This window comes from Acomys russatus, chromosome 26 (genome assembly GCF_903995435.1).
Source record: "Acomys russatus chromosome 26, mAcoRus1.1, whole genome shotgun sequence".
Classification (NCBI taxonomy): domain Eukaryota; kingdom Metazoa; phylum Chordata; class Mammalia; order Rodentia; family Muridae; genus Acomys; species Acomys russatus.
The window spans coordinates 7,005,214-7,077,302 of NC_067162.1; positions in this window are offsets into that span (position 1 = coordinate 7,005,214).

Consider the following 72,089-nt stretch of genomic DNA (forward strand, 5'->3'; position numbering starts at 1 on the left):
GCTGTCAGCACTGTAGGTAGAGAAAGGAAAGTCATAACATGACCAATATGGTGTGTGAGACATCACAGCTAGCAGCACAGTCAAAGGGGAAACCTGGAAGCTTCTCCAGTAAAGGTCTGATCCAAAACAAAGTGTTCAACCTTACCACACAGCACTAGAAATCCTGGCAAAAACAGTCAGACATGAAAAGAAAAAGGCATTCAAAATGGAAAAAAGAAAGTACTAAGTATTTCTTTTCTGTAAATGACATGATCCACTCAAAGAACCTGCAAAAGTCCATTGTACTAAAGTTGCAGGATATAGAAGATACATGTAAGATCCATAGTATTTCTATATACATAAACCCTAACTGAAAAAGAAGTAAAAAATATTTTTTGATAACACAAAAAGAATGACAAGTGACCAAAAAAAAAAAAAAACAAAAAAACAAAAAACAAAAAAAACAAACCCACAAAAGTATGAGGGCTGTGTCACAGTGGTTTAAGTATTTGCCCATTGTGTATAAAGCCCTGAGTTAGAGTTGGAGTGTTGGAGAGAGGACCACCTCCCTCCACTCTGCAAAAAACACCAACAAAAACCAAGACAAATAAACCATAAAACTCACTGTGATATATTAACTTACATCCATCAGAACAAATCTATAAAAAGTTAAAAAGAGATGACAGGAAGAGCGCCCATCACCTAGAGGTGCTTGCTGTGCAGGCATGAGAACCTGAGTTGGAACCCGTAGTGCCCACATAAAAAGGTAGGCATGGCTAGTTCCCTCTAGTCCGTGTTTCCCGTTGGTGGCAGGAGAGCCAGCGGGACCACTAGGCTGCCAGCCTAACTCTGCGGTTGGTGGGAGGTCCTGTCTCAAGGGAATAAGAAAAAGAGGACACCTACTGTTCGCCTGTGGATTCTGCAGTGTACATGCTGGTGTGCTTATACCCCTACTGTACATACGCACTGTGCACGTGCACATGCACGCGCACGCACACACACACAAGCAAGTCAAAAATAATTAATCTAGGGAAGGATGTGGGGTGAAAGAAGCCTATATGTAGAAGATAAATGTAAAATAGTGCAACCATTAAGAAAAACTTTCTAAAGAAATTAAAAACAGAGCTATCCAACGCCTCAGTAATTTCTCTTCTGGGCATATACATAATGGACATTGAAGTAACTACCTTGTAACAAATAGCTTACTCTTCGGGTTTAGGGATCATTATTCATAATAGTTAAGTTATGGGAACAGCTTGGGTATCTGTCACCAGATGCAGCGATTAAAGAACCCAAAACAAAACAAAGGTGTGGTGTGTGTATACATTGTTATTTAATCCTGAAAGTGGATGAGACCTTTCCACTTGCCACACATGGATGAACCTGGAGGACATGTTCTAAGTTAAATAAGCTGGCTATGGGAGAGCAATACTGTAAAATAGCTTTATACATGGAATCTAAGAATCTAAAGTCAACATGACAAAATAAAGGTTACTGGGCACTACGAGGTATTTCAGGAGGAAAGGGGTAGATCAGAAGGACACAAAGCAGCAAATGTGGAATAAAAAAGGCTGGTGAACTAGCGTGCAAAAGGACTGCAGTAATAACAGTGCATAGAGGAGCCATTTGCACACGGATTTTTATTGTCCATAAAGAACAAATTAGAAAAGGGAAACTACGTCAGGTGGCTTAAACTTGTCTCATTGTAGCAATCTGTGCTTTGTCTGTCTGTCTGTCTGTCTGTCTATCATCCATCTATCCATCATTTATAGCTATCTTATATATCTAGGTTATGTATGTTGTATACCTTAAATGTACATGATACAGTTTATTTTAAAAAGGCAAATTGTATCTTTCTGATTTCTGATCCCTCTTATAGTGCCTGTTCTATCCTCCCATCCCAGTCAACTCCCAGCTATAAGATTTTAAGTTATCACTTTGGTTCCAAGCATTCTACCAAAACTTGGATATGTCTATTTTCATCATTTTATGAAGTATTCAGTGAGCTGTTTGTTTCCTTGATGGCTTCTTCTTCTTCTTCTTGAATTACTTTCTAAAATTTGCATTTTTCAGCTCTTGGACCTAGCTCTTACATTTGTTACACTTTGTATTCCATCTTTTTACTTCTTTAACTAGATGCATTTGGAGGTCTAATTTACATGTAACACACCTTTATGCCATATGCAGTTAAAAGAATTTAGACAGATACAGATGGATATTACTTGTGTTAGTTATTTTTACAAGTATTGCTACAAAAAACCTGAAAAAAGCAACTTAGGGAAGAGAGTGTAGGCGTATTGGAATTCTTATATTGCTACCTCCCTTTTACCCCTCAACCACTATAAGACCTTCCAACCCCCCTACACTAGGTAGGAGAGAAAGAAGGTTAGAGAGGAAAAGAGCGGTGTATGTTTTTTAACTACTTCCTTCTGTTTAGGGACGTAGTTCCTTGGGGCAAGTCCAAATCTTTGTAGTCAGGGGATCCAGCAGTCCAGCAAACCAGCAAAGGCAGCGGCAGAAAGAACCAGAAGCAGCGGTGGGCAGTAGCAGGGAGCATAGCATCCTGGCATTTATTTCCTGAGTCCCCAGAATTAAACTATCTGCAGCTGTCACAAGTCACGTCCCTGCAAGAGCATGGAATGATCATTGTTAATAACTAAACAAACTGAGGCAGCCCCATATCCCACACCTGGGATTAAAACAAAAACATGTTTGCATAACATAACTGAGTTCTTATTTTTTTAATTATTTTTTAAGAAACCAAAACTTCCACTACAAGAAGAATTTCATTTTGGATCATAGTTCAAGATTTAGTCACAATGGGAAGTCAGATCAACTGAGGCAGCTGATTATGTTGCAGCCACAGTCAGGAAGGAGACACATGAGAGATGCTGCATGGCTCCATTTTTTTCTTTTTATTCATTCTAGGATCCCTCATGGCCTGGTGATGTCCACATTCACAGGAGGTCTTTACATCACAACCCCCTGAAGCTTGTCCAGTTAACCATGGAGATCAGTTACCACCCCATGAGACAGGGTGGGTTTGTGTCTACCTTCTTATGTGAGCTGCAAGGGTGCATGTCTTAGTGAGCTATTATTGGACTATTAACTAGTACTGATCTATTGCTTAGATCTGCTGTGCTCAACTTAGCTTTTGACCAGGTAGAGGTATATCACTTATTTTCATTTCTAACTAGGACGAAAAAGCTCTTATGAACAGTGGCATTCAGGGTTGTTGGTAAACATACACTTTCTCTTCTTTCAAGTAAGTACCAAAGAGTGGAAATGGTGGGTCTTGGTTAAGGATAAATTTATCTAATGAGCTCTTTTCCAAAGTGGGTGTTCTCTCTAGCATTGTCAGCACAAGTCAGTGGCCTCACATTAACACCACCAGTCCTTTACACCTAGATGTTCTAGAAGGGGCACAGTAAAAAGTATTTTTGAAATGCTTTTTTTCCATAGAAATATTATAAAATTTTATTATCTATGTTGAAAACTAAATTCAATATACAAAAGCAAAGGACAATGCAGTGGCTACTAGGCATTTCAGCGTGGGAGGAGATGGGTACATAGACGTAGACTGGGGATAGCTCAGGGTAGAACATTTGCCTGGAATGTGCAGGATCCTGTGGAGTCTGGACCTTGACAAGGCAAAAGTAAATAAATAAAAACAAAACATTGCTTTCCAGCTGACTAACGATGCTGAGCATCTTTTCAAAGAAGTTGGTATAATTTGTTTTATGAACTGGTTGTTCAAATATTTTGCCAATGCCTTTTATCAAATAATGTGTCTGGGTCTTGCTGAATTGTAAAATCCTTCAGTATATTTGGATATAAATTCTGTGTCAGATATGAGTTTTGCAAACATTTTCAACCTGACTTGTGGGTGGTCTCTTAATTTTCTTACCAGCAGCTTTTAAAAGGCAGAAGTTTTAAGTTTTTATAAGCCTAATTTATAAATGTTTTGCTGAATAATTTGTGCTTGGTGTGCCAACATAGATAAACTTTGTCAAACCCAAGTTCATGTAATTTTCTTCTGAACATTTTCTGATTTCAACTTGATTATTAGGGCTTGGAATCTCTTTTGTTTTTATTTTTCATATTTGTTTATTTTAGCTAAAATCTCCTGTTAATCCAAGCTGACCGTGAACGCAGTGTGCTGCCGAAGATGGCATGAACATGAAACCAGCCTGTCTCCAGAATACTGGGACCTCAGGTGTACGTCAGCACTCCCAGATTGAGGCCAGAGTTTTGTGAATCTAGGTACCCTACCAATGTAGCTGTGTCCCAAGTCCCTGTAACCACTTTTGTATAAAGCATGAGATGATGGTTGAGACATTTGGGGTGTTGTTGTTTTGTTGTTGTTGTTTTGGTTTGGTTCGGGTTTTTTGCCTCTGAATATTGAGATATCCAGTGCTGTTTTTAAAGATTTCTTTTCTTTGAATAACCCTGGCATTGTGTGCAAATGAATTGGCTACCATGATCTCTGGCCTCTCCGTTTATCTGTGTCTGTTCTTACACCATCACCACTAGATTCCATTGTATGTCTTGCAGGAAGGTAGTGTGAGCATCTGAACTTCACATTGTTAAAGCAGTTTTGAGGATTTTTAGCACTTTTTTCATGTAAATTTTAGATCTGGCATGTTGGTTTCTAGTGAAAAGGCATGTGCAATGTCCGTTGGAAAGAACAGAATCTGCAGAACATAGTATGTGAAGTGGACAGTGTCCTCTAACCGTTCCTCTGTCATACAGGGGCTCTGGTCTCTTCCAGCAATGCTTTGGAAGGTCCAGCACACAGTCCAGCCCTGGTTTTGCTGTTTGTCACTGAGTACTTCATTTCCTTATGATTATTAAAAGTCTGCTTCTGAATTGCTTTGCTGTAAACATCACATTGTAACTTTTTTGGGACTCCCCTTTACTCTTGGCAAATGGCTAGGGAGATGCTGACGCAGAATTCAAAACGCATCCTTAAATTTCTTTCCTTACTTAACCTGACACAGAACACTTAAGCCATGATGCTTATGGGATGCCATGTGATGTTTTCTGTACAGACGCTATACATTGTATACATTGTGTATACATTGTATAAATTGTGTATACATTGTGTCACATGCATACATTGTGTGGCCTATAGTGAAGAAATATCTATATATATCCTCAATTACAATTTCTTCTTTTTTAATGTTTTTTATTAATTTATTCTTGTTACATCTCAGTGATTATCCCATCAATTGTATCCCCCCTTTCTTCCCTCCCTCCCTCCCATTTTTCCCTTATTCCCCTCCCCTATGACTGTTCCTGAGGGGGAATACCTCCTCCTGTATATGCTCATAGGGTATCAAGTCTCTTCTTGGCAACCTGCTGTCCTTCCTCTGAGTGCCACCAGGTCTCCCCCTCCAGGGGACATGGTGAAATGTGAGGCACCAGAGTATGTGAGAAAGTCATATCCCACTCTCCACTCAACTGTGGAGAATATTCTGACCATTCGCTAGATCTGGGTAGGAGTTTAAAGTTTACCGCCTGTATTGTCCTTGGCTGGTGCCTTACCTTGAGCAGGACCCCTGGGCCCAAATCTGCCTATCATAATGTTCTACTTGTAGGTTTCTAGGACCCTCTGGATCCTTCTACTTTGCTATTCTCCCATGCTTCTCTCATTTAGAGTCCCAATAGGATGTCCTCCCCTCTGTCCCAGTTTCCTGGTAAGTGAAGGCTTTCGTGGGACATGACCTTGGGCTAGTATACAGATATAAATGAGTATATACCATTTGATTCTTTCGGCTTCTGGGTTAACTCACTCATTATGATCATTTCGAGCTCAATCCATTTATCCACAATTTTCAGGAATTCCTTGTTTTTAATAGCTGAGTAGTATTCCATAGTGTATATGTACCACAGTTTCTTTGTCCACTGATGGACACTTAGGCTGTTTCCATGTTCTGGCTATTGTGAATAAGGCTGCTATGAACATGGTTGAGCAAATTTTCTTGTTGTGTGCTGGAGCATCTTCTGGGTATATTCCAAGGAGTGGAATAGCTGGGTCTTGAGGAAGCCCTATTCCCAGTTTTCTGAGATAGCACCAGATAGATTTCCAAAGTGGTTGTACTAGTTTGCATTCCTACCAGCAATGAAGGAGTGTTCCTCTCTCCCCATATCCTTGCCAGCATGTGGTGTCGCTTGAGTTTTTGATCTTAGCCATTCTGATGGGTGTAAGATGGAATCTCAGAGTTGTTTTGATTTGCATTTCCCTGATGACTAAGGAGGTTGAGCATTTCTTAAAGTGTTTCTCAGCCATTTGATATTCCTCTGTTGAGAATTCTCTGTTTAGTTCCAAGCCCCATTTCTCAATTGGGTTATTTGGTTTGGTGGTGTTTAATTTCTTGAGTTCTTTATATAGTTTGGATATTAGACCTTTTTCAGATGTAGGGTCGGTGAAGATCTTTTCCCAGTCTGTAGGCTGTTGCTTTGTTCTCTTGACAGTGTCTCCTGCCTTACAGAAGTTTCTCAGCCTCATGAGGTCCCATTTATTAATGGTTGACATTAAGGCCTGGGCCATTGGTGTTCTGTTCAGGAAGTTGTCTCCTGTGCCAATATGTTCCAGGCTCTTTCCCACTTTTTCTTCTAAGTGACTTAGTGTCTCTGGTTTTATGTTGAGGTCTTTAATCTACTTGGATTTGAGTTTTGTGCAAGGTGACAAATATGGGTCCAGTTGCATTTTTTTTACACATAGACCTCCAGTTAGACCAGCACCATTTGTTGAAGATGCTATCTTTTTTCCATGGAATGGATTTGGCTTCTTTGTCAAAAATCAAGTGACCATATGTGTGTGGATTCATATCTGGGTCTTCGATTTGATTCCACTGATCAACCAGCCTGTTGCTGTGCCAGTACCATGCTGTTTTAATTACTATTGCTTTATAGTACAGTTTCAGATCAGGTATGGAGATTCCTCTGGAGCACCTTTTATTGTACAAGATTGTTTTAGCTATTCTGGGTGTTTTTTTTTTCCATATGAAGTTCAGAATTGAACTTTCAATGTCTTTAAAAAATTGTGTAGGTATTTTGATAGGGATTGCATTGAATCTGTAGATTGCTTTTGGCAGGATGGCCATTTTTACTATGTGAATTCTCCTGATCCATGAGCAAGGAAGATCATTCCATCTTCTCAGGTCATCTTCAATCTCTTTCTTCAGAGTTTTGAATTTTTTTTCAAACAAGTCCTTCACTTGCTTAGTTGAAGTAACTCCTAAATATTATATTGCTTGTGGCTAATGTGAAGGGTGTGGTTTTCCTAATTTCTTCCTCTGCAAGCTTGTCATTTGTGTAAGGGAAGGCTACAAACTTTTGAGTTAATTGTATCCAGCTAATTTCCTGAAGGTGTTGATCAGCTGTAGGAGTTCTCCAGGGGAATTTGAGGGTCACTTAGAACACGATCATATCATTGCAAATAGGGAAAGCTCCTCCCCCATTTGATCCCCTGATCTCGTTGTTGTCTTATTGCTCTGGCTAGAACTTCAAGTACTAGATGAAGAGATGGAGAGAAGGGCAGTGTTCCCGATTTTAGAGGAATTTCCTTGAGTAGCACTCACCATTTACTTTGATTTTGGCTATGGCTTGCTGTATACAGCCTTTATAATGTTGAGGAAAGTGCCTTGTATCCCTGATCTCTCTAAAACTTTAAACATGAATGGGTGTTGGATTTTATCAAATGCTTTCTCTGCATCTAAAGAGATGATCATGTGGTTTTTTATTTTCAATTTGTTTATATGGTGGATTACATTGATGGATTTCCATATATTAAACCATCCCTGCATGCCTGGAATGAAGCCTACTTGGTCATGATGAATGATATCTTTGGTATGTTCTTGTATTCGTTTTGCAAGTATTTTATTTAGTATTTTTGCATCTATGTTCATAAGAGAAATTGGTCTGAAATTTTCTTTGTTGAGTCTTTGTGAGGTTTAGGTATCAATGAGACTATGGCCTCATAGAATGAATTTGGTAATTTTCCATCCATTTCTATCTTTTGGAGTAGCTTGAAGAGTATCGGTATTAGCTCGCCCTTGAAGGTCTGGTAGAATTCTGCACTGAAACCATCTGGCCCTGGCTTTTTTTTTTTTTTTTTTTTTTGGTTGGGAGACTATGGATGATTGCTTCTATTTCTGTAGGGGAAATGGGACTATTTAGCTTGTTTATCTGTTCTTCACTCAACTTTGGCAAGTGAAATTGATCAAGAAAATCGTCCATTTCCCTCAGATTTTCAAATTTTGTGGCATATATGCCTTCAAAGTAGGATCTTATGATTCTTTGTATTTCTTCAGTGTCTGCTGTTATGTCTCCCTTTTCATTTCTGATTTTGTTGATTTCAATACTGTCTCTCTGCCTTTTAGTTAGTTTGGCTAATGGTCTGTCTATCTTGTTGATTTTCTCAAAGAACCAGCTCTTGGTTTTGTTGATTCTTTGGACTGTTTTCTTAGTTTCTAATTTGTTAATTTCAGCCCTGAGTTTGATTATTTCCAGATGTCTACTCCTCTTGGGTGTTTCTGCTTCTTTTTTTCCTAGGGCTTCCAGTTGTGTCGTTAAGATGCTTATGTGCGATGTTTCCAATTTCTTTTTAAAGGCACTTAGTGCTATGAATTTTCCTCGTAGCACTGCTTTCAATGTATCCCACAAATTTGGGTATGTTGTTCCTTCATTTTCATTGAATTTCAGAAACTCCTTGATTTCTTTCTTTATTTCTTCCCTGACCCAGGTGTCGTTTAGCAGAGAGTTGTTTAGTTTTCACCTATGTGTAGGCTTTTTGTTATTTCTGTTGTTGTTGAATTGCAGCCTAAGAGCATGGTGATCTGATAGGATACAAGGTATTATTTCAATCCTCTTGTATTTATTGAGGCTTGCTTTGCGACCTACGATGTGATCGATTTTGGAGAAGGTTCCATGGGGTGCAGAGAAGAAGGTATATTCTTTCTTGTTTGGGTGAAAGGTTCTATAGATATTTGTTAGATCCATTTGACCCATGGCATTGGTTAATGATGTTATTTCTCCGCTTAGTTTCTGTTTCAGTGACTTATCCTTCAGGAGAGTGGGGTGTTGAAGTCTCCCACTATTATTGTGTGGGGATCGATGTGTGGTTTAAGCTTTTTTTTAGCAGAATTTTTACAAATGTGGGTGCCCTTGTATTGGGAGCATAGATGTTCAGAATTGTGATGTCATCTTGGTTGACTTTACCTTTGATGAGTATGAAGTGTCCTTCCTCATCCCTTTTGATTAATTTTGGTTGAAAGTCTATTTTGTTCGATACTAAAATGGCTACGCCTGCTTGCTTCTTGTGACCATTTGCTTGGAATATTTTTTTCCAATCTTCTACCCTGAGGTAATGCCTATCGTTATGGGTGAGATGCGTTTCTTGAATGCAGAAGAATGTTGGATCTTGTTTATGCACCCATTCAGTTAGTCTATGTCTTTTTATTGGAGAATTGAGACCATTGATGTTGAGAGATATTAATGACCAGTGACTGTTAAGAGTCTTAATTTTGATGTTGTTTCCAGTCGAGCGTTTGTGTAGTTGTGTTTTTGCCATGGTATAGTTATCTATTTCCTGAGTAGTTTTGGTTGTAGCTTGACCCTTTGGGATGGAGTTTTCCTTCTAGTACCTTCTGTAAAGCCGGATTTGTGGATAGGTACTGTTTGAATTTGTTTTGCCATGGAATATTTTGTTTTCTCCATCAATGGTTATTGATAGTTTTGCTGGGTAAAGTAGTCTGGCCTGGCATCTGTGGCCTCTTAGGGTTTGCCGGATCTCTGTCCAGGCCCTTTTGGTTTTTATGGTCTCTGTTGAGAAGTCAGGTGTAAATCTGATAGGTTTGCCATTAAATGTTATTTGGCCTTTTCCCTTGCAGCTTTTAATATTTTTTCTTTGTTCTGTATGTTTTGTGTTTTGATTATTATGTGGCGGGCAGTTTTTCTTTTCAGGTCAATTCTATTTGGTGTTCTGTAGGCCTCTTGTATGTTTATAGGCATCTCTTTCTTTAGATTGGGGAAATTTTCTTCTATGATTTTGTTGAGAATAGTTTCTGGGCCTTGGAGTCTGATATCTTCTCTTTCTTCAATGCCTATTATCCTCAAATTTCTTCTTTTCATGGTGTTCTAAATCTCTTGGATGTTTTGTGTCAGGAGTTTTCCAGATTTGGCATTTTCTTTAATGGTTGCTTCAAGATCTGTGATTGTATCTTCTTGACCTGAGATTTGTTCTTCCATCTCTTGGATTCTGTTAGAAAAGCTCGCCTCTGTGTTGCTTGCCTTCTTCTCTGAGATCTCACGGTCTCATTTTTCTTCTGTCTGTGTGTTTATCATTGAATCCATTTTCATTTTCAGATCTTGAACTGATTTTTTGATTTCTTTCATCTGATTGTATATTCCTGAGTTTCTTCCATTGCCTCTTTATAGGTCTTCAGAGCTTGAACCAGTTTATTTATTTCTTTCATCTGGTTGTTTGCATTTTCCTGCAATTTTTCCAGTTCCACTCTATGTGCTTCTTTTATGTCTTTCACCTGTTTTTCTGCGTCTTCCTGCATTTTATTACAAATTTTATTTGTTTCCTCCATTACCATCCTCATTACTAAGGATTTGAGGTCATTTTCTTGTATTTCCGTTGTATTTGAGTTCTCTGGGTTGTTTTCTTTGGGATAGCTGGAAACTGGAGACGCCATGCTGTTTTGGGGTTTTTTGCGTATGCTTTTTCGCTGTTCTTTAGACATCTTGCTGTCTTTATTTTTGTTGGGTAGCTTCCAGAGTTGGATGGAGGGAGTCTGATGATAGATTCACTTGTTTTCTCATGATTTCCCTAGGCTGGGAGCTCTAATGCTTCACTGGTGTGGATGTTAAGAGGTTAGCCCTGTTGCTTTGGACTCTCACAGCCAGTGTTCCTTACCTCCCCTGTGCTGTGGGTCCTGCAATTTTTCTGGGTCTCTGAATGAGTGTTGGGTCAGGCCAAGGTATCCACAGCCTTCTGTGTCCCCTGCCAAGTCCAGCCAGGAACACTGGGCCCAAACCACAGGCCGAACTCAGCTAGATTCTCAGGGCCTGAACCATCTGCCGAGCTCAGCTAGGGATTCTGGGCCCAAAATGCACACAGGGTCCAGCCAGAATTTTTGGGCTGGGACTACGCACCAAGCTCAGCTAGGGGCTTTTGGCCCAAAGTGCGTGCTGTGGTCAGTTATTGACTCAGGGCCCGAACTGTCCGCCAAGCACAGCCAGGAATTCTGGATTCAAACTGCACACTGTGTCCAACCAGAGTCTTAGAGCCTGTTGAACTGAGCTCTGCGCCTAGCCTGCATCACAGCAGGAGAACTGCAGCTGCGTTGAGTTAGTGCTGATGGTGGAACCAAGAACTCCGCCCAGACTGCAGGAGAGCTGCTGCTGAGCTGAGGTGGTGCCTCGGGCAGAATTGCTTGCTGGGCTGATCCAGACCCCAGGACTCTGGGGCCGAACTGTCCGCCCAGTCCAGTCTGGGTCCCAAGGTACCACGCGACCCAAATCCTGGCCAGAGTACCCTCTCCCATGGCAACTCCCACCGGCCACTACACCAATCGCCTCCACTGGAAGGCTATGAGCTGCAAACCTCAGCCACCACCTCTGCTGACCCTGGCACCGCTGGTGCCGCTACCGCTGCTGCTCTGATCCAAGAAAATCTGCACTCCTCCCGTGTGCAGGGGCATGCAGGTCTTCCGTACCCTGGTCCCTCCAAACCGTGGAGCACTCCTGCTGCCGTGTTGTGGGGACCTTGGTGTTCCTGACTCAGAAATCTGTGCAATTCCCTGAATTGTTCACTGGAGCCTCCACACACGGTCCACACTGCTCGCTGCCATCTTGGATCCCCCTCGAGAAGCTACAATTTCTTTATAGTGAAAGCATAATCCTTCTCAGGTCCTGAAATGCAGAATACATGATTGTAATATGTAGTCACTCCACTGGTCAGGCATGTAAGGGCATTGTAGCCTTGTATAGTTGAAGTTCAGCTCCCATTGATCAAATTTGCTCTCTATCTCCCTCCCGGCTGCACTCTCCAGGTTTTTTTATTCCCCCTACCACTCTCAACCTCTATTTCCTCTTCCCCGTGTAAGTGAGGTCACATGGCATTGTCTCTCTGTGCCTTGTCTATACATCAACTGACCAAGACTTGGGTTTTCTCTGTTCATTGCTTATTATTATAATTAGTTTTAACCTTTATTTCTTAAATTAACATATGAGCTTATAGTCATAATTATCACATTTTCAAACTGAGAGTGTTTTAACTGATTATCCTGCCCCCTCATCTCCCCTCTACGTACTTTTTGTTTCTCATCCCTGCATCCTCTCTCTTCTGCTTTCCCATCACCTGGTCCTTTAGTCTTCTCTGCCTTCTTCAGAATCTCATTTTCCTCTTTCTTCCCCGCCTCTCTCCTTTTTACCTATATGTACACTCACTTTTATGCATATACTTACATGTTAGAAGCTAGGATCTGCTTATATGAGAGAGAGAGCATGGGTGAGTTTGTGTCACCTTAGGTAGTACACTTTCAGATCCATCCATTTTGCTGCAGGTTTTATAATTTCACTGTTCTTCACAGCTGGATAAAACTCTACTGTGTGTCTGTCTGTGTTGTGGCTAGTATTAGCAGTGCTGCAATAACCACGGACATAGAGAGGGTACCAACCTTCTGGGCTCATTTCTTGTGGGTAGGTGGGCAGTAGTGTGATTGCTGTCATGTGGTAGTTTGGGTGAGCACTTTGAGTGGTCCTGCATTGTTTTCCACATGCTGTACTGATGGACAACCCTCCAGCTGTGTGTCACATGCTGTACTGATGGACATCCCTCCAGCTGTGTGTCACATGCTGTACTGATGGACATCCCTCCAGCTGTGTGTCACATGCTGTACTGATGGACATCCCTCCAGCTGTGTATCACATGCTGTACTGATGGACATCCCCCCAGCTGTGTGTCACGACTCCCTTCTCTCCAGCCCTCAGAATTTGCTGTCATTCACCTTTTTGTTTATGGCCATTCTTTCTGGAGTGAGGTGGTAGCTCCTGGTTTTGATTTTTTTTTCAGATATTAAGTGATACTGGCATATTTACTACATATCTATCGGCCATTCTCATGTCTTATTTGGAGATATTTATATAAATTGTCCATAACTATTGTGTTATCAAGCCTTTGACAGTTAAGTTGAGATTTTGAATTCCTCAGACGTTCTGAATATTATCCTTATTAGGATCATAGTTCGTAAATATTTTCTCACATTCTGTAGGTTGTCTCTTTACTCTAGCCATAGTATCCTTTGGTATGCAGGATATTTTTAGTTTGATATAATCTTATTGTTAATTTTTATTTTTTTCATCTTATCTAAACCAAAACAAACAATTTTTTCTTATTCCAATGATCTAAGTATTTCCTTCATTTTCTTCTAGAACTTTCATAGCTTCAGGGCTTACATTTAACATGTTATTCATGTTTTAAATTTATTTATTCTTATTTTCATTAGTTAGTTTTGTGTGTGTGTGTGTGTGTGTGTGTGCGTGTGTGTGTATGCACGCACACGTGTGCACTGGTACACAGCACTCACATGGAGACCAGGAGACAGCTTTGTGGACTCAGTTCTCTCCTTCCATTTTCATATATACTCGGCATCTGGTAGCATGCACCTTCACCTACGTCCAGCCCCCTTTTAATCCAGTTTGAGCTTATTTTTTTTGTAACCGGCAGGAGAGAGTTCAGTTCTTCTACATGTGGGTGTCCAGGCTGCCCTTCGTCCAGGACATGCAGCCAACACCTTTATCAGAACTCCGCGTGCTTCGAGGCTTTCTGTTCTGTTGGCATTCTGTATTTGCCTTTTTAACCGTCAAGGACTTTTATGCCCTGATAACTTTATTCTGCTGTCATGCTAAGCTCAGCTGTGAGTTCCTGAAGCATCTAAGTCCTACATGGTGCTTTACCTGTAGCCATGTCCCTGGTGTTTTAAGTAAATTTTATTCCTTCCTGTCAAATATCGATGCCTTCTTAAGTTTTCAGGCTTTCTTATTTGGTGTTGGGTAGAGGAATTACGATTAGGAAATCTTGTTTTGCTTATTAAATTTTTATTTTAAATTTATATATTCATTTTACATGCTGACTGAAGCCCCCTCCCTACTCTTCTCCTGGTCCCTCCCCCTCCCCGCTCTTCCTCCTCCCCTAATCCTCAGAAAAGGGGAGACCCACCCTACCAACCCACCCCAGCACATTAGGTCTCATCAGGACTGAGTTCATCCTCATCCACTGAGGCCAGACAAAGCAGCCCCATTAGGGGGAAGTGATATAAAGCAGGCTACAGAGTCCACGTCATAAACAGCACATGCTCAGCTTACTAGGGGACCCACATGAAGACCAAGCTGCCCATCAGTTACCTATGCATAGGGAGCCCATGTCCAGTCCATGTATGCTCCTTGGTTGGTGCTTCCATCTCTGCAAGCCCCATGGGTCTAGATTAATTGACTCTACTGGTTTTCTTGTGGCATTCTTGTCCCTCTAGTTCTTCTATACCTATCCATCCCCAAGCCCCCATCCCCCGCACAGACACACTCTTCCACAGGTCTCCCCGAGCTCTGCCTAATGCTTAGCTGTGAGTCTCAGGATCTGATCCAATCAGCTTCTGTGTGAAGCCTTTCAGAGTTAGGCTCCTGTCATCAAACATAGCAGAGTATCTCATGGTGTCAGGGGGTGCCTCCTTCCCATGGGGTGCCTCTCATGGGTTGGGCCAAGGATTGGTTGGTCATTCCCTCAGTCTTTGCTCTATCTTTATCTCTGTATATCTTGTAGGCAGGGTAAATTTTGGGTTGAAGGTTTTGTTGGTGGATTGGTCTCCCCCTCCATCCACTATAAGTCCTGCCTGGCTAAAAGATGGCCTCCTTAGTCTCTGTGTTTCCCCCCTCCCTACCCCCCACCCCCACTCAGAGGCTCAGCTAGAGACATCCCCATGTCCTCCCTGTAGACCCTGTTGCAGTAACCCCCACCCCCACTAGGAGGCTCAGCTAGAGACATCCCCATATCCTCCCTGTAGACCCCATTGCAGGTCTCCAGCTTGCCTCAGTGATGCCTCCACCCTTGGTTTCCCTTTTCTTTCCAAGCCCTCTGCCCCCACCCACTTTCTCCACATCTGATCTCCTGCCTCGTTCCCCCCACCCCCCGCCACACACCTCTCCTACCCAGTTACCTCTCTTTATCCACTTCTGCTGTCTTTTCTATTTCCCCAACTGAGTAAGATTCAAGGAAGGTCTCCCTTGGCCTCTCCTTGTTACTTAGCTTCTTAATATGGTTATCCTGTAATATATGACTATTATCAGTATATAAGTGAACACATACCATTTATGTTTTTCTGGGTCTGGGTATCTCACTCAGAATGATATTTTCTAATTCCACCCATTTGCTTGCAAATTGCATGATTTCCTTGCTTATAATAGTTGAGTAGTATTCCATAGGGTAAATGTACCACAGTTTCTTTATCCATTCTTCAGCTGAAGGACATTTAAGTTTTTTTTTCCAATTTCTGTCTATTTTGAATAAAGCTGCTATGAACATAGTTAAACAAATGTCCTTGTGATATGGCGGGACATCTTTTGGGTATGTTCCCAGAAGTGGTATAGCTGGGCCTATTTCCAATTTTCTGAGAAAGCACCAGATTGATTTCCAAAGTGGTTGTATAAGTTTGCACTCACAACAGCAATGGAGGAGTGTTTCCCTTTCTCCACATTCTTGCCAACATGTGTTGTCACTTGAGTTTTGATCTTAGCCATTCTGATGGGTTTATGGTGGAATCTCAGAGTCATTTTGGTTTTCATTTCACTGATGACTAACGATGTTGAGCATTTCTTTAAGTGCTTCTTGGCCATTTGAGATTCTTCTGTTGATAATCCTCTGTTTAGCTCTGTACCTCAATTTTTAAATTGAATCATTTTTGTTTATTAGGGTTTAATTTCTTGAGTTATTTATATATTTTGGAAATTTGCTCTCTGCGGACTGAAGGGTTGGTAAAAATCTTTTCCCAATCTGTAGACTGTCATTTTGCTCTGTTGACAGTGTCCTTTGCCTTACAGAAGCTTTTCAGTTTCAATAGGTCCTATTTATTAATTGTTATCTTAGAGCCTGAGTTGTCGGTCTTCTGTTTAGGAAGTTGTCTCCTGTGCCAGTGAGTTCAAGGCTGATCCCCACTTTCTCTTCTAATAGATTTAGTGTGTCTGTTTTTTTGTTTGTTTGTTATTTCTTTGTTTTTTAGCATTTTAATTTTTTAAGATGTATTCCCTTTACATCCTGATTGTAGGTCCTTCCTCCTCTCTTGCAGTCCCATACTCCCTCCCTCTTCTCACTCTCCCCCCTCCTCTACTCTCTACATAAGGTGAGCCCCCCCACCCCGAATCCACATCAGCACATCACATTCCATCAGAGCTGAAGGCATCTTCCTCCCCTGTGGCCTGGCGAGGCAGCCCCACCAGGGAGAAGTGATTGAAAAGCAGGCAACAGAGTCCATGTCAGGGACCGGCCCCTCTCCCCTTTCCAGGAGACCCACAGAATGGGTCTAGGTAAGGGGTCTATTTTAAGTTCATGCATTGTCCTTGGTTCATGTTTCAGTCTCTGTGACCACCCTGGGCCCTGGTTAGTTGGCTCTGTGTGGCACTCACTCCTGTTCCCTCTGGGTCCTTCTATCCTTCCCTGCCCCCATGTTTCCACAAGACTCCCAATGTTTGGCTGTGAGTCTCAGCACCTGTTTGGATGCACTGCTGGCTGGAGTCTCTGCAGCTGTGCTGGGCTCCAATCTTCAAGCACAGGAGAGTATAGTTAACAGTGTCAGGTGGCTCTCCCCAGGGCCTGGGTCTCAGGTTGGGCCAGACATCGGTTGGAAATTCCCTCAATCTTTGTTCTATCTTTATACCAGGCCATCTTGTAGACAGGGTAGATTTTGGGTTGAGTTTTTGTGGGTGGGTTGGTGTCCCCTTCCCTCCACTAGGAGGTCTCTCTGGTTAGAGTGCAGCCTCCTCTGTCTCCATGATCCTCGCTACTAGGAGTCTCAGCTTCAGTCACCCGCATATCCTCCATGTAGCCCACCCTGCTGAAGACCTCCAGCTTGTCTCAGAGATGCCCCCGCACATGATTTCTCTTCTCCACACAAGCTCTCTGTCCTCCCATCTCTCCTTCCCACCTCTGATCTCCACCCTCATTTCTCTCTAAGCTCCCCGCTCCTTCTCTTCAACTGCTTCTTCTGGCCATTCTATTTCCCCTCCCGAGTGAGATTTAAGCATCCTCCCTTGGGTCCTCCTTGTTACTTATCTTCTTTGGGTGAGTAAATTGTGTGTGTGTGTGTGTTTATCCTGTACTATATGGCTAATATCCACCTATAAGTGAGTATATGCCATTTGTGTCTTTATGGGTCTGGGTTATCTCACTCAGGATGATCTTTTCTAGTTCCACCCATTTACCTGCAAATTGTATGATTTCCTTGCTTTTAATAGCCAAGTAGTACTCTATTGTGTAAATGCACCACGTTTTGTGTATTCATTCTTTGGTTGAGGGACATCTGCTTGTTTCCAGTGTAGTTTCCCTCCTCAACCGTCTTGTGATAACCACATCTTTTAAATCTGTAAATAATGCTATCAAGTAATCTTAATCTCTGAGATCTCATGAAAATTCATATCTTAAAAGCCACCCTGATTATCAAGGCTGCAAGAATAACATCTCCTATATCCAAATATTCTATAGCTGTACCCAAAGGGAAAAGGGAAAAAGAAAAACAAAGCAAAAATAGCCATATATGCTTTGTTAAGAACTAAGTTACCCAAGCAGCCAAAAATAAAATAGAAGATCTCAATCATTAGCAGAAATTTAATACAATTGTGATTTCAGTAGTCCCGTTGTCATTGACAGTGATTGCTTAAGCACAGAAGTGGGGTGCCCAAGGGCTGGTAGTAGGAGCTGTTGGGCAGAGCAGCATCTGCTCCTGCATGTCTGCACTGCCAGCTCTTATTCGTGCACCACCCCACAGGTACTGTGTGTGTGTGGGCTTAAAAACATCCCACCACACAAATGCCTATTAAGCAGAGAACAAGGACGAACAACAAAGGCCAAGCAAGACAATTGCTCTCTCTTTGGCATGTGATTGTTTCCCATGTGCATGAAGTATTGAAACAACAAAAAAAAAGGGGGGGGGGAACACTTTGTATTCTCTAAACACACCATTCTGATAGCTGCAAGGAGGAATATCAGAATCGGTTTGAATTGCGTTTCCCTGGTAACTAGGGATGATGAGGCTTCCTTTACGTGTTCTCAGCCATTAGTTATTCCTCTCTTGAGAATTCCCTATTTAATTCTGTATCCCATTTTTCATGGGATTATTTGGTTTTGTGAAGTTTAATTTCTTGAGTTCTTTGTATATTTTGGGTATTAGCCCTTGGTCAGATGTAGGGTTGGTGAAGATCTTTTCTCAGTCTGTAGGCTGTCACTTTGTTCTGTTGACAGTGTTTCATGAAGTCCCGTTTATTGATGGTTTGTCTTAGGGCCTGAGCTGTTGGTGTTCTGTTCAGGAAGTTGTCTCCTGTGCCGATGAGCTCAAGGCTTTTCTCCAATTTTTCTTCTAGCAGATTTAGTGTGTCTGGTTTTATGTTGAGGTCTTTAATCCATTTGGACTTTAGTTTTGTGCAGGATGGAATAAATCTATTTTCATTTTTCTACATGTAGCCATCCAGGTAGACCAGCACCATTTGTCAAAGATGTCATATTTTTCCCATTGTATGGATTTGGCTTCTTTGGCAAAAATCAAGTGTCTGTAGGTATGTGGGTTTACTTCTGGGCCTTCCATTCAATTCCATTGATTAACCAGGCTATTTCTATGCCAGTACCATGCTGTTTTTATTACTGTTGCTCTATAGCATACCTTGAGATCTAGGATGGAGATTCCTCCAGAAGATCTTTTATTGTACAGGATCGTTTTAGCTTTTGCGGGTTTTTTTGCTTTTCCATATGAAGTTGAGAATTTATCTTTCAAGGTCAGTAAAGAATTGTCTGGGTATTTTGATGGGAATTGCATTGAATCTGTAGATTGCTTTTGGCAAGATGGCCATTTTTACTGTATTGATTCTTATCCATGATCACGGGAGATCTTTTCATTTTTTTGAAATCTTCTTCAAATTCTTTCTTCAGAGATTAGAAATTTTTTTCATATAAATCTTTTACTTTCTTGGTTAGAGTTACACCAAGATACTTTCTATTACTTGTGGCTATTGTGTAGGGTGTAGTTTCCTTAACTTCTTTCTCAGTCTGTCACTTGTATACAGGAGGGCTAGTGATTTTTTTTTTAAGTTTATTTTGTATCCAGCCACTTTGCTGAAGGTGTTTATCAGCTGCAGGAGTTCCTCGATAGAAGTTTTGGGACACTTATGTATACTATCATATCATCTGTGAATAGTGATAGGTTGGCTTCTTCTTTTCAGATTTGTATCTTCTTGATCTCCTTTAGTTGTCTTATTGCTCTAGCTAGAACTTCAAGTACTATATTGAAGAGATACAGAGTGGATAGCCTTGTCTTGTCCCTGGTTTCAGTGGAATTGATTTAAGTTTCTCTCCATTTAGTTTGATGTTGGCTATAAGCTTGCTATATTGCCTTTATTATGTTTAGGTATGTGCCTTGTATCTCTGTTCTCTCCAGGACTTTTAACATGAATGGGTGTTGAATTTTGTCAAATGTTTTTCAGCATGTAAGGAGATGATGTGTTTTTTTCTTTCAGTTTGTTTATATGATAAATTACATTGATGGATTTCTGTATATTGAACCACCCCTGCATGCCTGGGATGAAGCCTACCAGGTCATAGTGAATGATAATTTTGATGTGTTCTTGAATCCGGTTTGGGAGTATTTTATTGAGTATTTTCGCATCAATGTTCATAAGAGAAATTGGTCTGAAATTCTTTTTATTTCTTTGTTGACTCTTTCTGTGGTTTAGGTATCAAGGTGACTGTGGCCTCATAGAATGAGTTTGGTTAAGTTGCCTCTGTTTCTATCTTACAGAATAGTTTGAAGAGAATTGGTATTAGCTCTTCCCTGAAGATCTGATTTGTTCATTTGTTTGGAGATTTTGATGACTGCCTCTATTTCCTTAGGTGGGATAGGACTATTCAAATTGTTTACCTGATCTTGATTCAATTTTGGTAGTTGGCAGCTATCAAGAAAATTGTCCATTTCATTTAGGTTTTAAATTTTGTGGCATATGGGCTTTTGAAGTAGCACCTGATGATTCTTTGTATTTCCTCAGTGTTTGTCATTATGACTCCCTTTTCATTTCTGATTCTGTTGATTTGAATACTCACCCTCTGCCTTTTAGTTAGTTTGGCTAAAGGTTTGTGGATCTTGTTGATTTTGTCAAAGAGCTATCTCTTGGTTTTGTTGCTTCTTTGAATTGTTTTCTTTGTTTCCAATTTATTGATTTCAGCCCTGAATTTGATGATTTCCAGCCATCTACTCCTCTTGAGTGTGTCTGCTTCTTTTTGTTCTAGAACTTTCAGGTGTGCTATTATGTTGCTAGTATGGGATCTCTCCAGTTTCTTTATAAAGGTGCTTAGTGCTATGAACTTTCCTCTTAGCACTGCTTTCATTTTGTCCCATAAGTTTGATTACACTGTGCCATCAGTTTAATTAAATTCTAGGAAGTTTCAATTTCTCTTTTTATTTTGTCCCTTACCCAGATGTCATTGAGCTGGGAGTTGTTCAGTTTCCAGTAATTCGTAGGCTTTCAGTTGTTTCTTTTGTTATTAAGTTCCAACTTTAATCCATAGTGGTCTGATAAAATGCAAGGAATTATTTTTCTTTTCTTTTCTTTTTGTTAATGAAAATAAGCTTTATTACATCAAGTAATAAATACAAAGATGCAACAGTTTCCACCATTTTCTTCCAGATGTTGTGATTGGTTCACAGTAAACATGGAACTAAGATCTACAGTCTCAGGGTGGACATTTTGCAGGGCACTTGGTAGGTTGAGTAGATTGCTCTTATGTTTATTTTCTTGTATCTGTTGAGGTTTGCTTTGTGACCAAGTATGTGGTCAATTTTGGAAGAGGTTCCATGAGGTGCTGAAAAGAGGGTGTATTCTTTTGTGTTTGGGTGAAATGTTCTGTAGATATCAGTTAAGTCCATTTGTTTCATTATGTCTATTAGTTTCCTTGTTTCTCCATTTAGTTTCTGTCTTGATGATCTGTCTACTGGGGAGAGAGGGGTGTTGAAGTCTCCCACTTTTAATGTGTGGGTTTTAATGTGTGGTTTAAGCTTTAGTAACATTTCTTTTATGAATGGGGGTTCTCCTGCATTTGGGGCATAGATGTTCAGAATCGAGACATCATCTTGGTGTATTTTTCCTTTGATGAGGATGTGGTGACCTTCCCCATATCTTTTGATTAGTTTTGGTTGAAAGTCTATTTTATCAGATACTAGAATGGCAACACCAGCTTGCTTCTTGGGTCCATTTGCTTGGAGTACAGTTTTCCAACCCTTCACTCTGAGGTAATGTTTATCTTTATTTCTGAGATGTGTTTCTTGTGTGCAGCAGAATGATGGATCCTGTTTTTGCATCCATTCTGTCAGCCTGTGTCTTTTTACCGTGGATTTGAGGCCATTGATGTTAAGAGATATTAATGACCAGTGGTTGCTAGTTCCTTTCATTTTGGTGTTGGTAGTAGTAGAGTGTGTGTTTTGGATTTGTGGATGTGAAGATACTTATTTCCTGTGTTTTCCTGGGTGTAGTTAGCCTTCTTGAGTTGGAGTTTTCCTTCTAGTACCTTATGTAAGCCTGGATTTGTGGTTAGGTAGTGACTAAAGTTGGTTTTGTAACGGAATATCTTGTTTTCTCCATCTATGGTGATTGAAAGTTTCGGGAGGTATAGCAGTCTGGCTTGGCATGTTTGCATGACTTCCATCCAGGCCCTTCTAGACTGTATCCTAGTTGGGTCAGGCAGGAGAGAAGAGGGCTGATAGATTTTCAAGACCAAAATTGCTTATATGCCCTACAGTTCTTTTCAGGACAGCAGGGCTCTGTCTATCTGCTCTGTGTTCCAGATGGGCTAGGCCATTAAGCAGTTGGAGGGGGCTGTGAGAGATTCAAGCTTGAAGCTGCTGGAGTGCCCCACATACCTTTTTGAAATGGCAGCAAATGTGAGTCTTGGTCTGCTCTAGACTCAGCTCTATCTGTATCCCAGATGGGTCAGCTGTTTCCTTCACCTGTTTGTATTTTCCTGTGCTTTATGTGATTTATTCATTTCCTCTTTAAAGCCTCTGCTTGATTGTATTTTCCTGTATTTCTATAAGATTTATTTGTAATCCTTTTAAAGGCCTCTATCATCTTCATAAGAATAAGATCATTTTCTTTTAGAGTATCCAGGTATGCTTGTAGTGGGATAACTGGGTTCTGCTGGTGCCATATTGCCCTGGCTTTTGTTCCTTGTGTTCCTACACTGGTCTTTAGCCAGTTGGTTGTCTCTAGAATTGGCTAGTTGTTGCTGGTTCCTGCTGGATTTCTTAAATTGTATGGGAAGAGCCCTGGACAAAAGGCTGGATGTTTCTGGAGCAGCCCTCCTCAGGATGATTGGTTTGGTTGTGGACCAGCCATTACATCTCAGACAATAGCCCACAATTCTCTTCAGGTGCCTGTGTCCCAGATGAGCCCACAGGCAGGCAGTGTGGTGTCTAGCCTTTATGATCTGGAGGACCAGCATGTCTCCTCAGGAACCCAGAAGCCCTACTCTCACTGGGGTAACTCCACAAGTCAGCAACCCCAACACTAGCTTGCTTGCTCTGCAGTCACTGAGCTCCTGCTGCCCAGGCACCATGTGTGCTTGGTGCCATCTTGGAGCAAGATCTTGTATAATCTTGAGGTCTAGTCATTCTCCTCAGGGACACAGGTCGGGCCATGGACCAGAGGATGGGACTGTTTCACTGGATCCCAGGAGTCTGCTTGTTCCAGAGACCATGAGCTTTCCTCAGATTACTGGGCATAGTGGCCAAAGTTTGGAATTGTTCACTCTTGGCACCATGGGCTCTCCTCTCACCTGGCAAACACAGATGCTGATGTTTTGGAGTCCACAGAATGGCAGTCACTGTGGTCCTGCTACCCAGACACTGTGAGCTGGGTACCACCATCTTGGATCTTGTTTTGATTTTAATATTAATGATAAAATCATTTATTTTCTGTTAACAAATATGTTATTAACGATACATTTTTTATTCCTTTATAGTTACCTTATAACTAATTCTGTATTTTGTCAAATAGTATTTCTGGATCCATAGAAAAGATCATATATTTTTTGTTATTCTGTTCGTATAATGTGTAATACTGACTTTCAAATTTTAAGTTGTTTTAAAATATTCTTTAGTAAAATCTCTTGGCCATGGAATATTAATTTTACATATCGATGTAAATATTTTTGTGAAAGGTTATTGCATGTCTGTATATGGGGAACATTTGACTATAGTTCTCTTTTCCCATAGTATCTCTGGTTTTGGCGGTTGGGGTATCCTAGTCTTGTGGAATGAGTTATTAGCTGTTGACAAACTGGAGCAGCCCCCATATGCCACACCTGGGATTAAAACAAAAGCATGTTTACATATCATAACCCAAAACTTCCACAACAGGAATTCATTTTGCAATCTAAGTATGATACGTAATGACACGTATCTAAGTATGATTTCATACGGGTGTAAATGAAATATATTATATTCATTCTCCACTTTCCACCTAAATACCCCCACATCCCCTAAATACACCCTCCTCCTGACTTCATGTCTTCTTTCTCTTCTCCTTTCTCCTTTTTAATTGAAAACACAATAACTTCAGTTTATTTCCGTCTTTATGTGCATGGGTATGGGGCCACCCACTGGAGCACAGAAACAATCAGTGACCACACCTTCAAAGAAGAATGATCCTCCCTCCCGCCAAATACAGTGATCCTCATCAACTGCCAAGAGCTCCTTAGTAAGGGGTGGGGCCTAGAAAGCACCTCACTGACCTGTGCTAGAATTTTGGCTAACTTGGTTACGTGTAGGCTACCACCCCAGCTATGAGCTCACGAATGCAACAGTCATTTAATGTCCCAAAGGCAATCATTCAGAGCACTCTTCCTTATCTTACAGCTTTTCCATTCTTTCTAGGGACTCTTCCAAAATTTTCCCTGAGTCTTGGTCCGGGGCAGAAAGTGAAGTGGATTGATAAGGATGACCCGTTTAAGGTTGAGCACCCAAAGTTTCTTATTTATGGTACTTGAGAGACCAGGAGACCTGAAATTGGATTTCACGGTCACTGGGGCAAAGGTTCAGAAATAGGCCTACAGGAGAAACCAGGCAAGATAAGGCATATCTGGCCAGCTTCAGGGAGGAACCAATCTGGTTGCGCTCATTTCGGCCCACAGGAGATGCGGGTGCTAGGAAACTGGCCCGGAGAGAGAACATGGAAAACCAGAACCGTTTGTTATTTTACCACCCTCTCACAACAAATTATTTTAAAGCACAATATCCCCTTTCTTATTTCAAGCAACAGGCATTTTCCAGGCTGAAAGTCCCCTGCTTTGGATGGGCTGGAAGGGAAAGGAACCTATAAATTACCCTCAGCTCAGAGCTCGAGGATCTTCTCCGGATACCACTGCGTTACGGTCGGAGCCCGGTTCAAGCCAAAAATAAAGATCCTCTTGCGTTTGCATCAGGTTTGTCTCCCGGTGGGTTTTGGGGGCGTCTCATGAAGTGGGCACAACATTCTCAATTGACTACTGCTCATCGCAACAAGAAACTTGTCTGGCCAAAGTTTAAAACACTTATCTATGGAGATAAGCGCAGCTATTTAGAAGGCAACTTGACAACATGACCATTTAGAAAAATAACAACAGCAGCTTTTGTCTTAGGACCTCCCCAGCCAACTACGGGATTTTAACCAGGGTTACACTAAAAGGCATGGAACTCTTTTCTGTGAAACAGACCTCAACTCCAATCAGAGAGCAGTTAGTTACCCCGTGTCAGTTGTGCCACTACTGCTCCAGTGGACACACTTACCAGCAGGGCAGTATTGCAACAAGATGGTTCTAGAGCTTTGCTGCCTCCCCCCAGCATAGTACCTCCCAGCATCATGACAGCTAGACAGCCGAAAAGAAGTTTCCTGATCCATTTGAGATTAATTTCTCTCTGTCCTACAACTGCAGTCTGTTGTGTTTTTAGCAATAGGTTCTTACCCTGTGGCTGGACAACCACCATAGTCTGTGTTATTTTTGGAGATTTCTGGGGCCTCCTGACCCACATGAATTGCATCTCAACTTTGATTTAATAACCCATGTCTTCTGGAAGTAAGACCCATGTAGGATAACTCTGTTCAAACTCTTTTTAAGTTGTAATGTGAAATTAGCTTACTCACTAGTGAGCTTCCATGAAGTTCTTTTTGTCTATTTACCTTTAGTTTTGATTTAACTCAGTTACTCTCATCTCCCTCATCCTCCAGACCCTATTTTGTCTTACTCCCTTAACTTTCCTCTCTTGGCTTATATCCCATATATTTTATGATTCTTCCAATTATTATACTGATCATGTTTTTTATTAATATGAGAATCTCGGCCAGGATCTGCCTTTGAGTGTTGATTTCACATGCACTTGGAGAGGGCACCATCTGTCAAGAACATTCATGAGACTTGTTTCAAAACCAGGTGCCAAATATTTGCAACGACACAGGTAGAAATAACAATTACAGTACTTGTCCATCTTCTTCCTGTGGCAAACTTAATTAGAAACCAAATGAGAGGGGGGAAAAAAGGACATCTCTATAGAGCAGACATAGAAAAAAATCTTCTACCAGAATAATAAACAGTGAGCTGGCAATACAGACACAAGGTGTCTTCTCAAATAAAATGGAAAAACTGATCAGATGACAGCTAGGGAGACGGCCTGGCAGGTGAAAGTGAATAGCCTGAGTTTGGATTGCAGAGCCCACATTAAAAACAAAAACAAAAGACACCCAGTATGGCTAAGCATGCCTAAAACTTCAGAGCTGCCAGGGTCAAACACAGAATTATCACTGCTGGCTGCTAGCCTTGCTTCAGATTCAATAAGACATCCTGTCTCAAGAGAGTAAGGCAGAGTGATAGATCAGAATGCTGGATGTTACACACACACACACACACACACACACACACACACACATACACACACACATACACACACACAAACCGCAAATGCCCCAAGCAACAATCACAATAAAATACTATCTATTCTGAGGCCAATGGGGTGCCAGCAGACACATGCACAAAAATTACTCCCAGAAGTGATCTTGCAAACGCACATTCCCAGGACTTCCACCTGAAGAGGGAAAACTTTCTTAAGAAGACAATAAAAATGAGTTAATAGGACAATATAAGACAATGTGGAAAACCATTGGACATAAAGAGAAAGAGAATAAAAGAAAACGGTGTTTTATAAGTACTTGATGGTAGAAAATTAAACATCTGGGAACTTCTAAGTGCATGTGGGAATATAAGACATTAGCACATTGGCAGTGCAACAACTTGAATTCTGCTGGCAAACACTGAAACTTGCACAGTGGGTTTGGATGCATTCAGTATTGGATGCTAGCTTTGCACATGCTTACCCAGAACTCAGAAGTCCATCCCAGGAAGTTAATTTAACTGTAATCTTACACTTGTTTGCTAGGAGGCAAATGAAGGCATGCTCACAGTGGTGGTGTTTGTAATAGCAAATCCTAGGCGCAATTAAAATAAATTCCTACCAAGAGGAGGATGGAACAAGGTCTGAGAAAAAGATTTATGATGCCATAGCAATACAAATTAATGAACAACATATAGGAATTTTTGGAACTTGGTTAAAAGGACAATAAGCAAACCACAGAAGAGAACATATTCTGTTTACAGGTTTTAAAGTAAACCAAAGACCAGCTAAGCTTCAGCCAATCACAGGCCAGAGGCTCCTCCCATCATGTTCAAGTAAGGCAATCATAGAACCATGAGCCTCCCAACCGCTGTACCCTGTTTCCTCTCTTTGTCTATAAATATTGCCTGCCAGGATTGCCTGTCCACATCCTCTGCACTTATCTCCTTAACCTCTTCTAGCTAGAAATGCTGTTGACTCATGAGCCATTCTGTATTCAGTTAATTCAACAGGTTTCAACAATAGCAGTGCACTTCAATCTCACCACCTTGTGTGTAACTTCTTGCTACCATACTAGTGGTATGGTAGACAGCACCCTAAATATTTGTCAATTTCAGAATCAGGAGATCAAGGGCGGTCATTTAGAATAGGTACAGAGACATTAGAAAAACCTCATGGTGTGTTCAAGGTACGCTAGGAGAATTCTCAGGTAGATTTTCTGTGAGTAATTGCCCACCATGGGATCTTGAGTGCCATCGGCAGGCTTCTGTCAAATGTTGGCATTTATGCTGCATAGTCATTAGGAAGAAAACAAAATCAGGCCTCTGGTCTGAGTGATTTCACAGGATTAATGTGAAATGTGCAGTTAGTAAAATTAAGCTCTTATTTGGAAACTCTGAACTGTGGAAAAAATGAAAGCTATTGGCTTTGTTTTATATGCTGACTTAGTGGGTAGTGCTGTTAGGCTGTGCGCTCTTCACTGGATAATAAACCCAATGTTTACTGATCATTTGATACACAGAAGCTCCTTGACTTAGCTCTGTCACTAGCTGAAAATGTGGTGAGTCAGAAAAGTATTTGTCCTTGCCTATCTCAAATGTGTTCAAAGCACCACCATCCTAAATTTGGACCAAAAAGAAAAAAAAAAATGCAAGTTGCACTGTCAAAAATCAGCTACCATCTGTGTTTGTGCCTGTTTTGATTTAGAAATTGAGTTTGCATGATGAGTGGGTACTTCCACAGCCAGTCAACTGGATGAAAATATTGAACTCTCTCTTTGTCTAGCATGCAACAAAATTTCTACAAGGAAGCAGCAGCCACATGTCCTGGTATCTGGGACACTACTGGAATGTAAAGCACAATATTAACTAAGTCCTTTTGAAAATTAACACTTTTTTTTTCATTAAGTTGTCCACGGCAAGAAAGGTGACTCCTTCCATTAAACCTGAGAACACTGCTTGGGAACTGAACCCTAGCACTTTGGTTCCATTTTGCTTGGTTGTGTAGTAAATACACACTTCCTAGCACACTGAAACTTTGGGGCAGCTCTGACCATAGATTCTAAAAGACAAAAATACCAAACCCTCCAACACTCTCTTCCTTTATTAGCAAGTGTACAGGTCACACAGCTTGGCAGTACACCCCAGTGCCCTGAGAGCCCTACCGACTTCAGCATAACCGCTGCTCAAACTGCTTGTTGGGTGGGAACTTAAGACCACTCTAGCCTATCTTAACATGGTGGAACCACACTCCTTGGGCCTGATGACTTCTTTCTTTCTTTCTTTCTTTCTTTCTTTCTTTCTTTCTTTCTTTCTAACACAAGACAGAAAATTCCATACTCAGATCACTTGTGTCATTTTCTGTACATGCTTCTTATGTAGGGTCATGAAGTTTAAGCAGGCATGATGGACCACAGATGAGTTGCTTTCATTACTTCTCCATACCTCAGACCACTCTGTTTCTTTATCCGATAAGTGTTCCTGAGTCCTGTCCTTGGGTAGACAAACTTGAGGCTTCTCCCCACTTTCCACCAAACTCTCTCTTTTGTAGAACTCTCTGCTGTGGAGTTACTACAGGCTGCGCAGAACAGTTCTGTGTTATTTTTCTGTACTGGTATTCTTTCTAACTGATGAAATTCCAGAAGATTTTAATGTATTGAAGTCGTATTGGCCCCAAGAAGCCAGCAGAGTTACTGACAAGTTGGAAAATGACTGAGACAGTAGAATAAGGCATTTAGATGGTGTGGCTGTGCAGTATCAGTATTGCTTCTGCCAAATATATTGCCTGTTTTTATTAATATTAATGGAATTAATTTCTGCATACTCAACAAAACAGCATCAAGACAAAGAAGACATGACACTCTAACAGAGACTGTTGGCATTAGTATACACTGAATCCTAAAAAGGATCTCAAAAGCAACTGCAGTGCTTTGTAGAAAGTAAATGTGAAACATTCTCCAAAGATAGTCATGCCCTTCTGGAAAATAGCTATCTATCACCACGAAAAACCTCAAAGTAGTAATGATATTGAAAGTTGGTCAGCTCCTATGGACTACCTTCATACAATTGTCCATAATCTACTCATAGTGATTTGCATTTACTTATTTTTATGTGTGTGTGTGTGTGTGTGTGTGTGTGTGTGTATCTGTACGCATATACTCTTGTAATGGGACATGTGTGAAAGTCAGAGGATAACTTGCAGGAGCTGGTTCTCTCTTTTTGTCACGTGTGTCCCAGAGACAGAAATGAAAGCATCAGGCTTAGGCTTGCATCCTGAGCCATCTCTTCAACCCTACATTAGATTTGCTTTTTAAGATTTGTATATATGTACTTTTTACATTCCACTACTTACAATATCTGCATTATCTTTCCAATTCTATCATCATCATCATCATGTGTGCATGTATGCGTTGCGAGCATGTGTGTGTGTAGGTGTGTGTATGTGTGTGCATGAGAGAAAGAGAGAGAGAGAGAGAGAGAGAGAGAGAGAGAGAGAGAGAGAGAGAGAGAGAGAGAGAGACCTGGGTCAGCTCTCATTTCCTACTGTGGGTTTCAGGCATAGAACTCAATTTGTCAGGCTTGTACAGCAAGTGTTTTACCTGCTGAGCTATCCTGCCTGACAAACATCATTACAATTCATTATGGTATGTCTTTGACCTTTGCATCATTTTTTTTTACTTTGGACAAACCAATTAAAATAAAAACATTAGAGAGCTTTCATTCTGTGTTGTGAACTAGACCTCATGAAAGTGCATTCTCTCTATACTGATTTTCTAGTATACATACTTCAATAAGATGAACCTTCTTCAGTGGTTCAAAGGTATTCTCTTTGTAAAATTTCACTTGTGAATATAAAAGTTGTCAGAATCTTGACATTTTGGGCAATTGCATATTTATACACTGTGGTTTTTGGATCAATCTCATTTATTGTGGTATTTCAGATGACTATACTTACCAAGAAGAATGCATAAAAGTACCAACCATGAGGATACATGCTTATGAATTTTGCTTTTAAAGCTATGTTTTATGAATATTATGCATCTTGTAACTGTTATGCACACACTACTGTCACTGTTGTACCTGGATCCATTGGCATGTAGGTCAATGAGGAGAGACTTGAGCCCACAGGAAAGCAGTTCTTCTGGAAAAGGAAAACAGAAGACAACACCCACACGCTGAGTTCTGGTGTCTCCAGGGAATAAACATGAGAGTTGATCATCCACACTCAGAGGTAAAAAATGCCACAAAATTCTAGTTCCAATAACAAAGAAAGAATGGAAAATGAAGAGAGCATTGGGTATTAGAGAGCACTATATAAGACCAGCACTACTGGATGCAAAGGCTCAGACTGATCTCAGCATAATAATCATCCAAGACCCCACTTTCCCTAACAGACAAAGCATCCAAGAGAAAATAAACAAAAAAAAAAAAAATAGGAGAATCAAATGACATATGGATCAAATGGACTTATTTTGCAGAGTAGCCCACCCAAACATGAGCAACACATGTGCTTGGCACAGAAATAGAATGTATTTTAGGAAATAAGCTAAGTCTGAATACATACAAGAAAAGTTAAATGGCATGGTGTAGCCTATCTAATCACAATGTAATAAAACCAGAAGCTGGCAGCCAAAGAAACTAACAAAAATGTAGAAATTGGCAGCATGATGAATAGGTCATTGACAAAACCAGAAGGGAATTTCTCCACAATTCTTCCAATCAAGTAAAAATGAGAAAATATGGAATACAGGGAAAGAAGTTCTAAGAGGGAATTTTATGGCTCTAACTATTTACGTTAAGAGCATCGTCGAGACCACTGATACGTAATTTAATGGTGCCCCTCGAAGTCATAGAAAACCAGAAAGAAATCAAAGCCAAAACTATAGGGGGAACTAGAACTACTATTATTAAATTATCGTCTAAAGAACTGGGTAGAAATTAATGAAATAAAAATGAAAAGAACAACATAAGAATCAATGAAATAAAAAGCAGTTCTTTGAAAAATAAGTGTAATTGTCGAGCCTTAAGCCAACCTAGCCAAAAAAGAAAAAAAAATCAAGTAAGAACCACCCCAATAAAAATTAGACATAAACAGGCAACAAACCTAATCCTAACCATAATTTTATCCCTAACCCTAACGAATACATAACAGTGAACTTCAGAGGATCATTAAAATATATTTTGAAAAACTTACATTCCAATAAATTGGAAAATCTAAAAAAAATAGGGAGATTTCTTAAAACATATGATTTACTAAAATTTAACTAAGAAAATAAAAATAATTTAGATAAATCTATAATAAACTGTGAATTGAGATACTAATAATTTCTCATGTAAATGAAGCTTGGGCCCAGATACATTCAGAAATGAATTATATCAGATTTTTGATGAAGAAATAGTATCAATATCCATCAAAATATTTTGTAAAATAAAAGAGAAGGGCTGCTCCATCTCATTTTATGACAATAGCACCACTCCCTGAAACCAAATCTGGGTCAGGACACATCTTAGCTACTATTTTACTTCTGTAAAAAAGAATTATGACAAAACACATTTATGATAAGGAAGCATTTACCTGGGGTTTGCTTTCCACTTCAGAGGGTTCGTCTGTGGTCATCATAGTAGGAAGCATGGAGGCAGGTAGGTATGTCACTGGAGCATACTTCTGATACACAGGAACATTAGGCATGGGTTATGCTTATAAAACTTCAGCACCCACCCCCAGTGGCATACCAACAAGGCCACACCCACAAATCATTCCCAAACTGTTCTACCAACTAGGGACCAAACATTCAAATATATGAGCCTCTGGGGGAAAATTCTCATTCAAACCATCACAGGACAGAACAACAACACTAAGAAAGAGAGAAAAAGAGGGGGGGGGGCAAGAAGAAGGAAGGAAGAAAAGAAAGTCCTGAGACTATATCTAGAAGAATCCATGTTGGCATACTGCATAGGTATTTGCATATCTATGTTTACTTCAGCAATAGCCAAGTTATTGAAATCAACCCATCTGTCTACTAACAAATGAAAGAACAAAGAAAGTAAAACATACAGACATAAGTGAGTTTTTTTTCAGCCATAAAGAATAAAATTATGCTGTTTAGCAAAAAGTGGAAACAACTGTAGATCATCTATAATCAAAATAATCCAGACTCAGTAATCTCTTTCCCTTCCTCCCTGACCCCTTCTCTTTCTCTCCCATGCACACATATACACACACTATAGGTGTACAGCATGAAAGTAGAACAAGAACTATCTGAGAGAAGGAAAGAGACTAAGATGAAAAAGGAAAGGTCATAGATTATGGATATGGTCAATTCCGTGATATAATTGAATATTACTATCCTTATTATCTGTCATTATGGGCAATAAACATCCATCAACTTGTTGTTGTTGTTGTTTGTTTCTGCTGTGCTTTCTGACTTCAGCACTGTTCTACTTACTTGTCTCACTGCTGAGACAAAATGCCCAAGATGAGCAACTTAAGGAAGAAAAGGCTCATTTTACTGTAGAGTTTGAGGCTGTAGTCCATCATAGCTACAGGACCATGAGGTCACATTGGCTGAGGGATCAGCAGGTCACAGTAAAAATAGCATTGCACTAATGTGCTCAGATCTTTCTCCTTTCACTTTGGTCCAGGACTGTATTCTGTTGAGAGATTCCCTTACAGTTAATCTGAGTCTTCCTGCACCAATTAACATCATCCACTCTCTTAACGTTATGCCAAGATAATTCCAGATCTTACAAGTTGCCAGTATTAACCTCCATAACACTATGCCACACTCAATTCCTCTGTTCTTGTATCCTCAAAAAATGCGGCTACTGTGAGCGTAGACATCAAAGTGGGCAATAAAGCGGGAAGGAAGTGTCTTAGTTTGGGCTTTTGTTGCTGTAAAGAGACACCACGATCGGGGCAACTCTTATAAAGGAAAACATTTCATTCGAGCTGGCTTACAGATTGAGTCCATTGTCATCACGACAAGAAGCGTGGTGGCGTGCAGGCAGACATGGTGCTGGAGACAGAGAAGAGAGTTCTACATCTTGTTCCAAAGGCAGCAGGAAGAGAGACTGTATCACACTTCCCCCAACAAGGTTACACCTCCAATGAGGCCACATCTCCTAATAGTGACTCTCCTTATGAACCTATGAAGGTCATTTTTATTCAAACCTCCACAGGAAGAATGGCTGCTTGATGAACACAGAGTCCCTAGGCACCTCATCAATGCATTCATTCCTCATGAAGGAGTGATGGAGGGCATATTAGCTCACTGTAGAAAGATCTTGGTGTACTTCTTTGTCATGAATGTCAGATGGGTTTGATTGAGGAAATAGTAAATTTATGATATAAAGTAAAAACTAACTTGGGAAATCATGCAGGAAATGGAGAATGTGATTGGATGGTCCTCAGAGGCCCACAAGGTGATGGTGGGGTCCTCATGATGGTGCTATAGAAACAGCAGATCTTTACTAAGTAGGGGCATACCCTCACAGTAGCTTCTGAGAGCCTTGTCCCTTCCTTTCTCCCCAGGCACAAGGTGAACCACTGTGCTCTGCAGTGAGCCAGAACAGTAAGACCAACCAACCATGAACTAAGATATGCAAAACTGTGAGCCAAAAGCAGCATTTTAATATTTAAGTTGATTGCCGCAGGAATCTTTTATGCTGATGGAGAACTAGCACAAATGGGGAAGTCAACGTAGGTATGAAGAGCTAAGAACTGTGTCTTAGCGTATTGAACTTGGTTCAGAGACCTGCACTCTACTTGTCTCGAGACAGCCTTACATCCATTGCCAATCTTTTGAAAACCATGAAATGATCTCACTAGCCTATTGCTTGCTTCTCACGTTTTTATAAACTCCTTTCTTCAGTTTTAGAGGGACTTACAGGAGTTCATAGATGCTCTGTGTGTGTTGTCATTGTCTCTGAGAAGATGGCAGCGATTGTTTTTGTTTTTGTTTCTGTCCTCTGGTTCTTTTAGTCTTGTGGCCAAATGTTGTTCTTCAGACTAGAGAATTTATAACCATCTGGAAAAATACAAAATAAGAAACAGAAAACTTGGACTAAATTATGACCTTGAAAATATTGAAAACACTGAGTATTATCATGTATGAGGTATGGTACTGAATCATTTTAAAATCCATTTAAGTAATTAAATGTTTCCTTCATGAAAAGGGTTATGGTTTGAGTCACATTAAGTCAGATGGAGCAAAGAGAGCCCTTTGTAAACCAACTGCATGAATTCAAATCAACAAATGCCACCATCTTCAAATAACACATATTAAGTCCACAAGTGTTTGAGGTCTGAACTCTATTAATAGAAAAAAAATGACATATGTTCTAAAGAAGATGGGAGGTGTTTGAGTGCTTTTGTCATTTGAGTGATATGCATGTGAGGTGTAAATGAAATTTTATTGATAAAACACTTCTTGGTTGATTTACTTCATATGAGAGTCTGTATTCGTCTGCTCCTTTTTGTGCTCTAGTCAGCTTTACGGCGAGTCTGGAATCGTGTGTCAAGTACAAAGTTGGCCAGGCTGCTCAGAATGAGTGGCCATTTGGAGAGCACTCTATCTCATAGACTGGCCCCAAGTGCCCCAGGCCAGGCCTTGCTGCTCGCACAGTACACTCTTTATAAGGCCAGAGTTGGAATTTCAATGAGGAGTACTGAGGTATGTTTTTCCAAGCGCGGCATCTGGCTGCAGGATTGGTTACGTGAAGGCGGGGTGGTTGGTTAGACCTGTGGTTTCTGCTAATTAGCCTGAGGCTGTGCTGACTGCCTCCCTGGGCTTTCCTGGAGCATCCAACTTTTCGTCATCATCAAAACTCTAAAGATGGCTAAATGTGCATGTGGTAAGTTCAAGGGCCTTTGAACCTGGTGCAGATACCTGTCTTCTGGTGGACAGAGCGGATATTTATTTGCTGGCCTACACTTACCGTCTAATGATGGGTCAGGTCATTTGGATTTCAAATACGGTAATAATTAATCCTGAGGAAGTTTAGTCTAAGTACAGGTTTCCTTTCCCTTACAACTGACTATTTCTGACCAAAGCAGACAAATGTTTTCTCAAAAAATTAAAAATATTCCTTCATGCGTCTGTCTCTGTCATTCTCTTTTCTGTATTTATTTCTGTGGATACAGAACTGCTTTGGCCATTTGAAGGATCTGTGTGTTTGTGCACGGGTGCATATATATTTATAAACAGGGTTTTACTATGAGAGGAAATAGGAATTCCTGGTACAACTCTGGCCGGAAAGACCCACTTCCCATAGTAAAGGCTCTGGACCACACAGAGAACAGCTCCCATCCCGTCTGCCTCACTTCTCTCTTCTACTCAGAAGTGGCCTGGTACAGCAAGCATTTTCCATGTGAGGCCTTCTCTGTTGTTTGCACACTCAGGAGCTCGCTGGGGAGTCACAGAGGTACTTTCTGGAAGGAGGAGCACAGAAAGAGAGATCTGAAGACACGTGTTTCTGGGCCCTACTCTCAGACAGTGGAGAGCTTTAGCCAAGACCCTTCAATACCCCTGCTCACAACTGACTGCATTCTACAAACTGGGGATAAGCAAATTGCATTTGTTTTGTAACTCACGGGATCTAATTTGACTCCTTTTGAGATCATCCCAGGCGGTAAAACTTGGGAAGGAAACCGGGCAATGTAAACAATTTGTAAAGCGCCATCACAGGAGGGCCATGGTTAGCATGCTGTGTCATACTTTACTACAATTGGGTCCATTTTGGCATCAAGAGCACATAGAAAACTTGGCAAGTGATGTCACATCATGGCTGACTTAGCCATAGGGTGTTCCCAACCCTATGGAAAACCAAGGCATTCACTCTACAGAAAGCCTTCCTTGGCTTTTTTTGCCTATGTAATCTCCCTAAGAAAGTCCTCAGCAGGGAGCAAGCAGAAATGCTTTGCTTCCTTCTTGGTAACTGAGTAGTAGTTACACTTTCTCTATTTGGTCCTCTTTCAACAACAGCTAAGTTTGTCATCCGCAGAGCTGCACTCGGTTCTAGCTCTATATTGAGTCTGAGGCCGGCATGGCTTTTCTGTCATTAACAGTCTCCTCTCTCCTGTCTCTCTCTCATTTCTCCTCTCTCTTCCCTCTCTCTGCCTACACCATGCTCCTGCATGCAGGACTGATCCCAAGGCATTAAAGAACGATTTCCCCAAGATTGCATAAATTAAAGAAATTCAAGTGTTCGCCTTCTCTAGAAAAGCAATAGCTTGCCAACTAGTTTTTCCAGTAAATTCTGTTTAACCTTTGACCCGGACAATGTTCTCTGCCATCCCAAACTTCTGACCTTGATCTCTGACTATTACTCCTCTACTTCAAAAAGTCTGGATGCCAGCTTGAGATTTCCTTAAACCAAGTGCCAGAGTTTATGATGTCTTTTTTTCCCCAGGAACCCAATTTTAGGGGTTCTCTGTAGTCATTTAAGGAGAGCGTATGAGCTTTATTTCTTGTTCCTCCATTTAGTTATTCAAGTGGCATGAAGGCTGAATATTGGCCAAGAAGGCCCCCCCTCTCCTCCATTTCTTGCAAAGGTGTTAAATGCCTATCAACACCCAGTGGGACAAGGTGCAAAGCTCTTAATGACAGGTGCAGTGTGGGCACTGAGAAATCAGAACACACAGACAAGGTTGTGTTGCCCCTGTTAAGTGCACCTCGCGCAGAACAGCAGCTTGTTCTTTTCATCAAAGTGGGTGTGTCCTCGCAGCCGACTCTCCTTCCTGACATCTACGTGCTTAAATGCTTCTCCAGACCATCTGTAATGGCTTTCCTAAGAATTCCATAAGGGATACTTTGTTATGTATGTCCTTTAGAAGTGTACAGAGATTGTTCAAAGGTTAAAGAAGGATGTTTAGCAATATTTTAGTAAGATTTTATTTTATATTACATTTTCCCCCATAAGGGAGAGATTGTTCCCTTGGGGGAAAATAACTTACAAAAAGTGGCTGCTTTGTGTTTCTCGAGTTTGATAAAAGATAAGCGTATTACCTTTTGTGAAAGGACTGCCATGTTTCAGCTCTGAGTAACACAAGGTAATAGGCAATGGCAAATTCATTTAAGAGTTTAATTTCAAATATATTAAAATAAAAGAAGTAAATAGTATTTGTTAGGATCAGAAAAATACCAACTCTGTGGCCTAACTGGACTCGGAAACAAAGATGTGCAAAATAGTTCCCGACAGGGAGCTAGAAGTTCTGATTAGAATGGGCAAATGAGCGTTTGGTATAAGACAGAGCTTTGGTGTGCTTCAGTCTGGCAAGCATGGAAGTCAGTGGACCAAACAGCAGGTGACAGCAGGAGACAGTCTGAAGCTCTAACACACAGTGAATTGACAAAGGAATCAGGCGTTGCCAAGGTTAAGGTCGAATGAATGGCCAGTATTGGCGTGAATCCTTCAAACGCAGAAGATTCTGTGTTATTGCATTGTTAATTTAATGAAAACTGCTTTTAATTAAAAAAAAAAAATACATATATATGTAATACAATGCTTCTAAGTGTGGAATGCTGCCCATGTCAGGCGGTTTCTTCCTTTTGGATTCATCAGACCTGTGCCTGCTTCTCACATGTTTGGGGTAGGCATTTGTTTTTTTTTGGGGGGGGGGTTGTCTTAATTTAAAATAATATTTTATTTTCACCTTGAATAGTTCTGTGAATATATGTCTGCTGTGAGTTTGTGCATGTGGGTGGAGTGCTTGCAGAGGAATCAGATCCCCTGAAGCTGGACATACAGGCGGAGGTCAGCGGTCTGAAGCAAGCCCTAGAAGCCTGACCTGGGTTTTCTGGAAGAGCAGCAAGCAAACTTAAGACCCATCTCTCCAGTCCCTGATTTCTGTTTTTTAAATTGTAATCTCTCTCTCTCTCTCTCTCTCTCTCTCTCTCTCTCTCTCTCTCTCTCTCTCTCTCTGTCTCTGTCTCTCTCTCTCTCATAACATATTAAATTTCCTTAAAATTTCCTATATTTGAATCTATTCCACATTTGTATTTCTTGTTCATTTTTATCCTTTTGAAAGAATTTTCTCACCCAAACATACATCTGCTTTTTTTATAGTTTTTCATGCATACAATTAGCTCAGCGGTAGGAGAAAATCTTAGTGAAAGATATCTGACGGGACTCACGTGTACTTTTTAATTAACAAATGAATAATTCTAAGACCTTGCTGTCCAGTGATGCTCGTTTTGTTTGTCGTTTAACCTTGGTAAGGATCTGTCTTTGACCTTTCCTTCTTAAACCATTTGTGGGACTGTGCAGCTATCTACTCATGCTTCTGATTCTTGCCTGGTGTGGCTGTTTTAACAGTGAAAACTACGTGTACCTTTGTTTTACTATTATTTTCTTTATTTTTAAAGTTGTTTTACCTATTCACAAGACAATAGAAATCTCACTGGAATTTTGAATAGGATTCTAGTAGACCACCAATCTTTTCATCTCAGAAGAATTTCTACCTCTAAGACATCTACTTGGAGGCTGGTGACTTTTTCACTTTATGGTGACAGGTCATTTGTTTGGGTTACCTCAGCATGTTCCTCAGCCAGCATTTGTGAAAGAAAAAATTCTTAATCAATAGTCATGGCCTAAGGGCGTTTGTGAGAAGCATTTAATCTCTACCAGAAAGCAGCAACCAACACACTGGAGAAGAGTAGGAAATGCCAGCCTTTTATCTACAGCTGCTGCTCCACTGGGCTCTATTTCTTGCCCCTCCCCTTGGACCTGGTACCCTACTACCCTGCCTTGGCTCTTTTCCTTCCTCACCTGGGTTTATCCCTCTGTCTCTCCAACGGACCATCCCTAGCCACTTACGCTCACTTCAGTTCCCAAGCTACTAGTTTTCTAAATAATCATTTTAGCAAACTGATAAGTCTTTTTTAAAAATAAAATTATCCTAGAAAACATGCATTGCCATTCTGATTTAATTATAGTTATATTTTCTAGCTGGGTATTAAAGGATTGACTTTATGTTTTGTATTAATACTTCCCACCTTGGGATTTACTTGTTTGTTCTTACTGTCTATTAGCTGGCTTCTTTGGAGCTGATCATTTATATGCAAATAGACACAAGTTCTGTTTCTCTATTGAGTGACCCAACCACTTCAAAGTTCACCTTGACCCACAGCCTGCCTGGGGCCACTGAATTTATGCAGATGATGCAGGTTACAGATCATAAAGGAGATCACAGCTCTCAGCCATCTTTGGACAAAGTGAGGAATGAATAGAAAAAAATGTAATGGGAAAAGTTTAAAAGGACTCACATGATAAGACTGGCTAGATAGTAACAGTCCATCCATATAGTTGAGGAGAGGCTGTGACATCACGGCTTTAACCAAAAGCCAGTGGATGATTAACACACAAACCAAAGTTAAGGAAAAGCAGGGAAAGTGACAGGAATGCAGGAAGAGAATGGATGGAAAGGCTTCAGTCTTCATGTAAAGGAAAACAAGGGTGTAAGTGAGATGCTTCCGCCGACTGTTCTGTCAGTGCTCAGAAGCAAGAGAAGCAGTGAAGGTCAAAGTGTCTAACATTTTCACAAATAAAGTCTGCATTTCACTTCATGTGTGTGTGTGGGGGGGGGGGCATCTGTCTTGTGTTTCCCTTATTTTTTATTTTTATTTTTTGCCTCAGATCATTGGTAAACAATGGACTGATGCTTTTCTCTGGACTACTGTCAAGCTGAGACATTATGAAAGGTTCTAGGAGAGCCAACCCAGTGCTCTTTGTGTGCTGACTCTGAGGCACCTTTCGATGTGAGGGAACATGGAGGGAACTGACCGTGTTGTGGTGTAGTGTGGGCTGCCAGATAGGCAGAACCCTGAGCATGCTGAGGCCATAGGCAGACTTATCACCCTCACGGTAACTGCTGAGATCGTCGCTGAGAACCTGGTGACAGGCTGACAGCAGTTGTGGGGGTCACGGTAAGGAGAAGCGGTGCTATGCAGAGGGAGTAGGGAGGAGGCAGTGCCACAACCACAGGTCATTACAGGGAATCGATTATGAGGATAAGCTGGACTTCATAATTGCCAACTTGGTCAATGCACATCCTTGGATATGACATTTGACATTATCTTTTTAAAACATCTTTAAATTTATTCCTTTATGTAACAGATCACTTTATTTTATTTTATTATTTCCACTGAATATATTTATTTGTCTTAGATTCCTTTTTTTCATAAACATCCCAGGAATGTCTGACCAATGAACACTACCTTTTATTTAAAAACTCCTTAGTAGCATAAAACCCTAATCACATGAATAGAGCTAAATGCATTTTCCACGTTGTTAAACTTCCTCAACTGACAAGCAGTCATTGCTTTAGAAACCAAGACTAGTGAATGTTTCTCTAGTAATTTTCCTTTCTCTACTGTCAATCTGCTATCATCTTATCTGATTTTTATAATCTTTGCTTGCAGCACTCAATGCTGGTCCTCCTTGTCACATACGGGTTGCTGTCTTGGAGTGCAGATCAGTTTTGCTGACAACAATCCTACTTTCTCTGAGAAGAGACCCATCATTGTGAGAGTTTGTGAGTGAACTAATTTAACCAACCTTCGTATAGTGAAATGGCAGTGTTAGCACAATTATTCTCAGTTATTCTGTCCATATTGCTTCCTAACGTCCATCTTGGAATAACACAAAACTTGTGGATGACCATGAATTTGTGATGGCCAATGACATCACTGCTATCCATGTTATGACTAGAATGCTGAAGACTGAAAGAGTCATAATTTATAAGCAAGATCTTTACAGAAACATGCTTTGGAAGAAAAGGTTTAGTAATAATGACATTGTCTTGTGCTGTTTCTTCTCAGACTGCCATATTCCATTGGCCTGGGATGGTAAGGCAACAAGGTTAGCGACCTTAACTATCAATGAGAAACAGAAGAAGGAGACTAAGTTAGCAGCACTGTTTTGTGCCCATTGACTTCTCTATCTTATTCACTGTGCTGGTAGGCTCAAGGCTGAGAGAGTATCTTGTGGAATCTCCAGCTCCAGTGACAGGCTTGTGCAAGTCTGTGGCCAGTGGTCAGTTTTCAGAGAGAACCATGCCTTCATTACCACCCACTAACTCTAGTGTGTGACGGTGGGGAACTGGCTCAAGCCCTCCTTTGCATCCGTCCCTTCTCGCTATGGTTACATCCAATCCGTTTCCTTGCTTAGAAATGGTGGCCTTCTGTGAATGCTCGCAAATTACAATGCAGGAAAGGACTCAACATGTTTTCCAAAATCGATGACTCTGGCTGATGAAAGGGCTTGGGACAGCCAGCCACATGGAGCCGTGGCGCTTCAGAGCCACTCGCCATGTCAGCCTAGGACTGCTAATAGCTAGACAACCAACGCTTTCTGTACCAGCAGCTGGAACTTCTGGGAGGTCCTTAACCATAGCCCTGAGAAAGGGCCTTGAGGTAATCTGGGGTGGAGGTCACCAACAGATGGAAAACTGTGGTGGGATTCTCCGTGGTGAGGAGGGAGCAGAGGTTACGGCCTCTTTGCCAAAGCCTCTGTGGCTGGCCTCCGTGGCCAAGCGATGATTTCCACTGCAGAGGCAGGGTAACGTTGGTGGTATCTGTCTTTGGGAGGAAAACAGGTCCTGATACTAAGTCCCACTCTGTCCTGGAGAGGCCCTGAGAAAATGGGTTGTGGGGGCCGATTTCAAGGGGGGACTTTCTTATCTGGAGTCATTGCTCCAGAATCAAAAAAATGCCTTGATGAGATAAAATGAAACAAAGAGTGAGACTAGGTGTGTACAAATCATGTTGGAGTTTGAGAGGCCTGGATTGTGTTATAGGAAGAAAGGGGGGACAGCATATTAATCTAAGAAGAGTGTAATAGAAAGTATAAGCAAGCTTTTTTCTTCCTCTACTCCCAATCAGAATTTTTTCCTTTGAGCTTATGACAGCCCATAACTAATGAATAGCCCAATTCACACAAGCAATGGTTCAAAAATGTTCTTTAGATCTCCACCCGAAGCACCAACAAGAAGCAAAGATCCACGGCCACATTCTTTTAGTGTTGCGTTACATTAGCTGCTTTCTCAACCAAGCAGGGAGTACATATACAGAAGAGCAGGACGAGCTGGCCTACCTTGTACCAGCACACTCAACTCATACATAACTTCTAACCCATGATAGGTGTGGGGTTCTGCTGCCGGCTCTAGCGATTTCATGACTCCGTGTGATGAAGAGAGGTGTATGAGTTGTGTATCAGGTAGTGCTGTCGTCGCCCCATCTCTGATGTAATGCACTAAGGCCTTTGCTATTTACAGCCAAGGAAACTGAACTGCACATTGATATTTAAGCAGTAAGTTAATGCATACAGGAATCTGGCCATACAATGATGGCTGCCCTGGCTCAGGGTCATTAGATGTTGGCTCTATGGCCACTAGGGAGTGAAAATTCCTTTGGAGAAGACTCAGCCATTTTTTTTCTAAGTTTTATTTTATTTTATTTATTTTTTGCTTTAAGTGATTTTTTTTCTTTTTTCTTTTTTTTTTATTAATTTATTCTTGTTACATCTCAATGGTATCCATCTCTTGTATCCTCCCATTCCTCCCTCCCCCCCCCCCATTTTCCCATTATTCCCCTCCCCTACGACTGTTCCTGAGGGGGATTACCTCCCCCTGTATATGCTCATAGGGTATCAAGTCTCTTCTTGGCAACCTGCTGTCCTTCCTCTGAGTGCCACCAGGTCTCCCCCTCCAGGGCACACAACAAGAAAATTTGCTCAACCATATTCATAGCAGCCTTATTCATAATCGCCAGAACATGGAAACAGCCTAAGTGTCCCTCAGTAGAAGAGTGGATAAAGAAACTATGGTACATATACACTATGCAATACTACTCAGCTATTAAAGACTCAGCCATTTTTAACACAAATCAGCATCTTGTCTTCTTTCTCCTCGCCACTGTTAATGATGCCAATGTGTTCAGTATAATTTTTGCCTCTCCAAATCAGTCCTCTTTCACCTTGAGTTAATGTTCCTCTATTTCAGTAGACTTGTATGTTACACAGGAGTCTCAAAGTGGCAAATACACCTGTGTATGCACAGATACACAGACACTTTTTAATTTTTTGCTGCAATTAATAGTTTAAAGGGTGCCAAGCACAATTACGTATGCCTTTTAATTATAGTATGTGGATAAAATTATATCATGGTCTCTATAATGTATTTCTTACGATGGGTAGAATACCCAGCTGGGTTTTGAGAATGAAGGAATTGCCTTTGGGATCTCAGATATGGTCCTTTTAGCTTTCACAATGAGCAAGCCACCAAGCCCTGAGACTTCTGTAAGGTGAGGTTGTCATGCTTAGTGTGGGGACAAACACCTGACTCTGTCATGTGCTTCATTCAGGACTCATCTTTCTAACCAGGAGCCAAGATCCTCAGGACTTACTCTAATGGGCATTTACTTTCTTGGAAGATGAAGGGCTCACACTGCCTACTAATTACAACTGCTGACTTTTCCCTTATTTAAAACGTTCAGCCTGTCCTGTCTCCAGCTTTCCAGAGGTTCATTTCATCACCTCTGCCATTGTTCTGGTGTGGGTTTGCCTACTAAGAATCCTCATTTCCTGTATAATGCAGCACAGTTCCCCTGTCTAGCCCCCAATGGCTTATAGATCTAATTAAATTCAATAAACACGTATTAAGTGCCTATTTTCCAGGCTCTGTGCCAGGCTCAATCCAGGCAGTCAGAACTCAATTATATACCACTTTATTTATTTTTTAACTTTGCCTCTAGATAGGCCATTGCGCTAACCAGAAAACATGCCTGCTCTGAGGATCTGGGCTCCTCTGCATGCTTTTTAAGAGTGTCACACACGCACAGGGCACAGGAACACCTTCACACAGGCCCAGGCCCATGCACACGTACACACAGGCACACAGGCCCAGGCTCATGCACACGCACACACTTGCTAGTTAACTTGTATCACCTCTCCAGCTCAGCCAGTTGAGTTCAACATTACTGTCCAATTCCTCAATGGTTCTTACTTCCTTGACATTTCAGGCATCAAATCGCTGTCCCATGTGGATAACTGGCATGTATGTACTTTCTGGCACTATACACCTTATAGGCTTTCGCCAACCACCCCCTCCACCCCCCCCCCCCCCCCCCCCCCCCCCCCCCACTTACAAACTTTTGCTTTTGCGATCTCTATGTGGATTCTGGGTCTGTAGATTGGGGGGGCTTATTGTTTTTTTTTAAGAAGCACACCCTTTTTCCAGCTCTCTATGGAGGAAGTGTGCTAGCTGCAGTGTTCTCACATGCCCACCTGCTTGGTTCACCTGAGGAGGAAGGAGACTTTCATTATACACTCAACAGTATTCAGTCAACTGCCTGAAGTTGGCGCCTGGGAAAAGCACAGGACTGCATGACTCTCACTTGGGTCCTGTGTTATACACCACGCTAATTAAGGAGGTGATTCGGAGCTCCGTCCAATGGATATTTTCAGGTGCACCAATTAGGAGTAGAAATAGGAGCCTGGGGCACTTCTCACGACATTCAATATTCAACATTCAACACCAGCATAGCAGGGCAGGGCTGTCACTCACTGGAGGTGTCTGGCTACAGTTAAAAACCTAATAGAAATTTAAATGCTTGGAAACTTTAGAAAATGGGCCACACTATAAACATGCCAAAGAAAATAATATTCTCTGTTTAAAAAGTTTATCCAAAATATGTTAATTACTGTACATTAATAGGCTCATGGCTCGCATAGTGTTCTGGAACTTTTGTTTTTACTGTGTATTTTGTTTAGTTTCATGATTTTCACTTATGGTTGTGAAATACTTTTCTCTTCTAACATATCCCAGTGTCATGGATTGTGAATATATAGTGTGTTTGATAAGAGAAAGACATTTTTATTATGAGAAAGATTTTGTGTTTCAGTAATCTTAAAGTCTTTAAAGGATTAATGTGCATTGTAATTCTTAACAATATGGGACATAGCATCTAGGCTTTCTATATTATCTCCACAGTATGTCCTTTATGGAATATGTGCTGTCTGCATTGCATGTATATCTTTATGTAATTTTAGTAGAACCAGTGGTTTTGGTTTAACATACTCTAGGAAATGCGTTAAAGTACATGGAGTTAATTGTGTGTCCTTAGAGTGATCATCTGTACGTATGTTCAACTTTCAGAGGAAGTAACAGATTTCCCCACACACCCCCTGCTAACACCCTGGGGAATTGCAATTCCTTGAAGCACAGGTGAAGAAGTTGAGCTGTGCCTTGTCTTCCCTCGCTACACGTGATGACTTGTGCTCTGTGTTTCTCAGCCATTCTAACACCGATGCTGATCTCGCATCCTCGGCTTTCTACTGAGGGTACGGCCAGTTCCGCTCCTTGCTTTGCTAACAACACAACAGGACCCACAAAGCCTCTTTTCTTTAACCTAATTCTGTTTCATCTAAGTACATCGGCCAAAAGGCAGCTATTAGGACTCTTTAGTTCAGCTAAGAATGTCTACAGAATTTGAGCAGAAATGTTCCTTTATCAGAGAAAAATAGCAACAGTTTGATTTTCCCAAAGAGATTCGCCTCCACTCTCAGTGCTCCCCCATTTCGCTTAGAGTCTGTGCCCTCCCTAGGACTTGTCCCACCGAGCCAGCACCCTTGTTTGGCTTCTCCTAAGCATATCCGTCTCCTGCTCCCACAGTTGTTGTGTGTGCCCTGTGGTTTCCCACTTGTACCGTGTTTAAATGAAAAATGAATATAGCTTTTCTCTTCAGCCGAATTGTGCTTATCAGTATTTTCCTCCGAGCAGGTTGAAGACAGACATGTACCAAATGAGTCGTTTGGAGCTGTTGACACAGACGAAGAAGAGGTTTCAGACATAGCTTATCCGTCAGTGGCTCTGGTAGTTCCTTCTGGCTGCTTGGCACAGGCATAACCCCCTGCTCTCCCAACCCTGCCACCACAGAAGAGAGTCTGAGCTCTGTGCTTGCTGTATTTCTTTGAGTTTTGAGATTCTTTCCTCTCTTATTTTGGCTCTTGTGGGTGCTCTTCGGAGCCTTCTATAAATGTGCAACTCAGTGCATTTATGCTGTACATTTATGTGTGAAGAGCTTCACGTGGGACCATAAGGGCCAAGCTAATGTAAGTAGGGTTTGGACTTTCTTTTCAGGTAGGCTTGGACAGCAGTTAATCTTTTAAAGTTCAACCTCAGTGTCCTGTTGAAAAGATGTCCCAAGGCACATTGCAGTATTTGGGAAATGCATTGTCCTTTGAAACTGACATTGTTCCACAATCCAGAGCCCGGGTTTGCCTCTCTAAATACCTCCTCATGCTCTTGCCAGCTTCCTTTGTCCATTTGGTTGCATATAGCTTTCCCCACAATGATCCACATTTTAAATCTTCATCTTCTTCCATTTATGAATCACTCATCTTACGACAAAGGGTGTGAGATGCCCAGCCCAAGGTATGCACTTACCCAGAACCCCGTCATAAGCTATATACAAGTGTACCTCTATAAAAGTCATTATTGATGATGCCTAATTGTTGGTTTGTGACCTTGTAAAAGGGTACCATGTAGTGGTAATTCTTGAATTTTCATTTCATTTAAAAAAAAAAAACCAGAGATATTATAAAAATGTGTTTTTGTTTTAATCCCAGGTGTGGGGATACGGGGTTGACTGTGGCTCATTAGTAGCGGTACCCAAGGGAGAAACCAGAAGAAAGAAATTAGACTCAAGAATCTCTATCTCCTTCTCCCCTCTATCTTTTCTCTTCTGTCTAGTGATAAGGGGCTAAAGGGCAGGTAAAGGATGGAGAAGAAGAAGAACCCAGAAAGCAGCAAAAGGCCCAGCGACAATGGTATGAGTATTGATGGAAGCTGCAGGCTCAACACTGCACTTTTAGCAGCTAGGAGAAAGCTGAAACTGGATGAACTTCTAAAAGAGGGAAGCCTGCATATGATGCCCAAGCCATCCTGCCAGCGATGCAGTGGCTAGGGCGGGGGGGGGGGGGGACGGGGGGAGCAGACCCGAGTTTTAAAGAGTGGGCGGGTGCTATCTAAATTTGTTAAGAAGGGAATGATACTTAAATAAGTGTAAAGCACTACGCAGCTTTTCATCAAGAAGGACAGTTACTGCCCTTGTAACTTTGGAAGCATCGGTTTGTTGAGAAGGTGGCCTTTTAACCAGGGCCATGCTCGATGTTTTCGGGGGTCTTTCTATTATTCCGTGGGAGCACACGATTATTTGGAAAACTCTTGGTGAAAGTTATGGACTCTATCTGGTAACTGTTCGTGAGCTTCACACTTCCAATTTAAGTGACCTCTGGTAGGCCACGGCTGTTCGCTGCATTTAGACTATTCCTTGAAGATGCTAACGGGCTGTACGCATCAATCTCAAGGCATTCCCGGGGAGTTAGCGCCAGTACCATTCTGCCACAGGCCACTAAGGACTGGATGGAGTAAACCATCTATAAGAGTTTGATGCAGATTCCAACGTCCCTCTCTGTTTCTTTTCTTTCTCTCCATGACTCTCTAATTCATTTCCCTGACCAGCCTCGGGTAATGGTCTCTTTATCAGGCGTCTGGCTACTGTTTGCTTTAGGGAATAGCAAACAAACTCTTGGCTTCCTTGAGGCCACTCATGGAACAGACAGCCCCATCACTCGGCTTGTTTACAGAAATTAGATATGTGTTTGTGTTGGCACATGAGTGACGCTGTGAGAGACTTCACAGTCCTCTTCCAGGGGTGGCAGGCATGAAATAGGACAAGATGGTTAGCCAATCTTAAGTGATAAACCATGGTGTTTTGTGTCAGAGATAAAGACTAAGATACAGACTTGAGGAGCCAGCTGCAGGCTAGGATCCAGTTGTCTGAAGCACTGTGAGTTTTATTTGGGTACGAGCTAGCAGGCTATCTGGGCAGCTGAACAGGTTGGAGAGAATGTTGAGGGAAATAGGAAGTGGTAGAGGAAAACATATTTTCTAAGCTCCATGAGGTGTCAACCAATGGGGCCACTGAGGACATGCTGAAAGAAAGTTCAACTGCCCTTGTCAGCCTACCTGTGGGGCCTCTTCTATGTCCTGGCCTTCAATTTCTCCTGAAGGCAATGAACTTCACACTGAAATTTACTGTCATGTAACTTCAGCCAGGAAGAAGCTGCATCCAAGTCATGCTAGCCCCACCCAGACAGGACTGTGCATGAGTCAGGCTTTCCTCAGGACTTGGGGAAGCATCTGTGAAGCCAGAGAAAATCCCTTAGGAAGTCACGTCTAACCAGAAGGACTGCTGGAGCAACATGAATCTATCAGAGGAGAGGAAAAACACTATCTTCCTCGGGATGAATGAGGGGTCTGTTCCCTCACCACAGTGTCTCTGGAGTGCCACCCAGAGCCGCGACTCAGTGGTGAAATGACCCACTTTCTGCAGGTTGCAGACGAACTGCAAAGACCACTTGTGAGAAGCCTCAGACGCCCTGTCCTGCTCCTCCATTTCCCCAGCTGAAGTCACTCCCTTAGCTTCTCAACATGAAGGAATGGAAAGGTCTGTGACGGATCTGACATAACACAAATTGAGCATCTCTGCCCTGCCTCGGGCTATTTGTCTTTGCCAACTAGAGACACTCCTATGTATTACAAGTTATCTGAGCATCGTTTGGCAGTGCAGACATGGGTGATGAAAAGAACCTTAGAGTAGCCAAAGGAAACAGAGAGCTCGGAATGTAAAAGTCATGAAGCCATTTTTGCTGCTTTACTTATAAATGTTAAACAAAAGTGTTGGGGAGCACTGACCATATAATTTATTCTGTTTTTTTTATATGTTCATGATCATTTCGAATCTAAGAAAGATGAATAAAATAGCTCATGTTTCTCAGATGGTCTTCAACATGACATAGTTTGTGGGTGAGACATCCCACAATATTAGTTTAAGTACAACTGTCCAGAGGATGCCATGGTATCACAACAAAATAAAATGTTTAAACACTAAATATACGATGGATATTCTGCTCTGTCCACAAAATATGCATTATGATGGTGACTGACTCAAACCATAAAATAACTAAAAATGGATGTTTCGTATAGAGTGAAATACATTGGATCTAAGAATGAACATTTCAAAAACTACATGAAAAATATTTAAGAAAATAATAGTGAGGCAGAATATTTGGGTAGATATGTGGTCAATTTGCATACTGACTATGAAAACATATCATAATTAATGTTGTATAGAACTGTATCCATAGTAGTTTAAAGTAAACAACAGATTGTAATTATCGAGTATCATATCCATGTATACATAAATAATTAACTTTTATTTTAAAAGAAGCATATCAAATCCATGAAGAATGAATGAATTTTGTAAAAAAAAAAAAAAATCCATGTTGTTAAAGAGTGGTTATTTAGTCAGTTGATAGAATAAATTTAGAATACAAATACTTCTAAATATTAATTTTAATTCAGGTCAATAATAGTGATAATGTAACAAGCAGACATTTAAAGTAAAATAGAAATATATATTTGCTCAATCCATAAGTAAATAAGGCAAGATTTAAAAAATTCGAAAGGTAATAAATTTAAAATGGATTTAAATATATTTAAATTCAAAGGCTTTGTGTGTCTAAAATCTCATAAATCTAAAGATAATCAATGCACTCAGAAGTACTTGAAGCCACTCTGACAGTTGGCTGAAAACTTGAGAGGATCTGGGGTCACCTGAAAGATATGCCCTTTGGCACGACTGTAGGGATTGCCTTGATGACAATTGATGGATGAAGACTCATCTTTATTGTGGGAGGACCTTGGTCCACTTGCCAGTGACTGCACAGAATGAGAAAGCTAAGAGAGTACTACATATTCATCTTTCTTCAACCCCTGGCTGTGGATGTGATGTGAGCAGCTGCCTGAAGCTGCCGCTGCCTTCATTTCCCTACTGTGATGGACTGTGCCTTGAATTATGAACCAGAATAAGTCCTTTAAGTTGTTTCTGTAAGACTGTTTTGTCACATCAACCAGACAAGAAACTAAGACACCCATCTACTAAGGTAATACTAACTCAAACTGGAATAATCATATGAAGAAAATGCAAATACCCATATGTTTTTTCTTGCTTTGTTTTTGTTTGTTTGTTTCAAGACATAGTTCTTCTATGTAACTCTGGCTGTCCTGGAACTCCGTCTGTAGACCAGGCTGGCCTCGAACTCTCAAAGATCTGCCTGTCTCTGTCTCCCAAGTGCTGGGATGAAAGAAGTGCACACTGCCAATCGAATCGAAGACCCAGATATGAATCCACACACATATGGTCACTTGATTTTCGACAAAGAAGCCAAATCCATTCAATGGAAAAAGGATAGCATCAACAAATGGTGCTGGTCTAACTGGAGGTCTATGTGTAAAAAAATGCAGCTGGACCCATATTTGTCACCTTGCACAAAACTCAAATCCAAGTGGATTAAAGACCTCAACATAAAACCAGAGACACTAAACCACTTAGAAGAAAAAGTGGGGAAGAACCTGGAACATATTGGCACAGGAGACAACTTCCTGAACAGAACACCAACAGCCCAGGCCTTAATGTCAACAATTAATAAATGGGACCTCATGAGGCTGAGAAGCTTCTGTAAGGCAGGAGACACTGTCAAGAGAACAAAGCAAAAGCCTACAGACTGGGAAAAGATCTTCACCAACCCTACATCTGATAAAGGTCTAATATCCAAACTATATAAAGAACTCAAGAAATTAAACACCACCAAACCAAATAACCCAATTGAGAAATGGGGCTTGGAACTAAACAGAGAGTTCTCATCAGAGGAATATCAAATGGCTGAGAAACACTTTAAGAAATGCTCAACCTCCTTAGTCATCAGGGAAATGCAAATCAAAACAACTCTGAGATTCCATCTTACACCCACCAGAATGGCTAAGATCAAAAACTCAAGTGACACCACATGCTGGCGAGGATGTGGGGAGAGAGGAACACTCCTTCATTGCTGGTGGGAATGCAAACTAGTACAGCCACTTTGGAAATCTATCTGGTGCTATCTCAGAAAACTGGGAATAGGGCTTCCTCAAGACCCAGCTATTCCACTCCTTGGAATATACCCGGAAGATGCACCAGCACACAGCAAGAACATTTGCTCAACCATGTTCATAGCAGCCTTATTCATAATAGCCAGAGCATGGAAACAGCCTAAGTGTCCATCAGTAGAAGAATGGGTAAAGAAACTGTGGTACATTTACACTGTGGAATACTACTCAGCTATTAAAAACAAGGAATTCCCGAAATTTGGGGATAAATGGATTGAGCTAGAAATGATCATAATGAGTGAGTTAACCCAGAAGCAGAAAGACTCAAATGGTATATACTCACTTATATCTGCATGCTAGCCCAAGGGGCAGGTCCCACGAAAGCCTTCACTTACCAGGAAACTGGGACAGAGGGGAGGACATCCTATTGGGACTCTAGATGAGAGAAGCATGGGAGAATGGCAAAGTAGAAGGATCCAGAGGGTCCTAGAAACCTACAAGTAGAACATTATGATAGGCAGATTTGGGCCCAGGGGTCCTGCTCAAGGTAAGGCACCAGCCAAGGACAATACAGGCGGTAAACTTTAAACCCCTACCCAGATCTAGCCAATGGTCAGAACATTCTCCACAGTTGAGTGGAGAGTGGGGTATGACTTTCTCACGTACTCTGGTGCCTCACATTTGACCATGTCCCCTGGAGGGGGAGACCAGGTGGCACTCAGAGGAGGGACAGCAGGTTACCGAGAAGAGACTTGATACCCTATGAGCATATACAGGGGGAGGTAATCCCCCTCAGGAACAGTCATAGGGGAGGGGAATAAGGGGAAAATGGGAGGGAGGGAAGAATGGGAGGACACAAGGGATGGGCTAACCATTGAGATGTAACAAGAATAAATTAATAATAAAAAATTAAAAAAAAAAAAGAAGTGCACCACTGCCACTGGCTCCCATATGTTTAACCTTAGTAAATGCGGTAATCTATGAATTATATTTGCTAATGAAATTAACTAAGAAAAGAAATCATTTTCAGTGCATATGTTTGTAGAATATTTGAATTTCTAGAAAAGTAACCGGATAGTGCGAATAAAGAATTCAAAGACTGTTTACATCCTATGGTGTAATGTTCTTTGCTTTACTACTTACACAGTAATAATACATTAGTCTAGTAGTAATTTGAGATTGTTCTTGGTAATGGGTCTCTGGTTTTGGCGTTACTAAAAATGGATTAGATGAACTGAGAAACCTTCTAAAGAAAAGAAAGGAAATAATAGTAATTTCTTATTTTTGGCTCAAAGCTATAAAGAAGTACTTATATAACCAAAGGGGTTCTCCTAAGAATAGGTAGTAGTAAGAAAAATCTAGGTAATGTTAAATAAAGAGCAATAAAGAATTAAACAAAAGAAAAGGAAATCTGAATTTTGACACAACATTTTAACAAGAGTAATATAAAAATAAATAGAAAAGTAAGATTGAAAAAATCCTCAAAATTAAAGAAAAATGTTTGCCTTGGTTAAGTATATAGAATATAAGGGTAGGGGGGTTCAGTGCGTCTTAAGTAATAAAGAAACATTTTAATGTCTTCCTGCATGTAATGTGAGAAATGATATACTTTAAAATACCAGAGAAATAGAATACATTCCTAGGAGATGTCACCAAAGCAGATATTCCTAAGAAAAAAAATTATGAGTCACAGTCAACAATAAAAAGAAGAAATTAAATATCTTAAGTATCAGCTAGTGATGAAAATTTATAGACATGGTAATGGAAAAGCAAAGAAAATCTAATGTGCACACAGTAGATTACCTTGAAGGAAAGAACTGCAAAATAGGAAACCTACTTAGTGATATAAGTGAAGAAAATTATTCTAATACAGTGGAAATTATGAATTGATGTACCATAAATAGAAGGGAAAAGATTGAAAAAATACACTAAAGGAAGAGTTATTAAGCTTTAATGATAGATTATCAATGTGTTGCGTGTTAAGACCAAAAGTTTTAGTTACCTCTGGAAGATTTATTTCAGAGTTCCCTATAGCAAGTTTGGGTCCTAGATACCAGTGCAGAAAGTCTGCAGTGCTGACAACCGAAAAGAAAACTGACTTAATAATATCTATCCACCACTGTTCAAGCAAGAAGGCAACACAAATTCTCTGGCAATGTTGAAAGTCATATTTTCAGGAGTCTGCTCAGGATAAGCTTTTAGGTTATCCCTTAGCTAACTCACTATAATACAACCATCCGGGGCCAAAAAGAGGCTCCAGCAGGGTAAACATGAATGCTGTAGGCTGCACATATGCACTGGATGACCCATACCCAAGCATGCACCCACCAACTGATGCATGCAACTAAAAGCAAATCTTAAAAAGATAAACACACGAAAATAATAAAAATGTTATATCAAACTATAAATGTAATTTAACATGTGAAAGTATTAATAGTGGATCTGAAGAAAAGGTCATCATTTTCATGAACAACCAAATATAGTTCTTAATTCTTGACTAAAAAGGTCTTATGGTTATGAAATATTTTATAATTTACAATAGTGGGAAGTACAGAATGGTTTAAATTGGAATGTTCATGAATATATTAAGCCATAGATCAGCTTACAATCATTGAGGTAATATTTACTGTTCCATGTGCCTTGTGCTAAATGGCTCTGTAATCAGCAGGTGATAAATATTTTATAAGTGTGCATTTAAATCAAAGTAGATTAGAACTGAAAATTAGGTATTCTTGTACCCATGCTAGATGACACACAAACATGTTTGGGGGAATGATGATACCACTGATAATGAAAAGTGGTGACAATGTTCTGTATTAGGGTTCTTCAAAGGAATAGAACTGATAGAATATATATTAGGTATATATTCATATGTATATATGTATATATACATATGTATATGTGTACATACATATATCTGTATATATTGGCCAATATATGTGTGTATATATGTGGGTGTGTGTTGATTATATTGGATTATACATATATGTGTGTGTATATATGTGGGTTGATTATATTGGCTTATACGTACACACACACACACACACACGGGTTGATTTCATTGGCTTATGCGTATATATGAGGGCTGATTCCATTGGCTTACAGGACATGGTCTAGGTAGTGAAACTTTGGCCGTCTCACACCAGAGAAGCCATGAATCTAACAGTTGCTGGGTGTCTCCGCAGTTTTATTCTGTTTCTTAAAGGCCTGCAGAATTCTGCAAAATGCTGGTTTTCCGTCCACATGGAAGACTGGAGAAGTAGAAGTCAGCACTAATATGTGCCAAAGAATGCCACAGCGCTAGATGAGGGTCGGCAAGAGGGAGGGCAAGCAGACACAAAGCACTGTTTCTTTCTTCTGTGTCTTCTGATCTGGGATGCCACCGAAAGGTGCCACCCAGGACCAGTGTGAGTCTTCCTCTTCAAATAATCTCATGAAAGGAGTTGCCAGAGGCTAATGTTGGGGGATTCCAGGTGCAGTCAAGTTGACAACCAAGATTAGCTATTTCATGTGTGAATATTAGCATTTCATGAAAAGTGACGACAGAGTAAAAACAGAATTTTAACTTGATATTTATTAAATGTAACAAATGGCTCAATTTTATGCTTAATAATGGCTCGTAGTTAATTAAGTTTATTTAAAATGACATCGTGAGTAAAAGGTTTGTTCCAGCAGGACCTCTCTTAATTGGTCTGTTTTCCTTGGTATCTTTTCAAGGTGACATTTTAGACATGGACAATGACTCTCTGTGTAGTCTCAAGAAACTACGTGGGTGGTCAGACGAATTTAAGGAAACTTAATTCTAAGGAAAAAAAAGTGTTAGACAAACGTACACATCTTTTATTTCTTTAAAGGCCACTCTAACAGACTCATCTGTTCTCCTTTTAGCTTATCGATGAATTTATTCTCATCATAACTGTGACCCTATAAAATGTAAAAACACTGGACAATGATGAAAGCATCTTCCCAGGGGAGTTTCAGCTCCAGACAGGACGCCACTTGAACCGTGGACTACATAAGCACACGGCCACATCTACTCTCTTTTCGTCTTGAACTTAGGACACAGATCAGAACAGAAGCTGCACGTGCCCTAAGTTAGGGGTTTACATCGATAGAGTTGCCAAAGGCTGTTGAGAAGTGACTTGAAGAACTATTAGTGTCTTCGCTTCTTTCGCGACAAAACTTCGTGCAAGGTTTTTAGTCTTTCTAATTACAACTTCTTTACCTGAAAAGTAAGGTTCGGGGATTTGGGATTCTGCCTCAGCTTGGCTGGGATGCAGCATGTGGCCACTGGAGACCCAGGAGCCCAAAGGCTGCTCTGTAGATGCCTCGTAGAGAAGATTGTCACACAGTCCATTGACTTTAAGTAAATTATAAATAATGTGATTGAGCTTCATCTAACTGATCCAATGTCTTATGAGGAAAAGTTCCCAGGGAAGAGACTCTGCCCCAAGACCTCATATTAATTCTTGCCTTGATTGCTCACTCACTTGCCTGACTTCTGGATTCTAGACTGTCAAGACCCATGCTTGCATAAATATTATTAGCCAAATCCTTTTAGAGAAGACTCTTGCTGGGTGTGGTGGTACACCCCATAATCCCAGCACTTGGGAGACCGAGGCAAGTGAATCTCTCTAAGTGTGAGACCAGCCTGGTCTACTTAGCTAGTTCCAGGCCAGCCAAGGCTACATAATGAAAGCCTGTTTTAAAAGGGGGTGAGGGGAGGAAATTCTTGATACATACATACATATATACGCACATACATTCTCATCATGTATGTACATACACTTAACCCCATTCATCTATTACCTATTCATCATCTATATGTCTATAACCCACCTATAGTCTATCATTCATAATCTATTATCTATCATCAATCTACCTATCATCTTTCTATCCCCTATCTGTTCTGTCTAAAGTACTACTACTGATACAACAAATTAAAGAATATTAACTCTTAATCCATGATGTAAATTCATTGGACATAGGACAGGCCATCCAAACATGGCTTGCCCATGGCATTCCTGCCATCTATAGTGATCTTTCCCCAATGATCATGACACACCCTCTCCTCTTTTGGGTCTTTGTTCAAATGTACTGTCCACTTACAGGTGTGAGCCATCAACCACCCCTTTGCATCTCCTTTTTTTCTTTTGTTGTTACGCGTATGTGCTGACATGTTATTTTCCTTACTGACTTTCCTGTCATGCCTTACTAGGACTGATGTTCCTTGGGCAATTGTCATCTCTCATGTGCTTTTCAATTTGGGTCAAGAGTGTGAATCTAAAACCAAAGTGTGACTTCTCTGAACAACCTCTCACCTCCCAACACTCCTCCCATCCCCTACCCCCCCCCCCCCCCCCCCCCACCATGCCACAAGTTTAAGCCTGGTGAATTGTCCTTTCTGCCACAATAAAATTTGTCTGTAGTTTGGATTTCGTTAGGGCGGCCTCTGACATCACACAATTATCAAGCTCATGAAATCTGACTAGAGCTGCAGAGGAGCTAGATTTTTTTGTTTTTTGAGTCACCTGCGGTTAGTAACAGCACGCTGCGCAGCTCAGGTCTGTGGGTAAACCCCAGGCTTTCTAGGCTGTTCGGTGCCTCCCTTCTTCAGTGTCATTTCCCTTTGCCCACAACTCACACACTGAATAAACCAGAAACAATGCAGTAATATTACACATCCACCTCTGTGCTCCTCCGAGATGACCTCTGTCAACTGGCCACCTCCTCGTTAGTAACAATTTCACTCCAGAGTCATTCTTTGCAGAGACAACCTAGCTAGCCTAGGAGCCCTTCCTTGATACTCTCAGGGTTGTGAGCACCCAGATCTAGGATTTTATTTTTCGTGTGGGCTGTGTTTATTTGATGTGGCTTCTATCTCTCCTTCAAGCTGACTTCCTTACAGTCGAGTCCTGTTTATATCTTCATTACTTTGAGTTCACAGTTCAGTGTGTAGCTCAAAGTTAACTCCCAACAAATCTTTGTCACATAATTGAAGGCTCGAGTTGTAGCAAGTATTATCTGCCTAAGCGCCATGGCACTTTCCATAACCCTTTTTGATTTGGTTATTCTTGCAACCTAAGACACAGAAATACAGACTGATGGTTCCATCGTCAACAGGACAATGCTCAATGCCACAGCCAGACTTCTCTTTGCTTCTTCTACAGGAAGCAGGTGACTTCTGCTGGGAAGGAGTCCAGGTCTGTGCTCAGGGGCCTTACATGTGTCCAGCTCCTCTGGTAAGTCCATCAGAGGGCAGCTTCGGAAGCGGCCCCAGACTTAGTTGCCATTCCTCTCGCTCCTCAGAGTTTCTTGTTTGGGAGAGGCCAGACCCATGCAGTGAATTCAGAGGAGGCACCCTGTGGGGCTGAGCTTCGCAGAGAGTTTATAGACACTCCTTACTAGCCATGCGTGTCCAGGGTCAGCTCTGAGTGTGGCATGCCTCAGAACACTAAGAAGAAAATAAATATCTTGGCTCTAAAGGAGCTATCTGTGATTCTTCACGTAAGACAGCATGGTTCAAATTCATAATGTAAGAGTTTCCACCCTGCCAATTCTGGTTTTGTTTTATGCTGGGCATTCACTCGACAGCCTAGATGCACCCAAAAATAAATAAATAAATAAAAATTGCAGTGTGTTTAGTCGAAGAGTTAAAACAAAAAGGAGGGAGCAGCTCTAAGGAGAGGTGGGGAGTAGGAAAACGCAGTAAATTTGGACAAGAAGCTGTGTGGGCAAATCCAGCAACTGCCAGCCATGGAATGTGTCAGCACACTATCGTAGTAACTGTTACCTGGTAGGCTGTCAGAATTCTAAGAAATGTGAAGATCAAAATGTTGCAACCGGGAGGTATTCCAAATGCTTTTCAATGTGTATCTGTTCAAACAAGGAGGCTATTAAAATGCCCTTTAAAAAGTCCCATTAAAATAACAATCCAATAAAAGGAGTGTATAATCTGAGAGCTCTGAGGGCAGCAGTGAGTGAGTGCCAACGCGCTCGCTGACGTTGCTGGAGGCCTTTCCATCGTCTGGGCTCCTCTTTGTATGCTGAGCGAGGAGCCTCAGGTTTTCTCTGCCAGTAAGAATAATCTCTTTTAGATCACAAAACTACAACACAAGCACACATCTGCATCTGTGAATATAAGTGCCTGACACAACTGAGCTTTGCAGGAAATGGAGGTCAGCTAGAGCTAGACACAGATTATTACAAAATAAAAAATAAAAAGTGAGATCTTAATTCACTCACTCACTGGATATCAATATTGAGTCCCAGAAACTAGCTCAATCAATTCAAGTTCTACCAGGACTATTGTACACATTGAAAGATAAGCATAGCCTTAAAAAATAAGGATAGTAGGCTACCAAGAAGAGACTCGATACCCTATGAGCATATACAGGGGGAGGAGGTCCCCCTCAGTCACAGTCATAGGGGAGGGGAGTAAGGGGAGAATGGGAGGGAGGGAGGAAGGGGAGGATACAAGGGATGGGATAACAATTGAGATGTAATATGAATAAATTAATAAAATAAATGGAGAAAAAGGAAGAAAGAGAAAAAGAAAAACTAAGTCTCACTGTGTGGCTTACAATTGCCTTAAACTCATGGCTTTCCAGTCCTTGCCTCCCCATTTCTGGGTTATGGGTGTGTGCCATGATACCTGGGTTTTATACACTTTAATTACCACATTATTTAATAACCCGGGAGCAGTGGAGAGGAAAACAAGGGGCTGAAGAGGGAGAGCTGATTAGATGAAGTGCTAAGCCCATAAACAAGAACCTCTTTTCTATGCCCCCATCTACACAGAAAGCCAGGCAGGGCGGTGCCTGGGGAGGTGGGGACATTCTGGCTAGCCCGCCTGCCTGATGGGAGCCCCAGGTCTAATAAAAGACTGAAGGAGAAACAAGGTGGATAGATCCTGAAAAATGACACTTGAGGTTGACCTCTGTTCTTCACACACACACACACACACACACACACACACACACACCATATACACACACATGCATATACATGCACATGCACACACACACACCATACACATGAACCATATACACACACATGCATATACATGTACATACACACACACACATCACACCACACACATAAACACCACACACATGCACCATATACACACACATGCACACATACACACACTTGTTACAACAAACACATACTTACACAAAGATGCGTTTTGAATATTTTAAAACTTTCAGCTGACTTTTACTAATCCCATTATCCATCCAGTCATCTGGTATGAGTTTCCTCAGCGCCTGCTAGAGGGTCTACATTTGTGGTTTTCTCCCTTGGCATCTCACTAGGCTGGGTGGAATAACAAGCCATCTCCAATTTCCTCACCACGGTATTTCACAAGGGTTTCTCTGCCATCTGCACACCTCTCATGCGAGAGGCCTGTTACTCACTTCTTTATCTGTTGACTTTTTGTCACACACATACAAATTGCCTGTGTAACCACTCACTCATTTCCCACAAGTCCCTGCCACACACTCCTTGTTACTGACCAGTCTGTGTTACATGCAGAAGACATGACAGGAAGAGACAGGGCTGACTTGAAATGTGCCCATCCGACACTGGCAGTGGCTCTCTGTTTTCATGGGAGCATTTCATGTTTCCAGCCCCCGAGTAAGCACTGAGGGCTCTACAGATCCGTGGTAGGTGCCACCTCCTATGCATTGCAGTATGAAATCTCCCTGCTTACTGAACCACACCGTTTTTTATCATTCTCACGTCTCCACTGACTGGATGTCCTCTTCCACTGAGTTAAACCCGCTTTATTTTTCCCTCTTTCTTTTCAAAGTCCTTGCTGTACTATGCTGATCCACAGCTAATCTCACTCCTCTGTTTAAGAAGTTCAGGTCACTAACTAAAAGGCATCTCAAATTGAATATCACCCTTACAATACATGATCAATGATATTTTTTTCTTCTCAATAAACGTTGCTACTCTCCTTGCAGGAGCTTAAGACGCTTTTAGGAAATGCTTTTGGTTCCTTCCTTTCCATCAGGAAGTCCAGTCCATTCCCCCTCAAAGTGTACCTCAAGTGTACTGTCTCCCCACTTTTCTCCATTCCTTCTTGAGAGAACACACCATGGTCTCGCCTATTTGGAGTTCCAAGTGTCCCCCAGAACTGCTCTGTTCGCACTGTACTTAGGAGCTGTGGACCATGACTCTGTCTTCACAGCAGCAGTGGAGAGCGGGTTGCTTTGAACATGTATTTCAGATACCGACTTTCGCAGGCTGCAATCCCTAATGTCTCTATACGGCACTCTGACCAAAGGCTGCCTCCTTTCTCCTTCTCCGTGTCTGTTCAAGTACCTTGCAGAATGATGATGTGAAGGCTAAGCTGGTCAGCCTGTGATACTCAGAGTGAATTTATCCCCTGGTCTTTGAAGTGGGGCTGCCAAATGTAGCGAATTCAGTCAATGCCCAGTTACAACCAAGGTTTTCAAAAACAGTAAACTGGCCCGTGTGTGTGTGTGTGTGTGTGTGTGTGTGTGTGTGTGTGTGTGTGTGTGTGTGTGTTTTACTAAGGCTTTATGCATGCTAGATGAAAGCATTATCACGTATTTCATACCCAGCCTAAAACATACAATTTTAATGTGTGTCCATATACTATTTTCTGTATGCATACACTAAAAAATTGCCAAGAATCCTCAAAATCTATATTTGCTGTATGTCTCTTTGGTGACCTTGTTTTTGAAGTTTTCCACAAACTTGTCAGATTCTTGCTGAGAGCCACTTGATTGGCAACGATGACCTCAGTGTCCTTGGCACCAGTGTTTCTCTGATTGGCAGTAGTCTCAAGCCAGGGACTGTCTGTGGCCGAAGTAGTTCTGCTTCACTTCCACTTATTAAAAGAGACATGACTAGAAATTAATCATTAGTTAATAAGTTATACTATGGCCTACAAAGAAATGGAGCATTTCAAAAGATTCCAGGTAACAAGAACAAAAAAAAAAAAAAAAAAAAAATCAGAATAGGAAAAAAACATCCTGACACACAGGTACTGGGCACAAGTTTCATTAGAGAGAAAGTTTCTGAGAGGACGTTGGCCCTGGACAAAGAGAGCACACACATATTGATACTAAGCCAATAACTTAAAAGTGACTATGTCTTTTTGCTATGTACTCTGTACCTTGTATTATTTCAATTCAAAGTCGCAACTCAAATTATGACAAAACTATCTGTGTCTGTACCATATATGCTTGATTGCTCACTGACTTGCGCGAATCTGCTCTGTGGAAAAATGTAACAACCACCCCCTACTTTCAAGAAATGTATATAATACTAGACTGCTTGGCTGAAAAATACACTCAAATGAAAACTCAAACTTGAGTTGCCTCTGTTTGTCACAACGCCTTATCTCAGTTCACCTACGCTCCCAGAACCTCCGATCCCAAGGACCAATTCCCGGACTGAGCTACTGGTCTGTGACAGGCAGTGATGACCTCAGTGTCCTTGACACTAGCCTTTCTCTGCGTTGAAAAAAAATTTTTATTAGTAACAACGCAATATGCAATTAGCCCACTATTCTGATTTTTCTAGTTTATTAAATGGGATTATTTCAGATTAATTATTTCAAAGACCAAATGACTTTGCAAAGAAACATTGCAGTTATGTAGTGTGAGTGGTATTGAAAGCAGTAATTCAAGGGGATAGAAACCAATTATGAAAAATTTCATAGTGTTTCTAGGGATGAACATGTGTGGGATCCACTCCCCCATTGTTACAAAATATACAAATGATCACAAATGTAGTGACATCACAATAAGAATGGGCTGGGTAGGTGCTGAAGACATGACCTAGTGGTAAAGAGCAAAAGAGCACTTGTTTCTGCAGAGGACTTTGGGTACTGTCTCCAACATGCCCACAGTGGCTCACAGCCATCCCTAACCACTGTTCTGAGGAGTTGATGTCCTCTTGTGACTTCCACAAGTACCAAGTCCACAAATGACGTGCACACACACACACACACACACACACACACACACACACACACACACACACACAAATAATAAATACACAGACAAAACATTCATCTACATAAAACAAAATAACAAATAAACACTGACTGTTCTGTGCAGAGACCTTTGCACAGCAAAGTTTGCTCTTTCAGGGACAGAAGCAGAATTCCTCCTGTTTCAGGAAGTGCACCATCTTGTTCCAGGGCTCACCTGACTACATATAGTATACAGGCTCTCCCTTTTCATGAACTAAATGCCAAATGCATTTAAGTTTGGGACTTAAATACATTTTCAAAGTCTTTCTAATTTTACTATACAAAAGAGTCCAAATAAGGAGTCACACCCCACCCCACTGCATTCGCAGTCCATTTCTTTCTAAGGAAGGAGAAAACACGGGGTGTATTACCATGAGGTGGAGTCTTAATAATAGTTGGTAGCAAAATCCTAATGAAAATGAGTTCTAACACGAAATTGGGGTGCCCTTTTAAACTCCTGAGAATGGAGATTTAACTTCCTTTTCTAAACCAGCTGAAATAGGTAGAAGTGATACGTTTTCACTTGGGTAAAGGGAAATAGATGCGGGGGGGAGGGGAAGCCAGTAAGACAATGAATGAGTCTAGGATGATGTCATTTATCTCTTAAATTAGTGGCTTTCAATGACCAAGTATCATACAAAATGAAATCACTCAATCAAGATTTGGAGAGCTCTAGACTCCCTCAATATTTTAAGCCTTGTTGTTGTTAACACTTTGCATTATGTATCTATCATCATTTTTAATACTTCTCATGAGCAAAATATTTAATTCAGGGGTTCAGAAAATACTATATACTTACTTCTAAATAAGTTGAAAGAATGTAAGAGAAAGGAGTGGTGGTTTTTTTTTTTTTTTTTCTGAAGAAAGGGCCTTGTTTCATGAGAGGCACAAAGACTGACCAACCACCATCTCCGAGTTAGCAAAATTGATTTTGTAATTTATTAAGGAATCACAATATTGTCATAAAAATGATGAACATTTTCATGTTTTTCATATTGTTTATTTCAGAAGAATTGAAATCCTACTTCCAACGTCTTTGTGTCCATCTTTCTGCGACTTCTCTCCCTCTTTCTTTTATCTCTAGAGGTCAAGGGCAAGAAAGCTGAGAAAGGCTGGGAGAGTACTCTGTGGTCTGTGACTTTACAACAGCTATGAGATAAATGAGGCAACTCCTTGTCCCTGGAGATCTGTACTGAAAACTAGTAGCTTCACAGAAAAACAGTAGCTACCTTGCATCTTGGGTGGCTTCGCCTTGACGATACATCACATTTATGACGGTGCCTGTCGTAGTTCACTAACTTGCCCATTCTATTATATTTGGTTACAATGGGACACTACTCAAAAGCAACATGCCTGAAATTGAAGAAGACAGATGGCCAAGAAAAGGGCTAAAGAGTATCTTATGATCAGTCGCCATTTCTTTTTTTTTTTTTATTGTGTTTCTCTCTGTTTATTGTCACGCCATATAAGGACATTTACACAGTTTAAAACAAACAAACAACAATGACAACACAACCGTAGTGCCATTTCTTTGCTATGTATGCCACCAATCAAGCCACCAATCAAGTATCAGGACAAAGCAAGTTGCTATTTAACACCAGCCCACGGCAATCTGATTTAACCCTACATTCCATAGGTTTATGAGCGCAGAAAGGTAAATGGAAGCGCGTTGCTTCTGATTCTTCTCAGCAAGGGGTTTGTGTGGCTCAGCTCACAAATAACATCCACTCAAAGTAAAAGTGCAGAGAACCCCAGAGTTGTGACTTGAAACAATGGTGCGACCGTGGCTTTGATCTGGAAGCCTGGGATTTATAAAGCGCAGCCGATCCATTTCTTCTTAGACTTTGTACTTACCTCACAGGCTCAGAACTCAGTGTAAAGGCAGAAACTGACCTTTGGTGGGATTTCCTCCTCCCAAACGTAAGCGTGGACACATCTCCACAGTGGGCCCTATCGGGGGAAAGGCCTGTAGGAGCTTGCTGGTCATCATTGACTCTCATGGTAGCAAACCACATGGGAAATGTCCACTCTTCACCCTGTTTAAGCACACCATTCAGTGGAATAGTTTCACACATTTTAAAGTCTGTTTCTAGAATTTTCAGTCAGCACCAGAACTTTTGTCAGTAATCTCTTGGGTTGGCGTGCAGGGCCGGCCGTATGCCCAATTTTTGCTAACTTGCTGCAATGTTTGACTTCAGAGACACAGAGAAAGAATAACACTCAGATGGTTTTTGTTTTGTTTTGTTTTGTTTTGTTTTGTTTTGTTTGTAAAACCTGCCATTTCCTACACTGTGTCATACTGGGTTCTGGTTCAGGAAAGGTGATTATTGGGGTCCATAAATATATAACTATATTCACTAATTCGTGTTGCCTTCTAAACAATAAAATCATCACGCTGAAAGTCACAGCAAGAATTCCCTAACGTGCCAGAACTATATTTAGGTGTGTTGTTGTCAGAGATGGACACACAGTAAGAACAAACAGCACATTTTCCGTTTACATTTCAATTCCCAGAGATAATTGTTTAGTTGAGATGCTTACCCTTGATTGTGGGTCATTACGGGTCACCAATAAAAGACTGTTTGTATTTCACAAGTTTGTTTGAGCTTCAACATCTTCATCCTCGTGAATCTAAGCTATACCGATACTTAGGAGTGGCTCCAGTGCTCATGGTATAAAAGTGGTTGCATTTAGAATTTGCATAAACACAAATACAACTGAACAACTAGTTAACATTGATAGCAGATGCTTGCTCTGTGCGTCTTTAATGAGAAACTGCGCTTTCTGATGCTTCGGTTTAAGAATGCCACTTTCTGAGGGACATTGAGCGACTTCCTACAATAGCTCAAGGGATACAGTGAATGCAGATTTTCCTTCATCAATTTTGTTATGTTTTATTAGGTAATATATGTGTGTGTATATATAAACTTTCTAATGTAGCTTTACATTTTTTTTTTTGTACCTGACTATGCTTGCATGACAATTATTGGCTGAAATTTAACATGTCATGTCTAAAACTGGCCAGGTCTAAGGGGTGCAGCAATGATAAAGGCCACAAGCTTGAAATGACATTAACAATGCACAATGCTTTTCCCTTTGTGTCAGCAGCTATTCAGTAGCTAGGTATTGAATGGTTATTATTTAATCATGCATAGTGCCTTCCTGAACTGTGATGTCACTAAGTGGGCACTGAGGGTATTTCTCTTGCTAATTTTTCTCCAACACAAATGAGTGGAAAGCAGATGCCTGGTTTCTTGAAGAAAAACCTAAAGGCTGTGAGGCAGGTGCTAACTCACAGGTTGAAGGGAGATTGAATCATTGGATGACGGTTAAATATGAGGCTAGGAGAGGAAGGCAGAGGGAGCCCATTGGGAGGCAGGAACTGCGCGTAAATTTTATTTCAATGCATCAGAATTATCTTGCAGATGCAGCACCACATTGCCTTAGGTCTTAAGGACTCCCCCAGTCTTGCCGAGCTAAGTCACTGCCATCAGTCCCTACCAACACGTGCTGAGTTCACATACTCACTGCCTCTTTAGTACATACATGTTCAAACCATCTCTTTGCACCTCACAGAACACCAGATAGCTTGGGAAACTGAACTTTGAAGAGCTGATATTGTTAACTAGCAGAATATTCATGTATTGCGTATGTTTCAGGTAATGATTTAGTTTGGAAAGGCCCTTGGAGTTGGGGTTGGAAATTTACTAGTCTGAAGTATACTTAAAGGCCAAGTCACAAAGAAGGACCCTGCCAATGCTGGGGGACATGTGGCTCCTAAAGGGTCAGTGGTTAGCCATGAGTGGCTGCTTTGTTCATCTGCTGTCTGTGGCATGAAAATCATTACAGTGTTGCAGTGGTCAGATATGACAGAGAAATAGAGAGAGTGGACTGAAGGACCATTAAATTTTTGGATTATCTGAGGTGCCTCTTGTATTTTATTTTGAGTATTTCCCAATGCTTAGCATGTAGTTTAGAGGTGTGGTGTGATGTTTAGATATTATGGAGTTAGGAAGGTGGTGATAAATCCATGGCTTTTATTAGAGGCAGGAAGTGGGGATCAAGCACCCAGTGTTGAAGACAGAGGAGTGAGCAGGCGTCCTTGTCAAATCCTAGCGAGAGAACTGGCTGGCTCAGACTCCACCTTCCCATGATGCTCCTCACAACGCTTTCAGCTCAGTCTCAGATGGAAGGACATTAAGGAACAGCCACAAGGGTGAGATGTACTGGAGGCCGTGGAACTCTTGAGTGGCAGTCAGCTAAGTATGTGGAATCCAGTGACAGCTCTGTGAAGACAAAAGAAGCCCATGTGTGTGTTCAAATGTCGCCTAAAAGTCCTGGGGAGAAGGAAAGGGAAGAAAAAAATTATTATCAGAGGACAGAGGGCATTCAGGGAGTTGGCTTGCTATGCAAACAGAATACCAACATGCCAGAACACATGAGGAGGGTGTGTTCCCAAGGAGGAAGTGAGATTAATGGCGGATACAAGATGAGGCAAGGGTTATCAGCAACTGAGAAGAGATGGGGTCAAAGTGAGTGCAAGGGTCCTGCTCCTGGTCGGCTGGATGAAGCAGGGGAGGAATAGAACTGTCGTCAGATTTGGGAGTCCCAGTGGCAGGAAGGAAAACTGAGGCTTTTAAGGAACTTGAAAGCGCTGACAAATTAATGTGACGTTTTTAGGCAAATAAAAATGTCTGAGAGGCATTCTCTAAAGTCACTACAGAGGGAGGCTCCCCACTCTGAAAGCACGTTTTTTGTTTGTTTGTTTGTTTGTTTTTTCGTGTGAGTGAATATAAGAGAATCAAGATTGTGAGATCAAAAACAGTTCAAAGAGAAGTCTGTTTAGAGACAGTCGTTAGTGCAAGAAGACACCAGCCAAGGTAGCAGATGTCACTCTACTTGTGTGTGTGTATATATATATATATATACATACACATTTGGTTTTTCGAGACAGGGTTTCTCTATGTAGCCTTGGCCATCCTGGACTCACTTTGTAGACCAGGCTGGCCTCGAACTCACAGCGATCCACCTGCCTCTGCCTCCTGAGTGCTGGGATTAAAGGCGTGCACCACCACGTCCGGCTATGTCTATATTTTTATAGTCAATCCCGGCCACTCTTCGCACCCCCATCCGGCGGTTCTATACTAGATTTCAATGGATGCCTTAGGTACTGCATGGTGTGCTAGGAAAACACTCTCAAAAACACAAAATGTCCCATTGATTAGCGGAAAGGCTCAGCTATATATCCATGACTGACCAAAAAAAAAGCCTCTTCTGTATGATTTCAGCATATTGAAAGCATAGTAGAGCGACGCTCTGCCTCAGGAGCCTAGACTTCAGAAAGGAGGCCATGCCAGATCTTAGTGCTGGAAAGTAAGTGATCCTTTGGCATTCAAACATGGCTGTGCCCAGACAAGGAGGTACATAGAGCTCTTCCTACGCAGGGCGTGCAGGCAGCAGGCAGGGCCAGACGAAGCGGAGCAAAGCCTTCAGCTAAGTGCGATGCATCAACTGCACATGCTATGATCACTATTTCCTCACCGCCTAAGACAACTAAAGCAAGACTGACTTGTCTGTCTAGTTTACACTGAGGTCTTTCTGACACCCAGGGAGCACGGACACTCACACGGAGGGCACCCTGTCTGTGTGGAAGTCACTCACGTGCTCACCGGTCTGATCATGGAATAAGCGCTTTGATGAGTTCGGCACTGTCACCTGTTAGTGAAGACTGCCACCTTCACAGAGGCAAAGAGTCTAGTTGCCCCTCCCAGACAGTAGCTTGTACACATCTTTTCCACCTTCCAGACTATTTGCCTCCAAACCCTGCAGATATCTGGAGTGCACTAAGGCAGTTGCTGAGTCAATGAAGGAATAATCACAGAGCAGAAGGAAAAAGGGAAACCGAAAAAAAGCATGTGATAGAGATAACGACAGTGACAACGACGATGGTGTTCACAATCATGACACTGTTAGAAATAACGCTCATACTAATAGTAATCTGATGAGCACTTACTATCAGGTGGTGAGCTCTGATAGTAAGCAAGAAGTAACCAAGCAAGAAATATGATGTCTCCTTCACTTGGGAAGACATGGGCTTAGACAAGTTCAGGAAACTCCTTGGGAGTGCGCCTATAGCTATAGGGTGCAGCTAGAGCGCTCTCACTAGATCTTAAGTCTGCCAGACTGCTTATCTCTGCTCACTGCCACAGCTGATGTTGGCACCATGGAGAGAGGAGGCCTCCCTAGGTCAGCGATTCTTTCCCACTAGCAAGATGCCAACATTGGCCGGTTTGAAAATTCTGGGGCTTGGGATTTAGCTCAGTGGTAGAGCGCTTGCCTAGCAAGCGCAAGGCCCCGGGTTCGGTCCTCAGCTCTGGGGGAAAAAAAAAAAAGAAAAGGAAAATTCTGTAGCAGCTACCAAGGAAATGTCTTCAGCCCATAGTGCCATCATAGCTGCCACCTCCAGCAATCCCATCTCCAGATGTCTGAGAACCACCCATGGCTGCCAATGGCCTTTGTTAGCCAGGGACACCCAGTACCACTCCTTTGCCTCTTAGCCACCAGCAAATAATGCTGTGCACGAAGCCCTGGAGGTGTGCTGGTAGAAAGGCCATTGGCTAACAACAGACTCGCTGCAGTGGAGTTGATTCAAGACAGGAGCAGTCCGTTAGCATAATGGCTCTTAGATCTTCCACTCCGTCCTGTCTTCTCTCTTCCTCCCTGCCTCCATTTGTGTCCACCTTGTCTTCTTCCCTCCTACTTTCCCTTCCTTTTGATTTTTCTACTTCTCATTTAAGAAATGGTTTTATTCTTTAAAACAACAAGTGTACAGACAAGATGTGATAGGTTGAGCCCTAGGGGTGTGGCCCTGAATCTTTCCTAGTTAAAGTGGATAATGAACAACTTTTCTTAATAAGGATCATTTCATCCCCTACTTCAAAATATTTGTAGCAGGAGGCTCTCTGCTTTCTGGGACAATCTCACACAGCTGTCACAGACCACTGAAGGTCATCATCAAAACTGGGATATCCATAACAGAAAAAGGACTGTATCACTAAAATGTATTCAGTCATATAATTTTTGTACTGATACATAGTGTATTGTAAATTCAATCAGTGAATGGATAAAATATTAATATTTTATAAAGCAGTTGGTAAAAGCAAAAATAAGATGTCTATGTAAATTAAAAAAACATTTAAAACTATCCCATTAAATTACTTATCTGAATATTTGCAAAATTATGTACCCATGTGATTATTTGTCCACATTCTTTCGTTCATCAGTTTCTTAGCTTTAAAAATTGTGTCACCCTCCTGGGCATGGTGGCACATGCCTTTAACCCCAGCACTCTGAAGGCAGAGGCAGGCAGATCCCTGTGAGTTCGAGGCCAGCCTGGTCTACAAAGTGAGCCCAGGACAGCCAAGGCTACACAGAGAAAACTGTCTCGAAAAGAAAAAGAAAAAAGAAAAGAAAAAGAAAGTGTCACCATTGTTTTTTTTTAAAGAATCAATTATTTTAATATGGTAAAAGTAATTTAATTTTTTCATAAATTAAATTAATCTACAGTTTTACAACTTCTTGCAAGGTTATATTTCATGTTGAATAAATGTAAAATTGTTACTATCATCAAGTTATCCCTATCTGCCATCAAGATAGTCATAACTGAGAAATAACACACACGTGTACACACACAAACACACACACATTTGAGAACCTTTGAAAACCTTCAGTAGAAGAAAATCCTTAAGTTCTTACTACACTAACAGATGTAAATATTTTAACAGGTGCTGGCTTTTTCCAGTATTCAGAGTGCATGTATATCTGTGTGTGTGCATACACACACACATATATGTGCTATTTATAATCTTTTGAAAAATTTGGCCAAATGTAGAGCTATCAAATAGCAGAATTTCTCAAGTTCATCCCATTCTCATTTCAAATGCAAACATGCTCCATTAAACACAGCACGTGGGTGAGATGAGGTGCCCCACTCCCGCCCCTGTGATTCATGGTATTTCAAACTGTAACATTTCCTACATCATCTACTCTCTCCTGGCTTAAATTTTTTAGTTACTCCGTTACTCTCTTATTTCTGTGAGGTGTGTTTCAGTGTCTTCTGGTTTTTAAACTTTTTTTTCAGTTATTCCAGTTTTCTTAAAGCATGGCAAGCTATAAAACTTTCCATTCACTTAACAGCTAAATATTTTAATTCATTAAACACCTGTAACTAGATTTTAGTGAACTTGTTAAAAAATGTTCCTTTTGGTAAATATATCCAGACTGTTTGGGATCCTTTTGGTAAATATATAAAAAAAAATTCCATGTTTCTAAGTGAAATTCAAATCAGATACATTGCGTGGGAGCCAGAGGCACTGTCACCAGCCTGCAACCTCAGTTTTGATGTCCAGAAACCATGTGCTGCAGAGACAGAGTGGATTTGGTAAGTCGTCCTCTGACCATGCCACTGTGTTTTGACTCTCGTGCACCTGTTCAAATACATAGACTGAGCAGCTTATATCTATAGATATATATATGTATATGCATGTAACAAAAATGGATTTAAAAAGAGGCCATAAATTCAAAACAGAGTAGAGAGAAGTATGTGGGAGATTTTGGAGGGAGGAAAGGGAAAGGAGAAATGGTTTAATTGTAATATCAAAAGTAAAATAACTTAAAAATAAAATAATGGAATTTTCAGGCTCAAAAATACATAAATGGGCTTTGCTATTATACTATTAAGCATGACTGCCCATGTGTACGTATCTTCATATGTTAGAAAATGAACATTGTCTCGTTACCACAGAAAGCCTCGCTATGTTTGGAGGGGATTGTGAGCTGTCTATATGGAAGAACCAGTTCTAAGTATATTTCTACCCTCCAGCTTTTTTTTTAATTCAGAAGAATATTGCTTTAAACAGAGATCTGCTTTTCCAAAGTTTGAATACACATTGCCATCATCTTCTAAGCTGTGATACACTGAACTTCTTTTTCAGGTGATGCATCCGATGTAAAACTGGCACCATTAAAATAATTGCAAATATATACCATTAATGAAGTCAGCATCATTTTTAAATATATATACACACACATATATATACACAAATATATACATATATATATTTGCATGCATTTGTGTGTATTACGTGAGTGCAATGCCTGTGGAAACCAGAAGTGGGCAGTAAATCGCCAGGAACTGGAGTTACACCATTGTGGGCCACCAGGTGGAAGCTGCAAACTGGACCCGGGTCTTCTGGAAAAGCAGTAAGCACTCGTAATTGCTGAGCCATCTCTCTAGACGTCAGCATCAACTTTTATTAATGCATAGAAATAATATCAGAATGGAAAATGGGTAAAACTCAGTTTATAAAAATGGATATTTGAATCAGTGAAGTCATAAGAAAGGATAAGTGAAGACTCTGCCACAAATTATGATAAAATATCATCCTACAATAAAGAGTTAACTTAGAAAGTGTTAAATTACTTAATATTATAAACCTCTTTGCTTTTTCACCCACAAAATGGCAGTTTCATACAGTTTGTCTAATTAAACATAAACATTTTCTGGAGATTTGTGTCTTTTGGTTTTCACACGGCCAGTGATGTCACCCTGTCCCTTCCGTAGATGATAAATAACAACCAATATTTTGTGAACTGAAATGAAAACTTAAACTTTCCTGTAACGTATGGTTGAGTTTTCTTCCATGTAGGCCTGCTGAAAGGGTTTATTGCAAAATAAAGTAGAATTAGCAAACAGTAAAGTAAGTAAACAGTTGAAGATTAACACCGTGCAAAGTTCTGAAAAAAAAAAAAAAGAAAAACCAGTGTAGCAGGAGTGTTCCAATTACCGGCTCTATGTTCTTTGGCAGAGCTCGGTCTTCCTTCCCTGTACACACTTCTACACACCCAATGCACGCTTTTCCACACTTTCCCTTGAC